General features: G+C 36.0%; 1 protein-coding gene, 2 long non-coding RNA genes and 1 pseudogene across 4 annotated transcripts; 3 read left to right on the top strand and 1 right to left on the bottom strand.

Annotated features, from left to right (window-relative positions):
• Positions 1–9,451: 9,451 nt before the first annotated feature.
• On the top strand, positions 9,452–10,472 carry LOC113313081 (annotated as a pseudogene).
• A 25,446-nt stretch (positions 10,473–35,918) lies between these two features.
• On the bottom strand, positions 35,919–40,957 carry LOC113312948. Its single transcript, XM_026561681.1, has 9 exons — positions 39,774–40,957; positions 39,165–39,237; positions 37,865–37,958; positions 37,647–37,695; positions 37,480–37,524; positions 37,146–37,180; positions 36,972–37,053; positions 36,584–36,667; positions 35,919–36,502 (listed from the first exon to the last, which is right to left on the bottom strand). Exons 1-9 carry the CDS (start codon positions 40,152–40,154, stop codon positions 36,299–36,301), a joined length of 1,047 nt encoding a protein of 348 aa, XP_026417466.1. The 5' UTR covers positions 40,155–40,957; the 3' UTR covers positions 35,919–36,298.
• Positions 40,958–41,167: 210 nt separating this feature from the next.
• Positions 41,168–44,489, top strand: LOC113310802. 2 transcript variants are annotated; one of them, XR_003341396.1, is made up of 4 exons: positions 41,172–41,532; positions 42,732–42,829; positions 42,984–43,121; positions 43,290–44,489. It is a non-coding gene; the product is annotated as an uncharacterized LOC113310802 (long non-coding RNA). The 2 variants fall into 2 exon arrangements; XR_003341395.1 differs by having other exon boundaries at positions 41,168–41,532; positions 42,732–43,121.
• Positions 44,490–70,043: 25,554 nt separating this feature from the next.
• Positions 70,044–70,688, top strand: LOC113308539. The gene is made up of 2 exons (XR_003339893.1): positions 70,044–70,172; positions 70,322–70,688. It is a non-coding gene; the product is annotated as an uncharacterized LOC113308539 (long non-coding RNA).
• The last annotated feature ends 1,401 nt before the right edge of the window (positions 70,689–72,089 follow it).

Here is a 72,089-nt window from a genome sequence, read left to right as displayed (position 1 = left end):
ACGAGTGACAACCCGAAAAAGCATCTGGGATGATAGGAAACTAAATATTATTCCATATAATACTACAAAAAGGAATGACTTACCATTTTGATTCAAGCCAAATTCTTGGCGTCAACCATGCAAATCTTAGAGACTCCTGAGTGTGTAGTATGGGATGCCCACTTAGAATACCTTGTTGAGATATCTTTTGGCATTGCAAAATTGATATTATTGGTAAGGTTATGGACACTTTTTGGATTCCTGTGGGCATGTGGTATCGGATGGATATAAGGTTAGTACGGAATTTTCTTGACTAATGTGCCCTTGGCACGAGAAAGATCAGTAGTGCTTTAAGCAATGCCTAAGCTAAGTAAAAAAAGCTGGAAATAGGCTTATTAGCATGGCATATGCACAAGTCCAAGGCATGTAATATGTTTGGACAATACTCGAAAGCCATTGATGCATGCAAGAATTTTTCGGTGTTAGCTTATATGGGTTTAGACCCTTTGCAGAATAAGGTAAGTTGGAACGGTGTGGAAGCTTAGTCTAGATGCACCATGCTTTCCAAGCATTTTTACATATGTGAGTAGACGAAAATTGTCTGGCACGAACATAAGATTTAAGTCCCAGTTGCTAGCATCAGGAAATGCATCGAAGAGTTATGGCCTGCGCTCCCTGACACTAGATGCAATTTTCGGTTCGTTACAGATATGGTCGTGATGGATAAATTTGTTATAACAAGGTTTTGGTGTTGGATATGTTTGTTGATTGTAGTGGGAAAGGTGACACTATCGCCGGTGATGATGGTGCAGGCGTGGATGAGTTTGGGTTCTGGTATTTATGTTGAAAAGGGAAAATATAACGAGGTTTTCTGGTTTTGATAGGAGAGATCGTGGAGAAGGAAAAAACTGAATAAGGGTACAAAAGTCTACTATCTCCGTTTTAGGAAAAGTGATACATTCATTTTTTTCATTTTTGTCTAAAAATAGGTCAAATTGAAAAAGTGAAAATATCACTTTTCCTAAAACGGGAGAGTATTTTATATGCTAGATTATTTGTTACTAATATAAAAACTAACATTTGTCGCATAAAAAAGAAAAAAAAAAGAAACACATGTTAGATAATTTTATTATTTTTGGAAACTAATATTTTACTCATCACCATGGCCAGGCTTTTAAATTGTAAAGGCATTAGGCTCATTTTTGTACTCCTTGGAGTATGAGTATCCAGTCGATAAGATGGTTTGAACCATAAAAGACTGCCATAGATTCATAATTTCAATCTATTCTCGATCAAAAGATTTCAAAAATTATTAATGGACCGCAAAAAAACGGTCCCCTCACACTACTTCTCCCATAAAGGATCCCATGTTCTTCACCAATTATGGGGCCCACTTGTCTGTTTCTGGACGGTTTTTCAAGTGATCCATCTAGAATTAATGAAGAGATTTAGTTCATCCCTTTCATAATTTTACTATGCACAATAACATTTGAAGGTGGTGAAATGTTATTTTTCCTCCTACTTATATTTCATGAACCTCACTTTATCTACAAGTTCGGGGTTTTCTTCCTTGGAAATTTTCTTTTTATTTTTTTGGGTTTTTTGAAACAAAAAAATCTCCCTGTGGTGGGATGAAAAACTCACCCCCTGTAATTCCTCAATGGGCTTCGATGTGTGTGAGTCCTTTTTTGAAATTATCATTCATTAAAACGCGTAAAAAAAGGGTCCAGATCGTCTGTGCCACTGCTTGTGTGTGCCCTATGTGCCACACCAATAGAATGACGCCACATCATTCCTCTCATTAACCATGACTAACTAACTATAGAAAATCAATTATGGGCTAAAAAAAAGATTAACAGTATATAGAAAATCTATTTAGTTAGTCATGGTTAATGAGAGGAATGATGTGGCGTCATTCTATTGGTGTGGCACATAGGGCACACACAAGCAGTGGCACAGACGATCTCGACCCGTAAAAAAACATGATCTTTCCTCTTTATTTCCTTCAATGGCACTTACTAAATTTGCAGTCTTTCTCTCGGGATGGTCAACACGAAAATTTCATTTGTCACATGTTAGAATAACTAGTATAACACTGGTCACTGGCCTTCTTTACTTTGGTTACTCGTCGTAACTCGTCATAAATTGGTATTGTGGTGAGTATAAAATGACGTAAGATGGAGATGTAGAGATGATGATCACACGCTTTTTCAGATAATATGGGCCGACCATTGACGAGGTGAGTCAGATCAGGTCAAATTGGGCATATCTTGGACGGTTTCTCGTCTTGTGAGTCGGATTATACTTGCTTTGTTGCTAGGAAAAAAAGAAAAAAATAATTTGGCAAAATTCAGGTTAAATTGGTAAAAAATAAAATTGTCTCGACAACAATTTGTTCTAAATGTACGGTTCATTTCTGGAAAAATATTACTACCATTTTTTTTAATTTATACTATTAGCCTAAAATTAAAACAAATGGTAAATTTGTATAAAGATGTACTCCAACGTTATTAGAAAAAGAAATGTCTACTATTTATATAATTTTTAAGGCAAATATGTGAGAGAATAGCTTCTTTAAGTTTATTTCTAAAACTACCCTCAATAAAATATTTAATTACCATAATTACCACTAATTATCATTATTTTGGAAGTTCATCTATTTGTAAATTAAATTACCTCTTTTTGGAGGTTCATTTTGTAAATTAAAATATCTATATTTTAGATACAAAAATTAAAAGGAAAAATACCTCTTTTTTAAAAGCGAATGGAATATATTTTTTCAATAAATGGAGGTGGTATTGCACTATCTAACTAATGCAACAAAAATAATTGTCCTTTAGTTATATTTTTTTGGAGAACAGAAGTGCAAATGACATGTATCTATTATTTATTATAATAATCTATGTTCTTGAGAAGTGGGAGGAGGGAATTTTTTTTTTTATCATTTCCTTAAAATTTAATAGAGATCCAGTGGATGTATGCATAGCTTTTTTTATCCTAAAAATAACACTTCACAGCAATCAGCCGGTCTGATTTTTAGCTAAACCTGGCTACCAATAATTGAGCCGATCAGCAACCGGTTCAGTTACAAACCAATTCAGGTCGAATCGGTCGGTTTTCAACCGATTTTTAAATAAATTCTGAACAGAAAAAAAAAGACATTAGATGATCTCAACGCCGCTTGTAAGTGCCGTTGATTTCTCAATTGAAAAGTTTCATGTAATCCTTTTGAACCACATAAAAATACTCTAAAAGAATCCACAGATGATTATGATTATCATAAATGGATAATCATTATAAAGGTGTTGGATGGTGGTGATGGTGTGTGGATGCGCCGAAACAGAGTGGGAGGAAGAAGAAAGGATGATTGAGATTTTCTCTTAGAGTTAGGATATATGATATGGAATAAAGGGCTAGGATTAATTAGAATATTAAATCTAAGGTTCATTTATCATCTATTTTTTCTGCTCAGTTCTTGGTTTTGATGATCCAACTGTTAACCGAGCCAATTTGGTTAAAAATAGTCGGTTCTCAGTCCGATCGATCGATCGGCCCGATTCCTATGTAGCGCTGCTTATAAAGCAAAAATGAGTGTAATTCAATAAAAATAAAATAAAATAAATACTAATATCACATGCTTGTAGTTTATTTTATCTTACAAAGAATGAAGATTACGAATTTGGCATTTTGCACTAAGTTCTTCTGACAAACAAATAAGTTAGAGAAAATTGAAAAAACGCCCCATAATTGGATACCTCGTCAGGAAAATGTCCCACATATTAAAACTTATGAGAAAATATTCCATCCATTACATTTTTCATCTAAATAGGTTAATTGGGAAAGTTTTCGTGACATGAAATACTTCAGGAATCTCAAATGACACTTAAGCCCTCACTTGCTAAAGATGTCTTCATCCAAATACGGTTGTGGACGGCTAGGGATGTTCTAAGTTTCTGTTTCATCTTCTTTATTTTTATTCTTATTTATGTTCTATCTCCGTGGACATTGAAACATATGGGTTAAGAAAAATTTAAAATACACAAAATCCATTTGTATGTTAGATTATTTTGTAAAAATTTCAGTTTTCAATTAAATATGGTTTATTGATTTTAAGAAAATTCATATGGTAGGGGTTTTTGTTGTTAAAATAAGGGTCTCTAATAAGGCGAACATTTTAAATTTAATTATATGAACTTACTTAAGGTTTAATTTTAGTTTTGGGATTTTAATGGCGAAGGATATAAATTGGGTTTGTAATAGTTTGTGATGGATGGATTTAAGTAATTTAGTTTTTGGTGGATTTTCTGTTAACTTTGTTACGATGGGATATTTGAGTTGCCGACCGAAGATGAAGATGAAGGATAGTTGCTTGAAATTTCTTCTGCCATGTTATTGAATATAACAGGAAGCATGAATTTCTAAAATTGTATTTGAAGGAGAAGATGACGTAGGAAATCATGTGTTTTTTGGCATGTGTTGATGGATGTAGTCGTGTTTTTCTCGCACATATAATCCACGTGCGTGCACTGTTTGACTAATTAACTAAGTTCGGATGGAGATACTAACGATTAGGAATTTCTCCATAATTTTTAAATAGTGAGGCATTTTTCCGACGGGGTATCCGATCATGGGGCATTTCCCCAATTTTCCCAATAAGTTATAAATTTGTTTTTAAATCAAGTTTTTTTTGCCTCACTTGCCTGATGATATTTTTGATGCGATTCCTATTGTTATCTCTTATGACGATAACATTAACTTAACTATAATTCCTTCTAGCGATGGAATTCATTAAACTAGAAAATACATGACTACTTGGAGCTCAACAAGCCCTGATGGAACCCTAGTTGACATCTATCAAGCTATTTGGAGTATTGTAGGTAATGATGTGATGAAAATTGTTCATTTTTTTTGAGTCTGGATATATTCTTAGAGAATTCAACAAAAATTATTTATCTTTGATTCCTAAAACTGATGAGTCTAAGTCTTTTATTGATTTATAGAGCTGCAGGTATACGACCTATAAAATTCATATCCAAGGTTTTGTCTAATATGATGAAGCCATACCTTAAGCACCTTGTTTCTCGTTTTCAAGATGTTTTTGTACCTGGTATAACCATCCACATTATGAAGCATAAAGAAGGCTATAGTGGTACTATGGCTTTGAAGCCTGACCTTTCCAAAGCCTTTAATAGGTTAAAATGGCCTTTTCAGTTAGGAATTCTTAGAAAGTTTAATTTTGATGGAAAATTTTACAAGTTCATAAAACAATTAATATGCCTCTACTCCTCAAATATCGATTTTTACGAACGAGTTTCCTTGTCATGATTATATGCTTACTAGGGGTAGTAGGCAAAAGGAACCCCTGTCTCCTTATTTATGTATTCATACGAGCAATGAAGTTTCTTTCTGGAATTTTTATCTAACTATATGATTTCTGGTGTAAAAGCATCTATAAATGCCTCTGCAATTACTCATGTTATGTTTGTAGATGACATTCTTATTTTCACTAAGGCATACACAACATCACAGGTCTTATGAATACTTTAAATAAATATCGAAGATTCTCAGGATAAATGCTACAGTTTAGCAAATCCAGTATATATTTCAGTAATAATTAAGTCCTGGGGTAATATATGATCTTGTTAAAAATCTCAATATGACTGAAATGAAAGATTCATACAAATAACGATGAGTTAATTTTGCTTCTTGTTAGGAATAAAAATGAAGCTTTCAAACGTATCATCTAATCTTTTGATGCTGTATTAAAAGATGTAAGGGAAATCTATGAATTAGGAAGGTAAATCCATTATCATAATTCATATCCTTAATGCTTTGTTAACTCGTCAAATGGGTAGATTTATAGGGGTAGTCAAATAATATTTCTATAAACTTTCATACACTTTTTTGTTTGAGTGATTTTCAGATATTCCCTAAAAATCATAAGATTTCTCATGATATTCAGAGAGCATATTAGAGAGTCTTTGTGACTTGTAGACACAGAAAAAATGTGATTTGTAAACAGTGTCTGTGATTTGCAGAGACAAAAAAATGTAAAATATCTAACCAAAAATTCAAAACTTTTACCGACTTTTTTATTATTTATTTTATTTTGAAACTAGGCATATGCCCGTTCTGCCCCCTGACAGTGTATCCACCAAGCCTACTCCACCTGAGCAAATCCGACCCCCTTCCCCACAGTGACATTAGTATTAGTAGTGTAATTACACGAGATCTCCAATGTTTGAGCGGAGACTCGAACTGCTGACTTCCTACTTGAGAATCAGACTCCTGACCAACTGGGCTGACCCCGAATGGATTTTTACTGATTACTTTATTATGTACGTTATAATATTAATAAAAGTACCATGATACCTAGTAAAATATGTGTTTATTGTCAAAATAAATCTCACTATTGTTCTATACCTTTTCATTCTCTTTATTCCTTTCATCCCACATTTTATTTGCTATGCTATCTCGCTACTGGTTTACTGCGCAAATGGTCTGTTCCTCGGTCATCGGCTCAAATAAAAAAAAGAGAAATTTTTTTTTGGTTTACTCACAAAAACAAATATTCCCAAAAAATTTCAAGTCTCCAAAATATCACCTCTTGGGGAGAGATTTATATCATGCCTATTTTCCTAAAAAAAGTCTCTCCAAATCTCTGAAAATGAAAATCAATGACTTTCAATTCTCCTTTGAATAATAGGGATGTTGGAATGACTCTTATGAAATCCTAATCCAATAACATGGAGTTTGAAAGAATTTAAATAACCTAAAAAAAATGACTAACCAATAACCAGAGACATTAGGAAGCTCTCCAAAAATCTCTATGGACTAACAATAGATTCAGAAACTCTCTTGAAATAATTCAAAATCTCAATTGAGTCCATGTTAGGATTTTTCAAAATAATATCTCTAAGATGTACCCCATTCCAAGTAAATTTTGTGGGGCATAAGAATAATAAAATGATAAAACATCAAGATGGAATGGTGGATCATCTTAGCATCCCTAAGGATATGAGTGGTTTGCGTTTTAGAAATTTAGAAAATTTTAATTTTATCTTTCTTTCTAAAATTGGTCGGAGATCTAGCAGTAACGATAATGCTTTATGGATTCGAGTAATTTTAGCCAAATACTCAAAAAATTGCAGTTTTATTTATTTAGATTAACAAACTTATGGAGTATTCGTGGATTTGGAGATTGTTAAACAATACTCCATGTAGGCAATAAAATATGATACCAAAATTATCATATGACTAGATTTTGGGGTATAGTTCTTGATATTCCTGCTACAAATTCTTCGTATCAGATGTTAGGATCCGTCACCAAAACTAGAGGATCCTAATACCAAAGGTATATAAAAAGAGAATCGGTATTCTAATATTTAATTCCTTGGTGGCTTATTTAAGTGGGAGGATGTTAGTTAGGGTTATTTATTGTTTGGTACTCAGATTTCGGCACACGCTTGAATTACACTCCTGGAATCAGAAACCACTATAGTAGCTATCATCCCACGATCTATAGTCAACACTACACCAATTGCTATAATCATTAGTGCTTCTGCAATGTAGTTTGAGATTATTCCTAAGCCAACTACCTGACCACCTATGAAACAGTTGTTGGTTCTAGTAAAAAAAATTGTAAATAACTAAAAAGTAAAGCTTATATAAAATCAAATCTTGACGAGTAGATGCAACAACAGCAACAATTGTGGCAGAAGTTAATAGAGGCACGTATTGGAGATACGATGTTCTAAAAACAATATCTCTTGCTACTCCTCTAAGCAGAGTGATGTTATAGCATTAGCGAGCTGTCTCCGGGATACAACTATTGTTGGTATCTTTTGATGTGGCACACAAACAAAATATCTTAAGAGCTTGGCAGTGGTATAAAACAATGAACTTGAATGGTTTACAGTAAAACAAAACAGTTAACAGGAGAACAAAGAAGCACACACATCATACGTAAAAGAGAGAGTAAGATTTTTCACGGGTACGACAATCACGTACATACAGAGAGTAGGAAAGAACATGTGTGGAAAACACTACGAAAAATTTTAGTAGAAAGATAGGATCTAATGAACCCACACCACTCCCTCACACAAAAGCCTGTTGACCCAAAGGGCCATGCCCTTTATCTAAAGGAAAAATTAGGCTAAAGCCCCACTCATGGATTACCCATAATATGAAGTCCCTAAATAAAAAAAGTTTAAATCTAGGTCCCGAATTTTTAAAAGACGTTCATATCCTCATGTATATTGTCAAGCCCTTAATTAAATAAAATTTAAATTTAAGCCCAAATTATTAAAATATAGTAAAATGATGTCCCCACCATCCCGCCGCCCACCACCACCTCTGACCACCAACCGCTATCGTCGACCACCACTATTGTTATTACAGCCAACACTATACAAAATTGGTTCCAGATACACCTCGTTTCCTTTCCCGACGCTGCTAAATGCAATTCTTAATTCCTTTGGAGTGGACTAGAGTCTGAGTTGGTACTGAATCTTGCTTTTGAAGTGAAAGATTAGGTTTATTATCTTTGAGCATGTGCTTGTACTGCTGAAAGCTGATAAAGAGTTTCAGGTCCCTTTAATCAAAAGCCACACCCTGTATTAGTAAACCATGTTAGTTATCCATCCTTTGGTCAGTTTTTACTAGCGATGACATGCCAAGCTAGTTTCTTAATCTTGTTTGGGAAGAGAGTCAGTTAGTCAATGCCTTGCTCTACCATTCAACTCAAGATTACAGACCCTGCAGCATATTGATATATAGCCATAGGGTCCGGTTGTGGTGTGCTTGAACAGGGTACCACCTGATGATTGATGACAGTCACAGTCCACATACACCTGAAAAGAATAATTTGTGTTGGCTAAAGGGTAGAACTTTTTAGAGGCAACATCAGCAGAAACCTCATTACGTGGGGATGAGGCCTGCCATTTGAATTCAATATTTAAATCAACAGTCAGACGTGTGCGGTACTATGTCGAAAAATTCCTGCCACATTGGATCCCATTTAGTCTCATAAACTAAACAACAAGAATGCTTTCTGCTAAACTTGGATTCTGAACTTTATGCTTCTTCTCTAAATACATCATTATCAATTCTTCCCATCTCATTTCCATTATTATTTATTAGCTGCCAAAATTTCTTCGTGGTCAATAACATCATTGGAGCAGCCATGAATGGTCCAAGTTTGTTATTTACACACTCACACAATTGCTGAACTTGTTTGTTTTTAAGTCGTTGTCTAACTCATTTTTATTAGTTTTGTTTAAACCCTGTCTAATCACGTTGATGTGCTCTCTAACTACATAGACCAGGTCGTCCTGTTTTTCATGTTATAGTTGTACTGTCCACACTATAAATATCATATCCCTTTTCATATACCAAACAATGAAGCAGAAGAAAATTTGATCAATCTCTGAAGAAGTTCTTATATACAGTGAAAACTGAACAGCATTGTGTTATGGCATCATCAGCTGAGAATCCGCAGATGGCGCCGACTCTATGCAGTGTCACAGCAGCACCACCGCCAACGCCATCAACGCTACCGAGCCTTATCTCCACCACTGATGCGGCAGACGCTCTCTCTCGTTTACTCCATCGTCTCCCACCCACTCTGTCTCTCCCTTCTCGTCTCGCCCCTCGTACCACCTCTCCACCTTCTGTCGCGTTCTCGCAGGACAATCCAAACTTCCTCAACCCCATCCTTTCCTCTTCTTCCACCTCTTCCAACTCGGTTTCTTTCAACTCACCAACCACAACATACCCTCAAAACTTGCCGTATCCGCTGAGCAGGAAGCTCTCTCTCTTTTGAACCTTCCAGCCAATTAAAAACATCTAATTTTCTCTGATATATGGCCTCTAAGCTTTGACTACAATGATGATGGCGAGGAAGACGGCGAAGATGGAAATGGCGAGTCGTTCTGTTTCGACAAGTCTTGCAGTACTGAGTCAACTCAGTCATTATCATCCTTGAAAGAGTTCGCTCATTCTTTAGAGAAAGTTGGTTTGGAGACCATCAAAGCTTTATCGCATGCTGCCGGTTTTGAGAACCCATTGGGAGAAGATGACGCCACGGACGAGGTGCATAACGGAACTGATTGTAAATCAGATCACGAGAATGATCAAGATATTATTAACGGCAACAGTGAAATGATCAGTACGGATGATAATAGTACTGGTGGCAGCGAAAGGATTGCTAAAGATAAAAAGCTATTTTGCTCGTTTTAAATTCGAAGATTATGCTTGGCGAGTTTATCATGAGAGGCTTCCGTTCAAGGACCCGCTGGACAGATACCGTGTCTCTGATGATTGAGTTGAAAGTTTTCATGGTGTGGTGATGTAGAACATAGAAGTGGGAGAAGCCGTCGTAACATTGAAATATTTAACAAGTTGTCTGCCATATACAATAGGCTTTTGCCATTTGGGGAGAGGCCACCACCTTCCCGGCTAAGTAGAGAATAAGACGGGTAATTAGGAGGACTGTTGAGGAGCCAGGATGAACTGAGAGCGGGGCACTGTAATGGTTTAGTGAATTGAGTCCGGATAAGAAGACCCCGGGTATCATGGGCCGAGGGGTTCTTAAAATTTAAGGCCGAGCAAAAAAAAAAAAACAATCATAATGAACAGAAAATATAAACGCGTAAAGTAAATGAGACTATGATTTGCGTGGTTCGGTTCTAAGACCTACATCCACTGAAAGTTGGTTTCACTATGATCATCTGAGGTTATAATTGATAGTCGGTGACTCTGTATAGGGACCGAAGGTAGGATAAGAGGATAAAACTCATACTTACTATTACAAATTCTCTTCCTTATAATAGTTCTCTTTCCGAAAATTTGGTCTACCCTTCTCCTCTAGTCTAGATGGGTATTTATAGAGTTCTTGTGTGGATAGATGCCTCTGACCCTTCTAAAACTTATCTTCTTGGTAGATGTGTCGGTATCGATGAGGGGCTTTGTGATTACCCGATCCTTCTAATGTTCATGTGCTGCTACGATGACTGGCCTCCTTTTGCTCCACATAATAATTGACACGTGTCGTATTTTTTTAACATTAAATGCGGGTAGTTGGGTCAGACCGCACGCACCAGACAGTTGTTCCTACTGCTGTCATTTATTTGTCAGTGGTGTGCATCTTCTCCGTCCATTTTCAACCTATCTTGGGGTGGGGAAAAGTAAACTTTGAATCCTCTATAGTGTTTTTTGAATCCTCGCTCATCAGGTTGCCCAAGTCTTGATACCGTCGGATTCACTTGGTGATGTCGACGTGGCGAATGGTTCTTAGGTGTAACAACGTGTCATCAAAGGTCGATATTCATGCCTCCACATGTGCCACACGTGTAACTTTTCCTCCACTTGGATGGCTTTGCGATCATGTGTATACAAGTCAATTACTACTCATGCACATCATCTTTAACTAATAATAATGTAACCGTCTCTAAAGTTACTTTCGTCTAGTCTGAACTAGTCTTTACATTAAACTAAAAAAAAAACTGAATTAGTCTTAAAGTACTGTCCATAATAGTGCTCGGAGAAAAGTAGATAAGATAAAGAAACACAAGGTGATATAGCACATCCAATTATTGGTTGTATTATACTGTTTGGTGGCATGTTCTTTTGCATTTTTTAACTTTTTTTCCCCATTTTTCATAAGTTAGGACGAAGGAAAGTTTTATAATCGGGTCTTGATCATCATACCTAATGACTTTAATTGGTATGTTAGACATATATATATATATGTAAGTTTAATTTGTTTAACCTTGCCATTTGGCTCCTTGGACGGAAGCTGTCACCAAATATTTGAAGCTTAGAAAACCTGAGTGTTCAACAATTGGAATTGGACACGAAATATCATAATCCTTACAAAACCTAGCTAAATTGGAGTCTACGCCACTTAATTCAGCCTATAGCTACATGAAAAAATAGGATCATTAAAAAATAATTCATAGAAACCCCTTATCCACTATTTATGTTAATACCTAATATGTCCTTGTTAAATTACTTGGATAATTAAATAATGTCTAATCAAGTTAATCATGAAATTAACTTTCATTAATGCATAATCAACACTTGTAAAGATTTTATTTTTTTTTCAAAAGACTCGATCCAGAATCGGTTGATTTTAGTGCTTTTGTAAACCGATTCTGGGTTAAGTTTATGCGGAATGACGATGTAAACCCATAATCGGAGTTTAATCAATACCCACATAAACCGATTCCAAAATCAGTGTTTATATATGTCCAAATAATCCGATTATGCTTTACTTTCAGAAACAAAATATTCATTACATAGTTTAGGAAATTAGTGTACTGCATATGTAGGATTCAGTATGGGAATTCTAGAATTTGACACATCAAATGCTCGTAAATGAACCTCCGAGCACGTCGGTACAAATTCGTATATTCTTTGTGGAGAATGAACTTTGTTTCCCCATTATGAATTCTCCATAGCCCGTTGAAACATTCCAGCAAAATTCAATGAATTCTTAAATGTTAGTATGTGAACTTTTGACATAGGTATAAATATGATCGCATTACTCACTTCTCCCTAAGAGGAGCTCGTGGATGATAGTGGTACACCATATTTATAACTTTTACGTACTCTCGCAATGCGCTTTTTATGTATTGGAATCGAAAATCCAAGTCTCTCCATTTACGGTTATTGGGATTCGCGGTACGCCTGTAAAAGAAATTTTTAACTCTCTTCCAAAACATTGAATAGATTTTATTCGGACGTTCAAAGAACGTATTAGCAAACGATTTAACCATACACAAATCTTCAAACGGTTCCCATTCCATTTTTTAGGCTAAGTGTGTGATGTGGGAGTGGCTCAAAGAGGTTGTTCTTATTTAGATGAAGTCTCAACGACTATTTTTTTTGAATTCAATTCACACAATATGATTTTATAGATGACCACATAAACCGATTGTGTCCTTACAAAATCATATAAAATATGCCTCTCATCAATCGGGCTTTTGTAATGCACATGTAATCCGATTCTTGGCAAAAAAATTTACAAAACTTTTCTTCATAACAATCGGATTACATATATGTACATAAAAACCGATTCTTAGAAAAAACTTTTACAGAAATTTTCTTCATAACAATCGGATTACATATAGGTAAATGTAAACTGATTCTTAGCAAAAACAATTTACAAAACTTTTCTTCATCAATCGGATTACATATAGGTACATGTAAACCGATTATTAGTAAAAAAATTACAAAACTTTTCTTCACAACAATTCGATTACATATAGGTACATGTAAATCGATTCTAAAACTGAACCTCTGGGAAACTGTCAGAATCGGGTTACATATAGGTATATATAAACCCATTATGACTGAAAAATGATAGAATCCTGCATTTTTTGCATACATATTGTAGTTGGTTATTTTATCTCGTCTTGGACAAACACCAACAATTTTCAAAAGAAACCAGATTAAGTCATTCATAAACTAGGAATATTACCAAACCTAATTCGACAATAAGTTTAAGACAAGACGTAAGTTTTGACTCCTTAATTATCCATAGTTAAATATATAAACATGAATATAACCATTCATTCATGAACATCCCCACCACGAACACGGCCACGTCCACCGCGTCCTTGTTTACCAGGTTGGGCGCTGCTCGATGCACCTTCAGACATATTTTTTTGGGAGGTCTCTTCCTCTTCTTCTCTGGCTCCTCCTCCAGCTCCTTAAACTTTGCACCAGCTTCTACATCGTCGAGACTTTTCAATTCATCAATCAACATTTCATTGGCCTTAACATTTTATCTTCCTGATTTGTAGCTTTGCTTGGGTTATCAAGTACCCGACTCAGCTTCTTTGTTTCCGATTTAAAGAAAAAACATTCAACAAAAAACGCTAATAATATTAACAAAACCGTAATTTAGTAACAATACGCACCAGGCATTCGAGAGACGTATCTTTGTCCTCTATCTTGGGAATCTCATCTATTCGTATCACTCTAGTATGCGAAACATTGAGGTACCACGGCATGTAACCCAGAATTGCATCATCATCTGTTCGAGATGGACCATCCACAGGATATTTGTGAAACGTTCTGTCTTCCCAATAATCACATGATATAAAGGCTTGTGAACAATGTCAATATCATTATCATATGATTTGGTTCTTGTCTCATTCATTTTGAACATCTGGGATTGTTTGTACGCAACCGCATTGTCTTGCGACTCTCATCGGGTTCGGGTTATACATTCCATATCCTCTTAGGTGAAACAAAGGCCCAAAATAATCACTTTGATCTTCGCACCAAACCTTCTTCCTTTATCCATATCCTCTTTGTAAGGATCAAAGATAACATCTTTCGTCGTCCACTTGTCCAACTGGCGTCTCAACTTCAGATAATATTTTTTTTGGTCCTTCGTCTTACTTCTGTAGGTGTACTCGTCTCCATAATACTCTGGTCCCATTCCTTGTTCTCAAAAGTCCTTTGAGCAAATATTAGGAAGTGCAAATATATCCACGCCTGCAGAAAAGTCATATTCCCTCCGATTTGGTTCCTTTGAGCCCTAGAAGCCTTTCCCTACACGTTCAACGAGTGTGCAAGGATGACAGTTCCCCAAGAGTGTTCGTGAATCTTTTCAAATGGTTACAACAACTGGATCAAGTTGGCACTCACACGGGCACCAGAAACGTCGAGGACATACGCATTAGCCGTGGCGATGATAGGTTCCGGCATCACCTATTTCCCTCAGCACGAAGCTTCTTTGTTCCCATGAAGTTATCCCTCAGCTTCGAGAAGTAGAATATCATTTTCTTTGACTTTCCTACTAGCATCTCTGACTTGTTCCTCTCCTCATTATATTGTAACACATCCTTGGTGAACGCGTAAATCTTGTCCCACTCAAGATCTTGCGCGTACTTTTTGTGCTTCATGGCTTTACCTTCTATGCTTAGACCGTTAATTAACTTCGCATCATTTGGAGTTATCGTCAGTTCTCCAAACGAAAGATGATAAGTATCAGCTTCCCCGTAATATCTCTCGGCAAAGGCAGAACAAAGAGGTTTGTCATAACCAAGGTCCAAATTCTCGACCGCAGGTATCAACCCCGTAGAATTGACTAGATTGATTACTTTTGAAACTTCTCCAACGGCTGATTCTATTGCTTGCAGTGCCCCTTTCCTCATCATACTCACTGATGTTCCTGACTTTATACGACGAACGACATCCCTGTGATCTTATAAAACAAAACAAACCTGGTGGACAACAATCAAAACACCACAAGGATAATAATTTTTATGTTACATAACATAAGGTTTTTAGGTAATTACTATTGTATGGCAAACGACGGTGGTCCAATTGCCTTTGTAACCCCATAACATCTCTCTTCCATCACCGAGTAACCTGTAAAGGGGATCCTTGGGGCCCCGATAAAACATCTTTAGTGGGTCGGGCAAGTGGTCCCCTTTCTTATTCTTTGGACCATCTTTCTTCTTACCATATGTCTTACCTTGTTCTTGAGCGTCTCCTCTTTAGACTTGTTCTTGCACTTGTTCCCGAACTTATCATATCTCTTTATCAGCTTGCTTCTCACTTTCTTCTTGATCACTTTCATCCCCACCTTCTTCTTCATCACTTTCATCCTCAGCTTCTTCTTCATCACTTTCACTTTCATCATTTTCTTATTCATCATCTCCCTTTCCACCAATTTCTTCTTCATCGATCTCCTTTGTACCATTTTCTTCCTCATTAACTTCCTCATTACTTTGTTCTTCGGAAACTTCTCTATCACCACCTTCTTGTTCAGTAGGTGTATCAGAATCAGATTAATTATGAATTTCCTATGGATGGCAAAGAATACTTTGAGGATGAGCAACCTTTGTAAAGTCCATGTAGCAATGATGAAGTTATTCCAACTCCGCATCTTAATAATGATCACTCGCCTATTCAAAAGGAGGAGCCTTAGTTTGACCGAACCATTTTTATGAACGGCGTGACATACTCATATGCATATCAACGTTACAATGAACATCCGGATTACAATATTTTTAGGCCGGTTGATTTTCAAGAAATAAACCCGATAATTCCCTCAATGGAGACTCATACAGAATACCCCAAAATTTATACTGAAGAATAGTTCATGAGAGCGGAATTTGATTTGGATGATGAGAGTGTTGAAGAGATGGAGATTGAGAATGAAACCAAATTGATTAATGTCGTGGAAGACCCAATTGAGCTAGTGATATGTGCCAAATATTGCATTATTCTGTGTCATTTTATTGGCACTTATCCCATTTTGCATACCAGTAATTCCCTTTTTGTAATGAATTCTGCATTTTACTCTCCTCAAGGATAAATACTTAATATTATTTAATTTTGTATTTTTAGGTGATAAATAAAGACTAGATGAGTTGCGGAGCGAAAAGAGCAAATGAACGACAGAAAAGCCGGCAGAAAGATAACGCAGAATGTGGTATGGAAGACTCAAGGTTAGAAGTGGGCTTAAAAAGGAAGAAATTGTTCTTAAAGAAGAAGTGGGCTCAGCATTCCCTAAGTCCAAACCCATTTCTCAAGCCCAAATTTTAAACCTAAAGCCTAAAACCCAAACCCAAAACCGCTTCCATTTTCATCCGTCAGATTGGATCCATCACTTCATCACACGGTCGCCTTATCGTCGTTCATCAAAATCTGAAGATTTTGTCTAACATCATAGGACCCAACTATAATCTAAGCCGTCAGTTTTGATATATCACACATCCAACGGTTGACCTAAACCTATTTCCTTCTTGCCGTTAGATCTAATTCAAATGTGATTATCCAACGTTTCCACGCAGGAGACATCAACTTTCGATACATTCGAACAAGACCATAAAATAAAATATCTCTCCCTAACAAAACACTAGCCAAACATCCCCTTTCTCTTTCATTCATCGACTTCACCTTCCACCTCTCTTCTCTGCAACATCTTCTCCGCCACCACCAACTCCAACTGCTCCTCCGTCTCTTCACGCCAACCACCAAAAAAAGCCATCATGGCTATAAACCCCCTCAACCCATCATCTCCATCATCTTTCACCTTCTCTTTAGCTACCTATTTTCCCATTTTCACACGTTTCTCCCTGAAACCCTAGGCGTGTGAAAATGGTCAATTAGGTAAGGTTAGAGCAGAAATTGGACGAAGAGAAGCAATAGAAGCATGGTTCGAGTGATTGAGTGGTTATCAGAGAATTAGGTAAGTTTTATTTGATATTTTTTGAAACCCTAATTTCTGATATTTGGGGATTTTAGGGTTAGATGCTTGTAACTATAAATTGGAGTCATGGGTGTTTGTGATAGACATGCCTGGGCTAGCCAGTGTATCAATAGTTTAGTTTTAGGTTTACATTTTATTTGCAATTTCAATTACAAATACACAACAGTACAGTACATGTTCTTCCCCATTTTGTTCATCATGTTCTTGTTTGAGTATCAATGTTTGATTTACATGATATTTAACATCTCCAGCATGTTCTAATTCTTTTGCTAGGTGTTGATGAAACCTTGAAACTCTATGCTACTGTATTCATGTATGATATTGTATCTTGTAGATTTAATGCTTAAGGTGATTAGAAGCATCTAGGCTTTAATCCAACATTGAATTGAACTTTAATTACCCAATTATTATTAGGATTACTGCACTCGAGGTGTTATTCTCTTTAACCTATCAATATGAACTCTGGAACAAATACAAGCTAGAACTTGTCATCCCTGTCTGATACCAAAGGGACAAGAACAATAGGAACCTAGAATGCTTTAGCTTAGTGTTAAAGGTGGAATCAAGACCTTAGTCCTCCCCCAAATCCCTGTTTAGTTAGGTTTTATGTCACTGCCACCATAGAAAAACAGTTAGGAAAATTAGAATTTCAGCACTACACCCTCCAAATCCCTGTGGACAAACCCTCATTTGCTCACTCACTACAACTGATCCTGTGCACTTGCAGGTTTAATATAACATAATTTTAGGTACGTTTTCCTATCTATCAGCTAGATAATAATAGTTCGATAGAGGATGATAGACACATTTATGTGCCTAATATGTCTCAATTATATGTATTGTTAGTGTTCGATTTTATACTTATTGTGTTATTTTATGTCTTTTTAGGAATTTTTAGAGAAATAAATTCTTGCGGCGAAATAAATTATTGAAGTAGTGTTTTATACCCGGAGAAAATTACTAAGGGCACCCCAGAAATGTACCGGAGGAACCCAGAAATGCACCGGAAACGTCTTAGAAATATCACGGAGGAACCCAGAGAATTACTATTTCCACCCAAAATTACTATTTCTGCAAAAATTGCTAAAGGGACACCCAAAATGGATTAGGGGGACACCATCTTCAACATTTCAAATATTGGTTTTTGGCGGGAAAATCTGCATGGATACTGGCAGATTTTCTATCAAGCATTTGGACGTGATTTTATGCGATTCAATCGCTGAAAATTTGAGGAAAGATGTGATTCATCATAAAAAATCTGTTATGAGTGTTGAGTTTGATCGAAATTGGCTGTAATTCCGAGAATCAAAGACATCAAAATTTCTGTTTTTGGCGGGAAAGTGCAGGTTTGAATTTGTTTCACCTGCGAAGTTGCTGTTTGTAATTCAAGAGATTTCTGGAGAGATTCAATCACTCCTGCGGATTGTTTTGGGCTTGTTATACTCTAACAGGACAGGTATGTCCATAAGAATTGAACAAATTGCGCCAGATAAGTCGTGGGAGGAGATCAGAGCTAAACAGGGAAACAAATATTTTCTCCGAGTTATTTTTGGGACTGTGTGTGTTGTGGGAGATTGATTCGTCGAACGGGACGTGAAGAAGCTTGTTTGAAGTGTGGAGACATCATCAAAACGCGTGACGGAGGAGAAAATCACGTAACATGTGAAGAGATTATAAAACAATATCTCAGAGATATTCTCTCTTCACTGCCGAGTGAATGAGAATTATCGTGATTAATTGAGAGAGATTTGATGCGCCTGTTGGGTATAAAAAGGTTCCTAGGGTCAATTAGAAGGGGGTCGAGTGTTTGGGAGAGCTATTAGAGCCAAAGGGATGGAGGAAAATCGAGTTGCAGGAATTCTCCATTGCTGCTGGTGATGAAGAACATAAGACGCTCATTGGAGAGTGTTGAAAACTGTCGCAGTTCTCGACATTTTGCAACACCTTCCGGCGACTTTGCAACAGTGTTAGCTACACTTTGAGTTTATTGTTCTGTAACAGTGATTCTGTAACGCTTATAAGCGTTCCAGTTTACCGATTTTCACCATTGTGAACCATTTTTGAGCCATAATAAAATATTTTGAGAGTATGTTTGCAATTATGAGCTAAACCCAAGCACTGGGACGACGGATAAAGCCTTAATTCATCCATGTGGTAATTTAATTAATTACTTTTATTTACTTTTTGCACTAATTTTAATTGAATTAAGATTTTAAATTAATTACTTGTGATTTTATTTGATGGAGTATGCTTAGTTCTAGGGATGTTTGATGCGCCATGCTCATAAAATACAACTAATATTTTATAAAATGTATCTTGGCAATAAACTAGAGTTAATATTTGTTTTGTTTTTGAACTATAATTGCTAGAATTAATTTCTGAACCACTTGAAAATGAAAAAACGGCCGAATCTTTAGTCCGAGTTTGTCGCACCAGTGTTAATAAATTTTTGTATAAAATCATTTGTTTATTATTTTAGAAAACTTTAATCTTTACAAGTCCGAGTGAACAACAACCCTTTTACTACACGGAAAACATTAAATCAGAAGACCACGATACTATTGAGGTAAATAATTCATCGGAGATAATTAATGAGGATCCGTTACAAGGTTTGTCTAATCCATTGTTTAATTCTGTATCTATTGATCCTTTTCATCCAATTGAAGTAGCTTCTTAAAGTTTTGTTAACCCAACTTTTAAGAAAATACCTCACTTACGATTGGAGTTATGTACTTCCAAATTTTTAACGGATTATTTTTCTTCTAAGTATCCACCACTTGATGTGTTTGATTCGAGTATTGTGCAGGTTCACCAAGCTGAGAAACCTTTTGAAGTTCCCGAATTCTATCTTCTCTTTTCACTTTCGAGTGTAGAAAGAACTAAGTGTGGGGAAAATTTCAATAAAGTGATTGGTTCAATATTTATATTCTGTGATAATGTTTTTTGAAGCTGTTGTTGGAACTACAGATTGCTATTTTGAAGGATTACCAAATTTTCAGATTATTGGTGTATGGACGATAACAATAACGTCGGGATGATGACGTTAAACCAAGCGCCGCGTGGGAGACAACCCATCGGTTTTGTATATCTGTCCCTTTTATTTTTTTTATTTTTCTTAGTTTTTCATATCATATCTTGCATTCTCATCTTGAATTTTACAAAGTCCTAAATCTATAGTGAAAGTTTTGATGAAATATTCTCGTCAGAAAAATTTTGTCTGCGATAGTCCTGGACATTTGAGTTTCGGTATTTTTACAGAACTTTTTCATATTGCATGTCTGTCAGTCCGGAGGCCGTAAAGGTCAGAACATTTTCCGAAAAACTTTTCCCTTTTGACAATTTATAGAAAAGATGTAGGCGAACAACTTTAGTTTGGGATGTTTTTCCTATTTCCCTACCCATTGGTAGAGTTTTTAAGTTTTTCAGGGATGTTATGTCAGAAATCAGAATTTTCGGATTTGAACATTGAGACCTCTCTGATATAGTTTTTACAAGTGGTAAGAAAAGATTTGTTGCTCGGAATATTTTCTAAATATTTGGTTTTAAGATTAATTAAGAAAAATACTAAAGAAAAAAATGCTAAGATGATTAATGGAAGAAAAACCTAGAGTTTTGGATTCCACCAAATCAATTGTGTAAAATAATCATTCCTCTCTAAAAAATATTCGTGATATAACTCGAGACAATTTCGAACCCAATTAGTTTTGATATCCCCTAATGGCGCGTTCTTTATTTTCTGAAGTTGATTTTATTTGTGTACCTAAAAATACATAATAAATATCAAAATTAATGCAAAAACGGGTACTAACATTATAGAAAATCGAGAACAAAATAGACACATAAATGCGTCTATCAGATACCCCCAAACTTATTATTCACTAGTTCCGAGCAAATCCAAAATAGAAAAAAAAACTACGATGTTTCTATCCACTTAGGAAAAAAAAACTAAGATGAATAGACTCTGTTATTGGGTTCCTCAACTCCAACAGCCAAGATGTTTCCATCCACTTAGACCGGTTAGTGTCATCCTAAATTGGCACAAATTTCTAGGCTCAGGAGTGTGTTTTTTTTATTAAACAAAAACTAACTAAAATTTTTTCCGTCACCCCCCAAACTTAAATCTAAAGTTGTCCTCAATGTTTCAAATTAAAGTGCAGTACCAAAAATATAATTAACAAGAGGAATAAATAGAGAAATCAGAAAGATAATACCTAGATGAAGCGTAACAATCCTTCCATAGGGAGCAAGAAAGAAGAAAATAAAAATAAAAATAAAAATAAAAACAAATTGATATATAACAGAGTCCTCCAGAGGGACCTTAAAATCACCATGTATGGGTTGCCTCCCAATAAGCGAGTTTAGTGTCTTCAGCCAGACGTCGGTAGATTAGTCACCACATAAAATCTTATAGCAATAGACGGTTGTAGGCCATAAAAACCAAATAAAGCTGCCAAAAATAAAAGGAATGCCAAGAAAATGAACAAATAAATCATACCCTTATCTAGTTTCCTGTTTAAGACAACTACATCTAGTTGTGGTTTGGGTTCAGGCTCTATGAAAGGGTCTAGATAAAATATTTTTATGGGATGGAATTCCTCATAAGCAGGATCCGGGGGATCAGGTTGTAGAGTTTAGAAAAACTCAAATAAAAACTTAGAAGCACATAATAATAACCTGAATAATTGTGGATCCTCAAAGTCAATTAGATTTGACTTACATAGTTGACCATAATGGTGGTCATTCTTAAGTAAATGTGTCGACGATTCTAAATTCCTAAAATAATTAGGTATAGTTCTAAAAACTATATAATAACACACTTCAAATTGAGATACTCCCACATTTGGTAAATGAAATCTTGGTGGGAAAACAAAGTCAATTGTGGTATCATGGACCGGATTAACCACATCAACCGGAGGATGGGTTACTATCAACTGAGTTTCTTTCTGGATATAACTAGGTTCAGGAAAAACTGTATGAAGTTAGTCTCTTAAGATGGTAGAGGCACATACATTAATTCCCAAATTAGGGACCTTTGTAAGAGTCAATGGTAAACCACGGAGAGAATGATATTCACCCCCAAACTTAGAATTGTCAATATCCTTGGATAAACTATTTACAATTTCCCTAATTTCTAAATTATCAGATTTAAGAAAATGGTCTTTTATTTCTTCTAGGTTGTAATCATGTGATTCTACATTTCTATAATCCTCAGAAGGACTATTGTTTCCGAATAACTAGATTCTAAAACACTAGTCTCAGGATAAACTCTTTCCTTTAAACCATCCTAGGCTTCATAATCACAATGATATACTACACCATCTAAACCAATGGTATCCCTAGTCAAATCCTCATCTTTTTGAATAGGTGAATAATTATCAATATTATTAGGATTTGAACTAGAAACAAATCATATGACTCAATTGGTTTAACAATTTCCTCATCACTATGACTATACATTTCAAATTCTTCATCGACACTATCTTCATCATCATAACAATACGAAGATGGTTGAAATGGTTGAACCTTGTCTAAACATGCAGTGTTTTAAGATCTACCCTCATCCTCTAAATTAGGTGAATAATTATATGTATTATCATGGGTAAGATTGGAAATACTATTTTGGAATTCAAGTTCATTATGAGCAATATCCTTAGGTGCATTTTGGTCCTCATACTTATTAAGAGTCCCACACAGTTTAATCATTCTTATTTCAGACTCACATACAGTTTTGTTCAACTTCTTAAGTGATTCCTGTAGAGAAAGACTTGTCAATTCCTATTGTTTGATTGCATCTTCTATGGAAATAGTTCTATATTCATCAGGAATTGGTTGCAACTGTTTGATTAAATCCTCTAAAGATGGAGAACTCTCATATTTTTTCAGTATAATATTGCTCATTCACCCGTTTGTATGATTTGTGGAGGTGCGAATAATAACTAAGATCACCATAGTAAGAACCATAACCATCAGAAGGTCGATGGTGGTCCCAAATACTATCCACACTATGATCATAGTAAGGATATTCTCTATTTAAATACTCGGTAGGATAATAATTATATTGGTCATTATATTACCAACTCGATTCTTTTTTTGTACACGTGCAATGCAGGGTCGACTAAAATTGGTAGACTTGTGTTACCTTAAGCAGAATATACCTACATTCAAAGACTGGTCAATGGTACGAGGCTAAGGCTTGTGGTGTTTCGGATGATAACGAGAGGGTTCACCGTACTAAACCACGAGTTTTCCTAAAATTCAGTATCTTACGATGCAATTGGTGTGTGCACATGTTTTTATTTTAAATAAATAAAATATTTACCAAAAAAAAAATCCTAAATTAACTATGTACAAATAAAATAAAAATCTGTCAAATATCAATATTTACAAAAAAGGAAAAAAAAAATGAAATATATTTACTTACCTTTTTAGTTGTCTAGTTTTATTCTCCCATAAATGTCAAATTAAACCTGCACACAAAACCTAACAAAAATACTCGACATAAAATCAAAGAAAATAAAATAAATTCTAAACTACCAAAATATTTACAAAAAATAAATCTAAAACCTAACCTAAAGGCAAGTCCGCGTCAGCGGCGCAAAAAACTGATGTAGTTTTTACTAGTGGTAAGAAAAGATTAGTTGCTCGGACTATTTCTAAAGATTTGATTTTAAAATTAATTAATAAAAATAGTAAAGAAAAAATTTCTAAGATGATTAATGGGAGAAAAACCTTGGGTTTCGAATTCCACCAAATCAATTGTGTAAAATAATCATTCCTCTCTCAATAATATTCGTGATATAACTCGAGACAGTTTTGAACCCAATCTCATGTCTTGGAAAACATTACAGTTCAAATAAATAACAACTTATGTTGTAAACCAAAATGGTATAATCTCATTCGCTTATAAAAGACCTATAGCTAAACTACCCAAATCAATTATTATGAAGTTAAATATGAAGAGAGATTAATTAAAACATTTAAACTCCAAAAAAATATTTATTCAAAGAGTACTAGAATTTCTTATACGACTTATTGGCTTCCTTCTTAGCCCCAATAGAGAGAACTAGCTTTGCATTGCAAAAATAAAATCAAATAAATAATCTAAAACTATTGTGGTGTTGTCCCTCTCTGGCTCTTTCGGTTTTTCCTCCACGTCACTCACCCAATAAAAATGTGCCATTACATTAAATCAACCAATAGATATTTTCCACATCATCATTCTAACTAATTTAATTAAATCCCTCCAAATATGCATTCACCTTCCCCTTATATCAATCCACTAACTCACTTTATATAAGTGGCAATACACCCAAAATCTTGTACAGAAGGTAAGTGCACTGTTTGCATTCGTTTTATACTCCAAACTTAGCTCATTCGACATGCATTTAGACACCTCATGCTTCCATGGATGATCAAAAAATTAAATCATGGACAACTATTTCTTTCCATTAGTGGTATGTGCACATTATACATGCACACAAGTTACGTATCCAAGCTAAGTAATTTAATAGACAATATAATTCTATTACCTTATTTATCTGGGAGAATATACGATATGCAATGAAGTCTCCCAGATTTCCTGTAATACTATTTATATGAGTTTATGGAATAAGAATAACCAACGGATTGATTAACATCCGACATGGTATCACGAGGCCAAAAACGGTCCTCCTTCTTCTTCCTCTAAAAACACCAAAAACACCAATAATCATCAATGGCAAATAATCGATCCATACCGAGTAATAAAAACACCATACATCCGGCTTTCCCCGTTTCCAACATCAAAGTTTTGATCCCTGTTACACTAGATATCAAACAAGATGAATACTCTTCATGGGTTCTCCTATTTCAACTTCATCTTCAAGCGCACAACCTCCTTTTTCTTATAGATAGTTCTTCTCCCACACCAGATCTTGACGCTGCCACCATCCTACAACTTGACGCCCTATGTCGTCAATGGATGTTGTCCACCATGACCAAAGATCTGATGCTGACTGTTCTCAAAACTGGAAAAACTGCGAAGGATTTATGGAATCATCTCAAAGTCTCTTCCAAGACAACAAAGGAAACCGCGCTGCCAGCCTTGAAAGTAAGTTTGTAAATCTAAAATTTATTGACTGTAACAACGTTGATGATTATTGTGATAAGCTACAGGCACTCTCCAATCGATTGAGTGACCTCGAGTTTCCAATGGATGAAAAACAACTAGTTATCCATCTTGTCAATGGACTTCCAGAGGAATATAATATTGTTGCCTCCTTCATTCAACAATCGATGCCATCGTTTGACACTGCTCGATCTCAACTACGCACTGAAGAGATTCGCCGTGAACATCAATCCACATCAAATACTCATGCTTCCCTTGCTTCCGGAACACCGCACACCTCCCATCACCTTCCTGTTGCTGCACAGCGTCATCAACAAAGTCTGGATCGCACAGCACCGTTGCTTCCCAACCCAACAGGCCCACTTCTTTCTCACCCGCAGCCCACTACTGGATCGAACAGAAGCCCACTACTGCCCAACCCAGCAAGCCCATTTCCTCCTTACCCACACTGGGCTTCTCCCTGGAACGTTGCTGCACCTGGCCCATATCCGGCTACTCCCTACTGGGCTTCTCCCTGGAATGCTGCTCCACCTGCCAGCCGCGGACGAGGCCGCCAGAACCGTGGTAGAGGACGGGGTCGTGGCCTCCATCCTACAGCCGGCCGATCATTGCAAGCCTACATTGCTCCGACCACAGACTATCTACAACCGTCAGATATCGCCGAAGCCTACAGCTCTATGAGCATTCAGACACCCGATGATGATTTCTATATGGACACCGGAGCAACCTCACACATCACCTCGGATCCAGGTACATTAAAAAAAGTTTTTAATTCTAGTAATGTTCGTTCTATCTTGGTGGGAAATGGCAATAGCATTCCGGTAACTGCTAGTGGCTCTAAGTACATAAATCTTCCAACTCACACCCTTCACCTCAACGACACCCTTGTCGTTCCTTCCATCATCAAAAACCTAATCTCTGTTCGAAAATTTACCACTGATAATCATGTGTCTGTTGAATTTGATCCTTATGGTTTTTCTGTGAAGGACTTGAGTTCGAGGAAGACTATTCTCCGATTTGATAGTTCTGGGGAGCTCTATCCCATCACCACCTCTGCCGTGCAATCCTCTTTTTCGCCACCACCTCACCAATATTCTCTTGCCATATGCTCACCTACCGTTTGGCATAGTCGCCTCGGCCACCCTGGCAAAGCTGTCCTCGATGCTTTACGCACAAAATCTTTTATTCAATGTAATAAGGATAATTCTCCCAATCTTTGTCATTCTTGTCAAATTAGCAAACATGTTCGTCTTCCCTTTTATGACTCTCAGTATACTAGTATTGCTCCTTTTGATATAATTCATAGTGATTTATGGACGTCTCCGTTGAATATAGATACGAGATTTCGTTATTATCTTCTATTTTTGGATGATTTCACCAATTATTTATGGGTTTTTCCACTAAAATTAAAATCCCAAGTCTTTACCAAATTTTTGGAATTCCAATCTTTTGTTCAAACTCAATTCGAACGCCAAATTAAATCATTCCAATGCGACATGGGTCGCGAATTTGACAATTCCACTTTTCACAACTTTGCTAGTAAAAACGGCCTGTTTTTTCGCTTCTCGTGTCCTCACACATCATCTCAAAATGGTAAGGCTGAACGCATGATTCGCTGAATCAATGATATCACTCGTACTCTAATGTCTCATGCCTCCGTTCCTCCCAAATATTGGGTTTATTCTCTTCTTATGGCTGTCTACCTCCACAACATTCTTCCTACTAGACTCCTCAATTTCCAATCCCCAATGTCCATCTTATATAGACGCCAACCCACATATACTCATCTTCGCATTTTTGGTTGTCTTTGCTACCCTAATCTCTCCTCCACCACACCACACAAACTTGCTCCTCGCTCCACTAGGTGTGTTTTTCTTGGTTTTCCACCCAATCATCGTGGTTATCGTTGTCTTGACATTTCCAAAAACAAAATCATTATTTCGAGACATGTCACGTTTGATGAGAACGTATTTCCCTTTTCTATTTCCTCTTGTCCAGGCTCTTCCCATACTCACGACCTACAAACCCATCCTCTCTTTTCATTTCTAGATTCCTCCACCTATCCATCACCTGTGCCTTCAAATTCTGTTGAGCCTGTACCCACGCTCATTTCCGCTCCACCTCCTGAACAAGGCCCATCTCCTTCGCCCTTGTACACTCCTCGACACCGCAGGCTAGCTTATCCCTCTCAGCCCATTTCTACTCAACCCACTTCTACTCAGCCCACTTCTACTCAGCCCATTTCCACTCAACCCACTTCTCCTCTGCCCACTTCTATACAGCCCATATCCCTCGACACTCCAACAACCTCCCAAACTCAGCCCATCTCTGTGCCTGTCTCTTCCAGCCCACTTCATCCAGCCACACCTTCCTGCCCACAGCTTCGAGCGGCATCCAGCCCAACCACTAGGGCCTCCCGGGGCATCTTCCGTCCCATCCAAAAACTCAATCTTCATGTCCAATCCACAATTCCCATTTCCCCTCTTCCCCGTTCTCATCTTTATGCACTTAGGGACCCCAACTGGAATGCTGCCATGAAGAACGAATATAATGCTATGATTATGACCAACACTTGGGAGCTGGTTCCTCGCCCTAGTAACGCTCATATCATTCGGTCAATGTGGCTTTTCCGTCACAAGTTTCACGCTGACGGAACTTTGCAACGTTACAAGGCTCGACTAGTGGCCAATGGCAAATCTCAACAGGTTGGAGTTGATTGTTTTGAGACGTTTAGTCCAGTTGTTAAACCAGCGACTATACGCACTGTACTCAGTATCGCAACATCTCGTTCTTGGGGCATTCGTCAACTAGACGTCAAAAATGCCTTTCTTCACGGTGACCTGGCTGAAACAGTATATATGCATCAACCACCAGGTTTTGTTGATTACGCTCATCCTGATTATGTTTGTCACCTCCGTAGGTCTCTTTATGGCCTTAAACAGGCCCCTCGAGCATGGTTTCAGCGGTTTTCACAATTTATTACTGGTTGCGGTTTTCGTGGAAGTGTTTGTGATCCGTCACTTTTTGTCTATCACTCTGGTTCGGACACTGCATACTTATTACTATATGTGGATGATATTGTCTTAACCGCTTCTAATGATGCACTTTTAGAGCGTTTCATTGGGTTGATGAAATGTGAATTTGCTATGACTGATCTTGGCGCGTTACATCAATTTCTGGGTATTACTGTGACTCGCTCAGATTCAGGATTATTTCTATCACAGTCCTCATATGCACAAGATATTATTACTCGTGCATCAATGGCGAACTGCAACCCAGTCACTACTCCTGTTGATACACAACCGAAGCTCAGTACTACATCTGGCCCTCCACTCGAGGATCCGACTTTATACAGAAGTCTGGCTGGGGCTCTTCAATACCTTACGTTCACCCGCCCTGATATTTCATATGCCGTGCAGCAGGTTTGTTTATTTATGCATGATCCCAGGGAGATACACATGCAAGCTATTAAGCGCATTCTCAGGTATCTTCAAGGCACTCTTGATCACAGCTTATTTCTCTCCGCTTCCCCTATCACGGGCTTGACTGCATACTCTGATGCTGACTGGGCGGGTTGCCCGGACTCTCGTCGGTCGACATCTGGCTACTGCATCTTTCTTGGAGACAACCTGATTTCTTGGTCATCCAAACGACAAGCTACTGTATCTCGTTCCAGTGCGGAAGCCGAATACCGAGGAGTTGCCAATGCCGTTGCTGAGACTACTTGGTTACGCAACTTACTTCTCGAGCTTCACATCCCTCTACGTCGTGCCACAGTTGTCTACTGTGATAACACTAGTGCAATTTACATGTCAGGGGATCCTGTCCAGCACCAACGCACTAAACATGTGGAGATTGATATTCATTTTGTACGAGAGCGTGTACGTATCGGTGAGATTCATGTTTTGCACGTTCCTTCTGACAGTCAATATGCAGACATCTTCACCAAGGGCCTTCCTCGGGTATTGTTTGTTCGTTTTCGTTCTAGTCTTAACGTGTGCTCCTCTCCCGTTACGACTAAGGGGGTGTAATAGACAATATAATTCTGTTACCTTATTTATCTGGGAGAATATACGATATGCAATGAAGTCTCCCAGATTTCCTGTAATACTATTTATATGAGTTTATGGAATAAGAATAACCAACGGATTGATTAACATCCGACATAATTAACTGTATTCCCATTTTTTTGATCTGATTCCTTGATTGATATTAGAAATTTCTGTGTTTGATCCGAAAATATAATCTCTGTGTACTTTACGATTGTCGACTACCAACATTTCCCAATATGCAATATGCACCGGTTCCTTTCGTATATCATAAAACCGGTCCTTATCTCCAAGTCCCTTAAACCCAACCAAGCTCAATAGGTCCATTCATCCCAAAGTCCATATTTTCTATAAATAAGTCCAGTTTTAGCCGCTTTATTTTATGAAGTTGATTTTATTTGTGTACCTAAAAAGGCATAATAAATATCAAAATTAATACAAAAATGGGTACTAACAGTATAGAAAATCGAGATCAAAATAGACATAAATGCGTCCATCACTCTCAGAGGATTCTGTAGAGAAACCATGTGTGAAAACAACACTAGTAAATGGATCTTGCGTTAAGAGTCTAACTGCTAAGATCAACCTAAGTTCACATAACTTAAAGCTTCTGATTGGGTTACACTTTGAGTGTGCTACTACTTTGTGGTTCGGTTGGATATAACTTGATATGCGAGCGCTTCGGTATCTTCTTATACAAGGAACTTTGGGGATAGTACTGCTCTAGCTGCTTTCCCCGGTTGGTGATGAATGGTTCTTATGAATGATAGATAAGTATTCTAATCATGTTAACGCTTGGTAACGGCGAAGGATTCCTTGATCATCTATTTTCTTTCTTATTGTCTTTATATTTATCTCATAACCAAAAACCCCTTTGTTATTTAATTTAACTTGCTGATCAAATAACCTATCAATTACATAGCTCTTTGTGGGAACGATCTCTTACTACCGCTATATTACCAGTTAATTAGTGGAAAATATATTTATTAATTTGTTGAGCCTACGACAGCCCAACATACTTCCTGAATATGGTAATCCTACTGACACAAATGTTGTCAGTATTTTAGTTGAGTTTAATGTCTCAAATCCAATGCTTCAAGGGCTGCTGACAGAAAATGATGCAAAAGTTATTCAATGGGTGCCAATTTATTTCCAGAGACAGCCAAGGAAATTATGTCCAGCCTGTCTCATACTGGATCATAATGAGCTACAATGTTCTATGAAAGCGGATGATATTCAGATTATTGGCAACTACATATTAAAATTTGGTGAAGATTTTGGGGAGGTTATTGATCCAAGACAACATAATCCTAAATATAAACAGGGGGAAAAAATTCTTATTTCTCCTAATAAGTCAAGAGGCAAAAAGAGATTGGAAAAGAAGCCTTTCCAAATCCCTGAAGATGGTTTTCATGTTTCCACAATTTACAGTCAGCCAGGGGGCTCTGCTGAGACTTCTACAACTAGAAGACCAAAGAGAGCTAGAGATAGTCCTAGTTCAAGTAGTCAAGCTAGCTATCAAGTGGAGAAACAGATGATGGACCGACAAGAAAAAGATGCTGAGGAAGTTATGGATTCCCAGGATGAATATAATCGACAAGAGTTTTTTTTTCAGAAGGGCATCTCATGCATCTTGGTCTCTACATACCTTATCCATAATACGGGGAATCAGATAACCTGCTTACACAATTTGGAAGCAACTTTTAGGCAAAGTAGGAGGATCAGGTAAATAATATATTTCACTTTATACTCCCAACTGCTTTTAGCTGGTGTTTCAAATTCTTTTTACTTGACCTTTTGAATTATCATCTTCTTTGTGTTAATTTGTTTATCTTTTTTGTATATTTTTTGTGGATCATCATGAAAATTTTAGCTTGGAATGTCCAATGTGTAGGAGGTAAAACTACTAGATTTCATTTTCAAGATTGTATAGCAAAGTATAGCCCTGATATTATCTTTCTTTCGGAGACCAAACAACAAAATAATAGAGCCTATTACTTATTAAATGCTATGAGATATCCAAATGTTTGGTGTCATAACTTAAAAATTAGGGCTGGTGGTTTAGTTGTTCTATGAAAATATGGATTTAAATTAGAGTTGATGCATTTTACAGATAAGATGGTAAACTTTATAGTTCATTTTTGTCCTAAAAATCAAGAATGGGTCTTAACATGTATTTATAGTTCTTGTTATCCTGAAGAAAGACAACAACAATGGAGTCTTATAGGAGAAACCTTGGGTCATTATTGGTGATTTGAATGACACACTCTCTAGTTTTGATAGGAAATCTTTTTCTACCTATAAATCCCATACTCCTACAATCATACATCAAACTATATCTAATTTTGGACTCCAAGAAATTCCTTTTACAGTAACTCCTTTCACTTGGTTAAATCATTGTAAATCATCACATTTCTTTTCTACTAGATTAGATAGAGCCTTATCTTCAAATGAATGGAATTCTGTTTTTCCAAATGTTATTCTTCGTAACCTAATTTCAATAAGATCTGATCATGCTCCGATTTTATTGAATACCAATCCTCAAATATCCAAACTTTATAAACCTTTTATATTATATGAAACATGGACAAAAAATCCTTCATTCAAAGATATGATCAAGAGAATTTGGGATTCAAAATATAGTGGGCCTCATGCAGCTCAATTCACTAAGAAGCAAAATTTTGCTAGAAATGGGATTAAGGAATGGAAGAAAGTGCACTATAGTAATATAGATATAATATTCAGGAGATTCAAAGGAAAATTAAAGAAGCTCTTTCTTCCTTGTAAGTGGATCAACAATTTATCAAGCAACTTCAGCAGCAATTGCAGGAATGGTAGCAAGTTAAAGTTGATATAATTTTTCAACAGGCTCATGAAAAAATTCTGAAGTATCAAGATAGAAATTCAAAATGGTTTCATGCTCGTGAAAATTTCAGAAGACGTAGAAATAAAATTAATTCTATCAAGGATGGAGCTGGCAATTGGTATAACTCTAGAAAGGAAATTGAAGATATACTGTTGAATCATTTAAGTTCCATTACTACTTCTAGTAATCCTGTACAAGGTTCGGAAATTTTTGTTATGATTAGTCCTTGTATTTCTCAGTCTGATATTGAAGCACTTATAAGTATTCCAAGTAAGGAAGAAATTAAGCTGGTGGTTTTTCAGATGAATTATTGGGCTTCACCGGGACCTGATGGATTCCAGGCGCGATTCTATCAAATTTGTTGATCTGGTGGCTATAGTTCAACATATTTTTCGAACAGGTTATGTTCTTAAACATTTTAATTATACTCACCAAGTTTTAATTCCAAAAAAACTCTGTGTTGAAACTCCATCAAATTTTCGCCCTATTAGCTTATGTAATATTGCTTATAAAGTTATTTCTAAAACATTATCTAATAGATTTAAGAGGCATCTAAATACTAATATTTCTGTGTGGAAAGCTGCATATGTACCAGGTAGATATATTATAGTTAACACTATGACTTCTCATGAGATTATTGATTATATGAAGAAAACAAAGTTGTCTTCAGGTGCAGCTGCTATAAAGTTGGATATGGCGAAACAATTCGGTAGAATAGAGTGGAGTTCTATAATAACAGTTATGAGAATATTGGGGTTCTGCGATAAATGGTGCCAACTGATAAATCAATGCATAAGTACTTCTTCTATATCTATTCTACTAAACGGTTCCCCTACGGTTTCTTTCATTCCTTCAAGGGGTTTACGACAAGGTGATGCCTTATCTCCTTATATTTTCATTTTATGTATGGAAGTTCTAAGTTGAATTTTGCATACTGCTGAAATAAGTGGTTTAATTAAACCATTTAAACCAGTCACCAAAGGTCCAGCAATATCGCATCTTTTTTTCGTGGATGATTTTCTATTATTTTCAAATACTTCTGAAATGTCTATTACTCATCTTATGAAGATTGTTAATGAGTTATGTGATGTCTCGGGTCATATGGTGAACCTTAATAAGTCAAGTATTCATTTTAACAAAAATCTGATCGACTCAGCACATCTTAATAATATTTCTATGGTTCAGATGCAAAGAATGCATCTTCATGAAAAGTACTTAGGGATAAATTTCTTTATAGGAAGGAATAAAAAGCTTGTTTTGATGATACAACAATTAATATGGATTTTATGTTGCAATCTTTGCAAGGGAAGATCATAAATCAAGCTGGTAGAAGTACAAAAATTCAAGATGTTGTGGGTACTATGGCTATTTTTCAGATGGGATGTTTGAAGATGCCAGATAAATCGATTAAGAAGTTGAAATCTTTGCGAAGGAACTATTGGTGGAATACGAATAATTCTAAGGGATGTAGATTTATTGGTCGGATAGATTTATGTAAGTCTCAGATATTCGGAGGATTAGGTTTCAAAAGTCTTAAATACTTCAATGAAGCTTTCTTAACAAAGCTAGCTTGGAGGATGATTCACGAAAAACATGCTAAATGGGTTCAACTATTAGAAGCTAAGTATGTTTGGAATGTTGATCCTATTTTTGGCAAAGTTATAAAGAATGGTACATGGATCTGGCAAGGTATTCAATTAGGTCTTCAGTGGGTTAAAAGATTTTACTTCTGGGAAGTGGGTGATGGATCCAAAAATGAAGTGCATAATGGTCATTGATTTGGTCATAGTGTTTATCAACATAATATTTCTCATGATTCAATTTTACATTCTTCTACTCTTAAATTTGCTGATCTTATAGATCATCAAAGTAGATCAGAAGTATTGCATCAAAACTTCAATAGTAGTCATATTTCTCAAATAATAGATATTAGAATCCCCCCTCAGCCGGCAACTGATACTTTAAGATGGTCTCTCACTAAATCTGGAAAATTCTCTATGGCTTCTACTTATAATGATATTCTTCGACTACATTCTCATCAGGTGGTTTCAAAGCAACAATAACAGATGTGGCTTCTCATTTGGCACTTACAAATTCAATTTAAATGTCAGATGTTCATTTGGAAGATCAAAAGAGATATTCTTCCAGTAGTTGCAAGATTTCTAATAATTGCCACGGTTAATAATCCTAATTGTTTGATGTCTGATACTAGCATTGAATCTGTAGACCATTTGTTTCTTCATCGCCCCTTTGCTCGTGCAATCTAGTTTGCAGTTTCTCAACCTATTCTCCAATATGCTTATAACTATCACAGTGTTGAAGATTGGATTCTTTCATGGGTTTTGAAGGATCATCTAGTTTGCACTAAGAGAAAATATTTGACTAACTTAGTTGTCATTATTATGTGGCATATTTGGAAAAGTAGATGCTTGAAAGTTAAGGAAAACAAGTGCATCCTAGAAATGTTATTAGGAAGATATTTGAATTTTGTCATCAGAATAGCATATGCATACATTCTAGTTTTAATACGATTCACCAGGAGTGTAAAGGTTCTGAAAATAGACATTGGCATGCTCCCCCTTTTAATTGGTCTAAAATAAATGTTGATGCTTCTATAATTACTGATACTAATATAGCTGGTGTGTCTTTTGTTCTTCGCAATCATACAGGAAGCTTTTTGGAAGCCATGGCCTTCACAATAGGGGCTAGAGATATTCATCAAGCTGAGGCCCTTGTTGTTTTATATGCTCTTAATTGGATTGCTAGCAAGAATTTCAGTCAAATTATAATAGAAGGGGACAACAAATCTATTATGGAGGCTCTTAGCTCAGGTAACCTGGAAGGTGTTAAATGGAAAGATAAATTTTTGTTGATGGAGTGTGCCAGTGTGTTTGGAAAGTTGAAAGATGTCCAAGTTATGTTTATTCATAGGAGGGAAAATAAGGTTGCAGATACTCTAGCTAAATATTCTAGAACTCATCATAGTAATAGCTATTGGTTATCTAAACCGCCTAGTATTATCTATGAACTCCTTTTACAGGATCAAAAGGATATGCACTTAGACAACTAGTTTGAAGAAGTCCGTGTGTTTTATTTTGTTGGTAGACTGGTCTTATGTTGTTATGTCTGTGAGTTTGTTTTCTTTTATCTTTTGCGTTGTTTGGGACAGAGTTTGTTAAGCTCAGTTGTTGTTCGTTTGTTTGATTTGTATGTTTTCGAAGTTGGAGAATTTCTGTACTTGGTATTCTCCCTGGTTTTCAATAAAATTTTACAGTTCTTCAAAAGAAAAAAGAGTTTTGGTATAGCTCTCAACCTTCCAGTTGATGCTCATGTTCTCAAAGGAAAAGAAATACAATTCAAAGGAGCAACAATTTATCCTATAAATGATCAATTAAAAAATATAAGCATGCCAAGTTCCAAATGACCGCCTAAACATTAAAGAAGAGGCCTTGAAAACCCAACTATTGAAAAACTTCAAAAGGATTCCATCATTAGATAAAGATGTAAGTTGATTCCGAAATTTGATATAATCAAGTACCATATTGAAGTGGCATGGACAGATGGATGTATCCAAGCAAAGTGAGGATCTGCAATCTCCGTTAAGTACATGAGGCCGATCATTTCGTCTTTGTTATTTTCTGAAAAGTTGGTTCCGAAAAACAAATTACAGGCACAATATCATAACTATAAAGATCCATAAAGCATTTAATACATTTAAATAGCAACAAAAATTAGGTTCAAAACACCGTAATGTACAATTTTTTTACCTTTATCAACTCTCCTTCGAACCTATTTGCAAATCGATGTTAAAAACATTTGTGTAAGTCCCACAAATTAACCGGCCACTTCGGTTTTTAACAGAGACGGACACTACGAGCTTACAATCAAATTACCCTTGAAAGAAAAGATGGATTATTCTCGTTTGATTTGAAAATAGTGTGAAATATCTACATAACCTAGCAGAACAAGGTATAATGCCATACTGTCATGATATTCCTGATAGTTCGTACTTCACTCCCAACAAAGGTTTTAACCTCTAATAAACTCTCATATTCCATAACCTAAAAAGATGTGCGTCTCCGCTTGAGCCTTGAACTATGTCGCAGCTGGTACTTTACATCCAGCCCCATCCTCTTGTCAGGATTTTCCTTTACATCCAGCTCCATGAGCCTTGCACTCCGTCGCGTCTGGTACTTTACATCCAGCCCCATCCTCTTGTCAGGATTTTCCTTTACATCCAGCTCCATCCCTTGTTTAGGATTTTCCTGTCATGCATTCAAGGTAAAAAGTTCCAATAAGTATGTATCGCACTCAACTCTACAGACCTTATAATAAACATTTCTAACCTCAAGGGAACCAGTGCTTTCCTCCATCACAGTCTCTGCACTTTCTACTGATTCGCCCGCATTGCCAATGCTGTCTCGATAAACCTGTCATGAGTAAGATAAAATGTTCCGATGAGGAAGTTTCGTACAGTAATGGTTATCACTGTTAATAAACCCTAGGACCCTATGAAGTTCAAAAAAGGAAACACCATTCCAACAGTTCCAAACAGAAAACAGTTTACCATCTAAAATTCATATCTTGATGATATCAAATCTACAATAAAGACAAACTGAACAAATAGGACAAGTTTGGAAGCCAGCGTGGCGTTCTAGTTTAACTGAGTGTTTATTAGAATGTAAAATTAAGGAGCCATAAATCATAAATGAGCAGACTAATTTGAATATATACCAAGATAAAATCCTGCACATGTTTCTTCTTTAAGTTGTGATGAGTTAATTGATTTTCAATTTTATTTCGTGTTGTAGGATCCCTGCAAAGTGAAATAACCTTGAGTTAAACATCACATGCAGTGGCTTTATACAGATAAAGATTAAAGCAAGAGAAGTAGATGGAAACACTCACTCGGACAAAAGATAACCAAGAATAACAGCAATCGACTGCAGATTCATAATGGGAAAACATTAGAGCCAAAAAGAATGAAATATAAGATATATAAGATAAAAATAAAACCATTCACCATAAAAAGGAAATGCAGGTAAGATTGTTTTCATTTCTGTCTCTCATTAACAATATTTTGCCAAAATATTTCTAAGCTCCAAGTCTTTTTATAATTTTGTATTTCCTACTTATCAACAAGCATAAGATGTAAAAGGATTAGTTTATCCAAATTTTCGTTGCAGTTGTGATATTCATAACTATGACAACATCGAAGCAAGACTGCAAGAGCAATGCTGACCTGAACTGTGGATTCATATCGCAGTTTTTCCATGCAGAGCTCATACTAGTCCACCAGCAATATTATATGCAGAAGAGATAGACAAGGGTATAAGATTTTTGGCAAACACATAAACTTAAAGCTGATATCATGAGAAGAAGAAAAAAAAGAACGGAAAGGATAGCTACCTCTTCATCTTCAAGACGATTCGCCATTGCTTCAACTTCTTCAGAATATCTGCACGAATATTAAGTTGATCAGGACCCAAGAAGGAATCTCAAGAAATGTCAGACATCTCTTGAACCAATGGTTTTAATAATTTAAGAAGAACAAATTCAAAATACAACTTTTAACTTTGATAAAAGAAGAGCATGACTAAAATAACCAAACAGGTAGGGTGTATTACCCTCTATAGAGCTCCATAAGCCAGGTGATTCTTTCGAAATCATCCTCCTCAAACTTTTTTAAAAAGTTACCTTTTTCCGTCTTGGCAATGCCACCTGAACAAGATAAGACGTCAGTGAATTTTAAATGTTCCTTTGAAGCAGCTCTTGGTGAAGATGAAAGCAGGAAACGCATTTAAACCAATGGTTATTCACATAGGAAAAAAGAATACATAGGAGTACAAGACCAGATGATAGCTCATAACAAGAAAATAACCGATTGCCAAATCTTATACAGGAGGACACCAACAAAAGCTTAATTACACCTTTTTCAAAAAAAATGAGCACATATTCCCACCATGAGAAATCATACAGATTGTGGACAAAACTGATGCTTGTCGCCAACTGGCCATGTAAAAAAGGGTAATGATTTGAGAATCATCTTGTTTTTCTTCTTAGGAAAATCTCAACGGGACCCTTTCAATCTCTTTCTATTTATATGTGAAGAAGTTTAGGTCGAATATTAATTTCTACAGAAGTTACTCCAGCACAATGTAGTTAAAATCTTGTGTCATACCTCTATAGGCCATGTCTGATACACCTCGACAAGGGAGTACATCCGATTTATTCGAAAAACTTGAGCAACTCTTAATAATAAATGAGCCTATTAAGTCGTGAGAGGGGAGTTGGCTAAAGAGAGAATGGGCTTATTGTGGTTGTGAGAGGTGTTGGCTAAAGTGAAGATAGTATGGGCTCATTGTTCCCGAAAAATTTCTTAATCTGTTTTATACCTGTTTTTCCTAAACATCGAAAGATATCATGTTTCACCGAGCATTGTATTAGAAAGACCATTCCACTACTCGATGCATTAACATATTTTTTGTGTGGTTAATGTGTGTTTGACCCCTGATTTTTCCAGTTTGCCTGATACACTGGTTAGTGGTAAACCATACATTCAGTGGCGGAGCCAGAGATCAATATTAAGCGGCGTAAAACAAAATTTCATAAAAATGTGGGACTTAGTGGACTACATACTAAGCATTAGGTGGGCTAAATACACAATATAGTATAAATTAGGGGTTTCTATGTGGTTTTTAGGATTTTAGGGGGGGCTAGAGCCAGGGTTAGCCAACCCTTGGCTCCGCCCCTGCACACATTTAAATGAGCAACTAGGTATCCAGAAAGGAAGGAAGAAACGATGGAGTAAAAAGAATCCTTAAGATACACAACTATATCTCCGAAATCCAGGGACTCAAAGACTAACCAACAGACAAATAAACATTAAAAAAATTCAGAGTAGGCTATAAAATTTGCTTGCCTCACCAGTTAATGATGCGATTAGAGATATATGATGCGCTTCTATTTTTTCTTTCACGTGCGTAACACTTGGTGGAATCTGAGACAGTAACCAGAGTAAATCTTGTGCATACTAGATATATTTCATATAAAGATTAAAAACATATACATCAGAAGTTGCAGGCAAGAACAATCTTATACAAGATCATATGTTTCCAGTCAGTATTAATAAAACTTTCAGCAACATAAGCCACGAAAACATATGCATATCCAAATCCTAGAATGCCAGTTTAAACTCCTCTATGACAAAATACATGCGTGTTGGATGATAATTACACAAACTATTATCTCTAACTAAAGGAAGGTGTTGGATAATAATTCCATTTGCCAAATACTTTTGGATAATAATTGGCATGCAACAACATTCAGGATCTTCTATTTATCCCAACACAATCCGACTGTTCACAACCTAATTATTTATACTTAGAACTCTTTATTAGGCTTATAAGAACTAGTAAAACAGGCCCTCTTATGAAGTCCTCTAGTTATTCCTTCACACACACGATGCAGATTATTGAAATGAAAACATGAGTAAATATGACAATTTCCCTAGAATTAGGGATTGGGCAGACTTACCTTATCCATGGAAGGCGGGAAAGCAGTGTTCCATGCCAAAGCATGTTTCACAAATTTCTCAGAAGCAGATTGACAAACTTTCACTGCAGTAGCAAGTGCCTCAATTGCAGATCCATAACAATAACCGAATTCCTCTTGCTGAATAAATTTAATCATTAACTGAACTCCTTCAGCATCAACAAAACGCACTATATTCTCCGAACATTCGAATAGAAAAAGTAAACAACTAAACAAAGTCTCCACCAGGTATTCTACGTCTTCATAATCCAGCGGGGCTTCTTCTTGTTCTTCATTAGGACTTTCAAGGGATGTAAGAGCATTTACTACAACAGTTACAGCACCCCAATTACCAAATTGAAGTCTATTTTCCTTACTAGACATCAAGAGTATCTAATAACCCCACAACATACTGTTTTAGTTCATCCCATTCGGGAGCTCTGAGTGCTTTAAACACCCATTCTATCAGTTGGGTATGCTTACCCGCGGTATCTGCTACATACGAATCAAGAAATATCATCTGCGCAATTGTTTGAAGTGCTGGGAAATAAACATCATCATATCCTGGAAACTTATCAAGAGTAGAAGCAAATACGTTTAAGGCTTCAGACTTAACCAGAGACTCAACGAAAACGGTAGCTTCTTCATGTTGACCATATATTAAAATATCCGGATCAGTTAACTTTTCGAATGTAAAAAGAATACAACTAGCTAAAAGGCTCCCACATTCATCATCTTTTAATAAACTAATCATCGATTCAATAGCCGGAAGCTTTAATACTGGGGAATAAAATTCAGGAACATCAACTTTTAAAGTTCCGAACCTTGAAACTACTTCAATAAGATTACCTTCACATTCAGCAAATTTAAGAGGATCAGATGATCGATTCTGACGAGCTCTAGTGTAATCATCCAAAAATTCTTGGAAAGATGTCTGAAGCTGCTCTGGATTTTCATGAACAGGTATTTCTAGTAAAGCTGGAATCTCTGGTAACACTCGATATCTTGTTGACGGGACAATTATACATCTAAAGGGTGAATTGGGATCGCCGGAGCCCAGCATCTCTACTGCACGATCTGAGACCCTAATCTGGATACAACGGATAGAAGGAGGCTGAACTGTTTCTAGGGTTTCTTATGACGACCTAAGAGGAGAGAAAGAGAGGATTTGCTTTTAAGTGAGTGTATTTTGCGGAAGGGCTATACTAGTCATTACGAATTATGTTATATAAAGTCGGCAAGTTATTTGGCCGACACAATTTTGTATTTTGCGGAAGGGCTATATTAGTAATCTCGTGATAATTATATAATTGTCTCTTCTTTTGATGTGCTTCACAAATAACTTTTTCTAAAATAAATATACCCATCAATTTATAAGGTCCATAATACATTTTTATTTTTTTCATATTTATCCTCCTCCCTACATAGTATCAATCCTTTTTATTCTTATCTTTCGAGATCGAGATTTTCTCCATCTCTCTCTTCAACGACGGCCGCCACCACTACCACCTCCTCCGCCATCACACCCGCCGCTACAAATAGGTTCACCTCCACTAATCCCACCACCAGTTCCAGCGCAACCTCCTGTACTTCCACCAAGTTCCCACCCCGTCCTGGACAATCTATTTAGACTAACGAATCGACGAGAAACTAAACTCCCCAACCGAATATAAAAGCGTGGATTCATTTCGATATCGATTGGATTTGTCTTGAAGTTAGAACAATGATTTTAGGTTTGATTTCTTCAGATCTTATAATAATGGTGAGATTCTTAGACCTAGTTCTTGGACTCCCTCTTTCAGATTGTGTTTTTCTTCTTTCCAATTTTGTTAATTTTGTTCCTAAACGTGTAATGATACGATTGAATCTGGCTTGATATCGTATTGAATCTAGTGATAGTTTTTGAAGTTTCACATGAGAGTGGTTTGAGATCTATTGGATTTATGGGATTAATGCTCCAATTGAGCTTCTTTAGCTTTATTCTTGTGACTGTAATAATTTGAATGTCAATATTTTTGATTGCCCAATTCTTGTCATGTTTGGGTATATATTTGAGTTTGATACCTAATTATAAAATGCTTTTCTTATGGTTAGATACTTGTTTCGAGTGAATATTTTTCTTTTTCATTAGTATCCAGGATGGATTTTTCTATTTTTGTGGCGAAATTATTAGACTCGGTTTAGAATAGAATCTTATTATGCTTAGTAATTAATGATTTGAGCTTCAAATTTTAGACCGGAATATGAAATGTCTTGTTTTTCTCATTATTTTGATACTTTTATTGTGAATTTTATATTGATTTTGTATGTGTACCTGACATGCATTTTACTTCTGATATGGTCACATATTGTACTTACTTTGGCATTATTAAGGTTTAAAGGAATCATATGAGTTGTGGTTAGTTGAGTTTTGTTGCCTTATAAGTAGTTTTTGATCAAAGACTATGCTTGTTTTGGTTTTCAGTAATTTAATATTGTATTGCATACTGATTCGGTTGTTCTTGTTTTTGAATTAGATAAGGAAATTAGTGAAAGTTGGAGCTTATTTACTGTGTGACTAATGGGTTGACGATGTTGTTTGCGCAATCTAAATTATGAGTCTTCAATAACTGCATTGCATCTTTCTTCATCTTAGTGTTCTATTCAAATAAATGTTGTCGATGGTGTTGTTTCTTGAATTTCAAGATTAGAACAACCATTGTTACGCGAGCCGATAGAAAATTGTAGACTTGGAGCAATCTATGAGCATGTATGAATTACAGGCATTTTAATTGCAGCATGACAGTTTTTTTTTTTTACTTATTCACTTTACAACCATTAGTTCTTTGTTAAGTTAGGAGCAACAATAACTAGATTTTGACTTTGCACAATTCATAATATGATATTAGTATTTTCAATGGAAGTGTGGTTGGGTGATTCCCTTTAACCTTGCAATAGTGGTGGTTGTTGTGTTTTAAGCAGTGTTAGTGGTGGCGGATGTCGGGGTGGTTGCTGATGCTGCAGTGGAGGTGATAGTAGTAGTTGCAGTACTGGTGTTGGTAATGGATGTCGCGCAGATGGTAATGCTGGTTTTTGTTGTACTTATGGGGGGTGGGGGGTGCAACATTAATTAGTTTTATGAATCCAATGGCATCACAAAAATGAAATTCAATCTTATCTCTTAACAAACTAGATTTGTAGTAGTATTAATGTCGGTGTTAGTGTTTACAACAGTGGCGGTGGATGTTCCAGCATTATTGTTAAGGAATTGGGTGGTTTGCTGGATTGTGGATGTGTATTGGTGTTGGACTAATGGTATTGGTGGTACCGTTGGAGGTGGTTTGATGTTGGTATTGGTGGTGGATCAAGAAGGTAGTATGCTCTTGTATGTTTAACCAACTGTTGACACCATTCAGTTAGTATTATTATGATTATGAATATAGTAGGCAATATAGTTGGCACAAATAATAAGGTATATGGTATTTGAAGTTGTTAATCAGGTTGTTTTTTGGCTCTTATTGTTTTCGGTGTTTACTGCAGGTATGTAAGAGATGATCATTTTCCTTTTTGTGGTTGCAATTGTTGATTCAGTTCTTGATACTCCAAATTATAAAGTATCTCTCAAGATAAATATGTGGTGCAATGGTAGCACAACTGACTCCACGCCAGAAAATGCGTGTTCGATTCACGTCAGGTTCATTAATTTTAGTGTATCAATTATTGTGATCGACTTTGGTTGTTGACACTAGAGTTTGGGATGAACTTCGGTTGTTGACACCAGAATTAGGGATCAACTTTGGTTGTTGACTCCATTTTTTTCTTCTTATTTTCTGATTTTTGTTTTGCATATCAACTTTGGTTGTTGACACATATTTTTTTTTTCTTCTTCTTATTTTCTGATTTTTTTTGGGGATCAACTTCGGTTGTTGATACCCGAATTTAGGACCAAAATTGGTTGTTGACGTATATTATTTTTATTTTTTTGATTTTTTTTGTGGGGATCAACTTCGTTGTTGATACCATATTTTGGGATCAATTTCGGTCGTTGATGCCATATTATTATTATGCTTTTTTTCTTATTTTCTGATTTTTTTTTGGGATCAACTTCGATTCTTGACTTTAGATTTTGAGATCAACTTCGGTTGTTGACGCCGTATTATTTTTTATTTTTTTATTTTTGTTTTGGGGATCAACTTCGGTTATTGACACCATCGACGACGGTGGTGGATTGGTAGTGGTGGCGGCGGACTAGCAGTGGTCGCGGTGGCGATGACCTTGGACTTGTGGTGGCGGCGACGGTGGTGGTAGTGGAGTGGTGGTGGAATATTGGTAGTGTAGACGGTTAGTTGGTGGTCTATTAATGGTGGTTGAATGTTGGTGGTGGTGGTGGATATGTGGTAATGCTAGTGGTGGCGGTATGATGGTGGTGGCGGCGTCGGCGGCGAAGTGGTAGAGAAAGAAATTTGTTGTTTTTTGAAATAAAGAAAAATATTATATGAGTGAGGGTATTAGGGTAATTCATTTTTAAATGGATAATGTTTTTAAATGATAGGGTTATTTATTGTTGTATAATGGTATATTTGTTGGGTGTTAAAATTAGGGGTATTTAATTAATGTACCCCTTAATCTTTCCCATATGAAGAGTGGTCTGATGATTCTCATGCTCCCTCCCACTGCGGATGCCAGGGTTCGAACCCTTGTAATTGCTAAAATTCTTTAATGAATTGGATTTAGGAGTAATCTAGCAGTGACACCAAGCTATCAAAAAAAACACAATCCTATATCATGGGGCAAACTAGGGTCAAATCAAGGCGATTGGTCGGTGGCAAACTAAGGCCATATCAAGGCGATTGGTCGGGCGATGAGGAAAACTAGGGCCATGTCAAAGCGATTGGTCGGGCGACACTGACTTGGTTAATTTTCGATAATTCTTCATCTCTCGACCGAATTCCTTTTGGCTTGACCTATTTTAAAGCCTTCTACATAATTTTCTTCTTCTTCTGATGGTTTTGTCCAATCGCTTCTGATAGTGTTTTTCTTTGATTTTAATTTCTATATCATTTTTAATGTTTAGCTTTATCTACTGATTTGATTTAATAAAGTTTCGGTAAATTTCTTTTCACTGTTTTCTAATTGTTTAATTTTTTGTTAGGTTTTTCAGATTAGGACATGAATTAAAGGAGGTTACAACATAAGGTTCTTGAGGCATCATCATGAGATTTTAAAGAACATAATTTTGTATCGGAGTTTTTTTAAGCAATTTTTTTCTCGATTTCTTCAATATTATCTAAAATCTGGAATTGGGTCAGTGAAAATTTGAGAAGATAGCATTTTGATATGCTTTTTAGGTGATGAGATCCTACCTTAGTATGGATTTGCTTCGTTTATTGTTATCGGTTATTGGTCTTCAAGTTTTCTAGGTTTGTGGGAATGTAATTGTTTACTTATTAGTTTTTATTTTTCATGATTACCTACTTTTAGGGGTTTGTAGATTTCTCTAATTATTTTCATATATGGAGGTTTCTTAAGAATTGGATTATTTTAGATTTCTATCTATAAAGCTGAGTTATTGTTTATTATAAAATCTTGATTTTTTTAGGATTATTTTATCTCCGTGGTTCCTTCTCAGAAGATTTATCCTTGAAAGTTAAAATAAGGGATATGCTAATGTTTATTTGATTATTATCTAGTTAGTGTATCATTCTCGGAAGTTTTTTTCAACACTTGGCATTTCTTCTATCATGCAAAAGTCTGTCTTCTGATTCTTAAAAAAGGGATGTATGCTGTGGAGTATCAGTGAGATTTTTAGATATGGAAATAATGATGAGTCTTACTTGCTTAATTCAGTCTTTCAAGTTATCTTAGATATTCTGTTAAAATTTCGAGGATTTTTATTATCAATTCCTTTTTAAAGAAATGCTATAAGTTATATACTCATATGTCTTCTGTCCAAAGTTTTCACATTTTCTCTTTTGAGTGTTTCTCTTTATAAATTCATCCTGGTTGTTGAAAATGGTTGTTCCTGAAGAACAAGTGAGAACCATTTAGATGAAGATGTTGAAGAATTTCATTTTAGACTTGTTGGTCTGCTTTGTGATAAATATTAAAACTATCATAAAACTTCTGTTAAGCACCATCTTAATAGAGTGGACTATTGACTTTTTTGATTTAAAATTAACAAAGCCTTTTATTCTAAGGAATGCAAGGTTTTTTCAACATCTTTGTAATAATGTTTAAGAAAAAATAAGACTTAGATTTAACTATTGCTGCTAGGCCAACTCTTTTATTCAGTCTTTTGTTTGCTACACTGGGTGAGCTAGAATCAGTCATTGATTTGGAATGGAACACAAATATAATGCCTTTGCAGATTACTATTCCTTTAGATCTAGTAAACAAGGGTAAAACTAGAGAAATAATAGAAGAAATTGGTACTATAGAGGATGCGGATACTCCTTTGGGAAACTTTTATGAAGCCAAAGTTATGGTTCCTTTGAATTCTCGTTTAGCTAAAAAATTGTGGTTTTTAATATTGCTAAGAAGACCTACTGTATGTCTGCTTTTACCCTAAGATTCATTTTCATGCATGTAAAAAATGTTTTGTGCTTAATCATGATGAAGTTAAATGCAAAGAGATTCATATGAGGATTTATGTAAAGGTTTTACCTGCTCATTCTCCTAGAGATTCTCATGTTGTTGTGACAAAAGTGGTTTTTGTAAGGGAAAAAGGAGAAATTTTTGGTTTTGGGAAGATCTATGATTCTTCTGCTCATCTTGGTGTTGTTTAATTCTCAACCTTCAGTTTTTTTAGCTTGGGCCAATGACATTTGTTACCACAATAGAAGTTAATGAAACACAAAATACCACAACTTAACATAATAGCATTTCATTTTTCTGTTTGACTAATTCGCCCCCAACAAAACATAGGCTCGGGGTCACACATACTTAACGTAATTAAATATTTAGATCCACTGTTTTTTAGGCATGATTGATTTGGGTTATTGGAGATCAGGGTTTTCCAGTTTTTAGGCATCACTTCATCCAGCTCAATCAAGAGATAGCACAGGGACGTTTGATTTTTTTTATCGATAAAATAGATGGTTGTTTTAATGAAAGAATATTGATTTGGTCGGTAAGTTTGTGAGAAAGGGTTTCCAGTAAAATAGTTTTAATTAGGCTCGTGATGGAAAAATCCTGATGGTCCCTTAAGGTTCTGAACCGATAATTCATCGTTTTTGTGGGTTTCATTTGTTGAATGATTACTTAGGATTTACCGAAAATGTTGGTTCAACAGAAGTAAGTTTGTGTTGCAGCCGATCAACTATATGGTATAAGAAAGTTTAAAATTGATTAGTTATGATGATTCATATCAATCTAAAAAATAGTATCTTGTGTAACTGATTTCAAACCTCTATTCTTCAGACTTCAATTGGGTGTTGTTTCAATTAGTTTTACTTCTTCTTCAAATAGTAGAATCATTAATACGAAGCAGAAACAATATACATTAGTTATTAATTTTACTTAATATTTCCATTAAAAGTAGTCGCAAATATGTCATACACCTATCATTAGGGTAGCGCAAATATGATGTTATTAAGTGAAGAACTTGCCGGCGTTTACTCGGCTTAAACGACTTTGGGCCCAACGTAGTTCATGTGTCTCCCATCCATCAAACAAGAAACACAAAAATAGTGTTATTAAGTTAAGAGTCGTTCGATTCGGGGTCGCACATAATTTTGAGTGTCGTTAACCAATCTCACTGAAGTCGCGTATTCAGTGCTACTTTTTGTTAGGAATATTACTGACATCTCGCAATATAGTCGTACCTGTACCCAATGGTATTTTGTAAGATAAAAGAGTAAATATGTGGATGGACAAAACCGTCGATGTTGATTGGTGGACCGAAGAAAATGGTTTGATCTGACTGCAAAACTCGTTTTTCAGAAATTTCAGGAGGGTAACGACCTTCAAATTATATTAAATCCTGAAAATTGTATGCATTTTCTGTATGTTATCCCAAGTTTTTTCTCCTCTAATGCTACAACATCCTGCAAAATTAAATTCTCTCCTGGTTGAATCTACCTTCAACACTATCTATAGTTTGATCTACAAAAATTAAGTTACCTTTCTTAGCCTCATTAAACATCCATTTCAAAAAACCTTTATTCAATAAAAGTTATCACAAAGCCAGTATATTACATTTCGAACTGGATTTCTAACAAGAACACTAGTTTCTCAGAAAAGACCCAGTTCATTACAACCGAGATCAACATCTGCATTTACAGTACTCTCTTCAAAGAAAACCTAGTTACTAATTGCTAGCCTTTATAGCATAGCATTCAAAATATCCATTCATACCCTTTTCAAAGTGATAAAAATAAAAACACCCACACTTATTATAATTACACTGATATAGTTCATCAAGACAACAAAATGAAAACAACTACTTGGACCGACCGACTTACATCAACTTCCAAAACCTTCTTCCTCAACATCATCTTCTTCATCATTATTGCTGGATGCAGCAGGACCATACCCATCTGACATCTTCATCCTCCTCAATTTCTTCCTTATCATCTTCCTCATCTGCTCCTTTGATCTCTGGATTTCCACCAACATCAATGCCCTTTATCTTCTCTCTATCTGAGTGGATATCTAAACGCTCTCGCATGGTCCTGGGGAAGATTGGAGGATGTGCCTTCTCATAGATATAAAGATCATACCAATTATCCTCATCTCTCTCAGCATGTATGTTCCTCTTCCTTTAAGTCTCAGAATTACTCTCCGCATCTTCCTCAAATTCTTCACCAGTTACCTCAACATCTTCTTGTTCAGAATCACTTTTTGTTTCACTAGTTCACTTATTTCAAATACTTCACCAAATGCTCTGGGATCAACAAATACTTCACCAGTCACCTAATGTTCTTCCTTTAAGTCTCGAAAATCATTCATAATCGAATCCAAGCTAAATGTTTCCGCGATTACTTTTTCAATATACACAAGTAAAGAGTCATTTAGAAAGTCATCATCCATTTTGTTGCTAAGTCGGGTCTTGACGATACGCATAGCAGAAATGATCTTTCATGTTCCAACTTAGAAATTTCAAAGTCATTAATTTGGACTCTTGGATATTTTATTGAGTCTAGAAATTTCAAAGTCATTAATTTGGACTCTTGGATATTTTATTGAGTTAGAAATTGAGGCCCTTGGATCAACGGGTGGCGTTTTGGCGTATCATTGTCTGAGATATTATCAGCGTTTTTCCTCTTAAAGAATCCAGATACCCGAGAATTATGCAAGATACTTGTACCACAATACCAACCATTTATCCCTCAATCACCCAACAAGAATTTTTGCCATGGACTACACTATTAACAAAACGAGTTTATTGTGTTCAACCACAAGAACAACATGATACTACACGTTTTGATCGTGGTGGTGAATAATTTACTGCACCCTATATGATAGGGGCCAAATATTGCATTATTTCTTGTCATTTTATTGACACTTATCCCCTTTTGCATACCATAATTCCCCCTTTTGTAATGAATTCTGTATTTTACTCTCCTCAAGGATAAATATTTTATATTAATTAATTTTGCATTTTTAGGTACCAAATAACGATTGGATGAGTTGCGGAGCGAAAAGAGCAAAGAAACGGCAAAGACTCCCGCTAGGAGGAAGCGAAGAATGATATTTGCAAGAGCCGGATCAACTAGAAGTGGGATTGAAGAGGAAGAATTGTTCTTAAAGAAGATATGGGATTGGCATACCCAAGGCCCAAAACCCTTACCCAAATCCATTTCCAATATCTATACCCATTTCCATGAGAACCGTCATATTGGATCCATCTCATCATCCAACGGTCGCCTCATCATCGTTGATAGGCACATTTTTTTGTCTTATATAATCTCAATTGTATATATTATTAGTGCTCGATTTTATATTTATTATGGCTTTTTATGTACCTGTAGGTATTTTTGGAGAAATAAGCTTTTGCGGCGAAATTGGCTAAAAAAGTGGTTTTTGCGCTCGCGGGAGAAAATTACTATACAGACTCTCACTTTGGATAAGGGGTAACCTAATTACTAAGGGGTGACCCATTTCCAGGCATCTGCTAAAGGGAGACCGGGACTGGATACGGGAAGGTCACATTTCTTCACGTTTTCAAAAATGCATTTTTGGCGGGAAAGCATGTTACAGAACTGGCAGATTTGGAGATCGGATTCTGACGTGATTCTAGGGATATTCAATCGTTAACTTTGGTTGGATTTGGTGTGATATGACTAAACAGGCCTGTTACAAGCAATTTAACCCAACCAATTGGGTTGGATAAGCCGGAAGAAGAGATCAAAGCTCAAACAGGACACTAAGTTCTGTTTAGCTTCAAATATTTTGTGAGAGATTTTTGGGAGACTTTCACGCTGGAAATACACACACTTGGTCATGTTAAAGTCCTAAGAATAGTTTGGTTGCTATTTCATAGATAACAGCACGCGTAGAGAGTCACAGGAGAGATTTTCTCTCAACTGCATGCGGAGAAGAATAAAAAGAATGGTCGCTGTTAGTAGAGATTTTTGGGGGATTTGAGGACTATATAAGAGTGGGTTTACGTCATAGAAATTTTATCAAGTAGTTAGGGGTCGAGCAGAGCGAATAGGAGGCCACAGGAACGAAAGGAAGAAATTTGTACATGCTGCTGCTGCTGCCATTGGAGGACCTTCAAGAATACGAAGAACAGACGCTTTTGAAACGTCGTTCTTCAACAGTTCCAACAGCAGCAGCCTGTGTCGGTGTTTACGGCAGTAAGCTTTTATCGTTGATTTCTGACGCTTCTGTGGGTCGTAGATTTACTGCTTTGTATTCGTTTCACTCTTTTAATCATATTTTGAGCATCAACTATGTATTTTGAGAACATGATTAATATGAGTAGCTAAATCCCAATACTGGGATGATGGAGGAAGCCATTTTTCAAGCATGTGATAATTCTAATAATTCTTTATGACTATTTGCATGGATTTTTAATTGATTTATGATTTTTATTAAATGGATGTAATTTCGTTTGATGATGTATGCTTGGTCTATGTATTTTTGATACATCATGCTTGTGGTTTACAGTCATTTATTTTCAAAAATCTATTTTTGGCAAAGTAAGAGTCGATATTTGTTATCAATATAAGCTTTAATTATCTAGAATTAATAATTGAATCGCATGAGTATAAGAATTGGTGACATCCTGAAACCCAGCCCCTCGGGTTCACACACGACATAGGAGTCGTGGCCCGAGTCGACGACAACGGTTCATCCCCCGTCTGGTACGGGAGGTAAGTCCAATCGAAACACTCGCGAATCCCCTGCAAGCGAGTTACTGTACTCCTTAAGGTGCTAATTGTTTGAGGACGAACCAGACTGTCTTTATTTTCCTAGTAAAGGGCAAGGCCTGGCCTAAACAAGATAAGGGTTCGGATTTCATCACCATTCCCTTCTTGCCCATTTTAGGAAAACACAACCTAACGCGAACCCAAGCTTTAAAATCTGATTAGAAAGAGACCTATAGGGTATCGAGCTTGTTAGGAAAAAATTTCGAAGGATATTGGTTACCTTTTAAGCAATTTCAAAGTTCATGATGACTTCTGGGAGTTGAAACAAGCCGCCTTGTAACGCCGGTGAGGCCTTGGGTATCAAAGCTCCATTGAGCTTCCCTCGCCTCAATTTCATCTCACATTAGCTCGAATTGATCTAGAGGGGTTGCTCAAACTGTAAAGAATTCCCCTTCGAGAGATAGAAGCTAGTCTAGAAACAATCTAAGGGAGCCATCATGCTTTTTGTTTGCTAGATAAAATAGGCTTGTCGTGGTCGAGTCAGCCTTCTTTGAGCTTGTTTAGAATTCCCTTGCAGTTAAAATGTAAAATTGGTATTATAATAGTCATCAAAATGAATATAATTATCCAACTGAACAATATGGACATTATTATGACCATAGTGTGAATAGTGGTTGGTAACGCCAACCTTTTGAAGGTTATGTGTCATACCATGGTGAGCCCATTTACTATCCACACGTGCATCAGTCATACGAGCAAGAAGATTATAGTACTAGTTCTTCGTCTTTAGAGGATACAATCAAACTATTGAAAAGTAGTCCTTATTATGATCCTTCAGTTCCTATTCCTTCTCTAGAAGAGACTCTCAGGAATTTAGCTGAGTCATCACGTCAGTTAGCTGAATCGACGTATAAATTAGATGAGGTGAATAACGTAGTTATGGACGAAAGAACTACAACAACAACTGAATCTGTAGAAGATATCCTCAATAGATTAACTCAAAACTTAGATCCTACACTAAGGGAACTTTCTTTGGAAGAGACCCTTGAGAGGATAGCTGAGTCGACACGTAGACTTGAGTTAGAGACGAACGAAAGTATTGCTCGAAATAACTTGAATTGCCAATATAGTGTATCCAATAATACCCTTGAGAATGAAGATAGTTTTTCACATAATCAAGATAATGAGGTTATAATTGGTAACACTACTTATTTAGATAAGGTTCAATCATCTTTGTACTATTATGATGATGAGGATAGTAGTGATGAAGAATCTGAAATATGTAGGCATAGTAATCAGGAATCTAGTAATCCAATTGAGCTTTATAATGATTATATTATTTCTACTTCAAATCCAAATAATTTTTATGATTATTCACCTATTCAAGAGGACGAGGATTTGATTAGGAATACCACCGTTTTAGACTATGTAGTATTTCCTTTTGATTACGAAGCCGATAGTGGTTTAGAGGAACGGGTTTATTCTGAAAATGTTGTTTTAGAGTCTAGCGACTTAGAAACAATAATCTTAAATGAAGAACATAGACCCGTAGAGATGAGTAAAGATGCACTACCTGATAAAACTTAGAAGATTCAATTGACCACTTCCAAGAATCTGATGATCTAGAAATTAGGGAGATTGTGACTAGTCTGTCTAGAGACACTGAAAACTCTAAGTTCGGGGGTGATTATCACTTTCCTAGTGCTTTACCTTTAACTCTCAGAAAGTCCCCTCACACAGGACTTGATATCCATGCCTCAACCATCTTACAAGATTATCTTCATACTAGGTTTCCCGAACCTAATGATGTCCTGAAAAAAGTTCAGTCGTTAGAAATCCATCCTCTGGTTGATGTGGTTTGCCCAGGGTATGATACCCAGATTGACTTTGTTTTCCCACCAAATAGTTTTCTTCCAATTGTGGGAACGTATAGATTTCAAATGTGTCACTTATTAAGTTCGGAGACTAAGCCTAAGTACTTTAGGAAATTAGAATCGACACATTTGCTTAAGAATGACCACTACTCTGACTGTGGTCAACTATGTAAGTCAAATCTTATTGACTTAGAGGATCCTCAGTTATTTAGGTTATTATTGTGCGCTTCTAAAATCATATTTGAGTTTTTCTAGACTTTAGGACCTAATGATTCGGATCCCACCTATGAAGAAACGCAACCAATGAAAATTTTCTATGTAGACCCTTTCATAGAACCTGAACCTGAACCACAATTAGATATAAATTTCTTAATCAGGAAACTAGGTAAGGGCATGCTATTCTTGTTCATTTTCTTGGTTTACTGCGGTTTCCATTGGTCAGCTTTATTTGGTTTTGAGGACCAACAGTTATTTCGGCTACTGTTATACGGTTCGAGTTGACTAATCCTTTCCAATGTCTGGCTGAGGACTTTAAACTTAGCACTTCTTGGGAGGTAACCCAATCTCATGCAACACGGTAATATCTTTCCTTAACTCTTTTTCTTCAAATGGTAACAGTTTCTCCTTGTTCATGCTTTTAATTTTATCTTTAGAACATTGAGGACAATGTTAGATTTAAGTTTGGGGGTATGGGAGAAACTTTTTAGTTGCAGTATGAATAAATAAACTCCAGAACCTAGAAATTTATGCCTATTGAGGATTGCACTAACTAATCTAAGTGGATGGAAGCATTTTGGTTGTAGGAGTTGAGGAACCAATCTGATTAGATGGCAGCATTTAAAGAGTCTATTCATAAAAGCACAGAGCTCAGTTGTTAGGAATAACATGATAGTTTCACCATATCTCGTTGAGTCCTTTTCACTTCTTTTTTGATGTTGTTTTATTTTTAAATATATTTCTAAGTGATTTGGTGGGGCTCACGATTCAAGTTGTTACCAATGCTAGGGTGAATTAGAGTGATTGAGATACCATGAAAAAAAATTGAAAAAAAAAGAGAGAGAAATTGAAGAAAAAAAAAGTTACAAAAATAAAAATAAAAATAAAAATAAAAATTGAGACCAGACCATTTGACCAAAAGGAATAAATTCAATAAAGTCGACCACTGGTACCCTTGTATATGCCAGTTGTGTTGACCTAGAGTTAGGATTATCAATCATTGGTACCCTTGTATATGCCAGTGTGTTTATATTAGTCAGACTAGTATCTCAATCCATTAGGATAGGTTCATTTTGGCGGAGGCCTTCAGACAGATATGGGAAACACCGTTCACTTAGTAAACATCAAAACCATCTATGTTTTTCTATATCCATCTTCTTGATCTATCCATGTGATTAGTTTTGACTCCGGATATTGATGTCCATAGTGCGACTATCTTAGTAGAGCTCTGTCACTTTATATGAATTTTAGTATGCTTGAGTCCAAAATCCTGTACAACAATTGGAATTTCGCATCAGGGTACTTCTTCTTGTAGTCAATAAGTATGCCAACCAAGGAGATTCTTTAGTGCCTTCCAAGGTTCGTTGTAGATAGCTAGGGTCTGGAGTATTAAGGTTTTGTGGGTATATCTCTTGTAAGCCCTCCCGAGACTATAACTCGGCCACTAGGGCCACCTAGGGGTTTAAAGGCTTGTTGCATACGCTAAATGCAATCGACGATGCCTGCGACAGTGAGTTAGGATTTTATTTCTATTTGATTTGCTCGAGGACTAGCAAATAATAAGTTTGGGGGTATTTGATAGGCACATTTTTGTGTCTTATATAGTCTCAATTGTATATATTATTAGTGCACGATTTTATATTTATTATGGCTTTTTATGTCCCTGTAGGTATTTTTGGAGAAATAAGCTTTTGCGGCGAAATTGGCTAAAAAAGTGGTTTTTGCGCTCGTGGGAGAAAATTACTATACGGACTCTCACTTTGGATAAGGGGTAACCTAATTACTAAGGGGTGACCATTTCCAGGCATCTGCTAAAGGGAGACCGGGACTGGATACGGGAAGGTCACATTTCTTCACGTTTTCAAAAATGCATTTTTGGCGGGAAAGCATGTTACAGAACTGGCAGATTTGGAGATCGGATTCTGACGTGATTCTAGGGATATTCAATCGTTAACTTTGGTTGGATTTGGTGTGATATGACTAAACAGGCCTGTTACAAGCAATTTAACCCAACCAATTGGGTTGGATAAGCCGGAAGAAGAGATCAAAGCTCAAACAGGACACTAAGTTCTGTTTAGCTTCAAATATTTTGTGAGAGATTTTTGGGAGACTTTCACGCTGGAAATACACACACTTGGTCATGTTAAAGTCCTAAGAATAGTTTGGTTGCTATTTCATAGATAACAGCACGCGTAGAGAGTCACAGGAGAGATTTTCTCTCAACTGCATGCGGAGAAGAATAAAAAGAATGGTCGCTGTTAGTAGAGATTTTTTGGGGATTTGAGGACTATATAAGAGTGGGTTTACGTCATAGAAATTTTATCAAGTAGTTAGGAGTCGAGCAGAGCGAATAAGAGGCCACACGAACGAAAGGAAGAAATTTGTACATGCTGCTGCTGCTGCCATTGGAGGACCTTCAAGAATACGAAGAACAGACGCTTTTGAAACGTCGTTCTTCAACAGTTCCAACAGCAGCAGCCTGTGTCGGTGTTTACGGCAGTAAGCTTTTATCGTTGATTTCTGACGCTTCTGTGGGTCGTAGATTCACGGCTTTGTATTCGTTTCACTCTTTTAATCATATTTTGAGCATCAACTATGTATTTTGAGAACATGATTAATATGAGTAGCTAAATCCCAATACTGGGATGATGGAGGAAGCCATTTTTCAAGCATGTGATAATTCTAATAATTCTTTATGACTATTTGCATGGATTTTTAATTGATTTAAATTCGTTTGATGATGTATGCTTGGTCTATGTATTTTTGATACATCATGCTTGTGGTTTACAGTCATTGCTTTTCAAAAATCTATTTTTGGCAAAGTAAGAGTCGATATTTGTTATCAATATAAGCTTTAATTATCTAGAATTAATAATTGAATCGCATGAGTATAAGAATTGGTGACATCCTGAGTCCCAGTATCTCTTGATCCTGTGACAAATGTTTGTATATATTTTTATGTTTTTAATCTTTACAAGTCCGAGCAGCGAACTCTTATTTACCGCAATCGAAATACTACAACAACCGTGCATCAAACTCCGAAGTTCCTGTCTAACATCATAGTATCTAACTCCATCTTAAGCCGCCAGTTTTGTTGTATCTCACATCCAACGGTCCCTTCACACCCATTTCCATCGCACCGTTGGATCATTCCATCACCTTTTCATCCTACGCCTTTCATCACCGAACATCAAGACTCGATGATCCCGCTCACCATCCTAGCAACAAAACCCATTACCCCAAAATATCGAGTCTTCTTCTTCTTCCCCAAATCACCTCTTCCCCAAAACCCTTCCACTGCAACTCCCTGCCACCACCATTCACTGCCATTGTCGCATCCATCACCACCACCTTCACCCGACACCACCAGACAACCAAACCCCTCAACCCATCTCTCTACCTAGCCTAGGTGTTTCATCAAACCCACATCTCACTGACCTAGGGTGTGGAGTTGATGAAACAACTCGAGCTAGGGCATCAGTACATCAATTGGAGCAGAAGGAACAGATACAAAGCATGTGTCGAAGAGGAGACAACACAATCAGAGACGGGTGAGCTATAATTTTAATTTTCAGTGTAAACCCTAATTTTGGGAATTTGGGGAAAATTTGAAGAACCCTAATTTTGGGTATTATAAATAGAACATGATGTTGTAGAGTGTGGGGGTGTGCTTGGGTTAGCCGAGTTTACCCCCAATTAGGGTTACTGTTAATTTAATTTTAATTTCAATTTCCCATTTCAATTTTAGGGTTCTGCCCAATTTGTTATTTCACTTTCATGTTTAATGTTTAATGTTTCATTTTGATAATTGATAGTTTAGTTTCATGTTTGCGTATCACTGTTAGTTTTCGGTTTTATCTGTTTTTGAACTTTAATTCAATTTCATATCCTGTATTGTTTTTACTTTGTTATTGTTCATGTTTTAGTATCATTGTTAGTACTGTTAGTTTTGTTCCAATTTCAGTTCATATCACTGTTAACTTTAGGATTGTAATTTCCATTCACATGTCCTGTTTTGAATGTCCATGTTTGACACACATGATGTTTAAGAACTCCAACATGTTTTAGATATCTTAACTAAGTGTTAGATGAAACTTTAAACAACTAAGCACTGACTTCATGGTTGTAGTTGCATATCTTGTAGGACTTTAATGACTAAGGCATTTAGAAGCATTTAGGCTTTAATCCAACATTGAATTGAACTTTAACTAGCCAATTATTGTTAGGATTTCTGAACTCTAAATGTTATTCTCTTTAGCCTAATTTTATGATCCCTGGAACAAATACAAGCTGGAACTTGTATCCCTGTCCAAAACCAAGGGGACAAGAACAATATAACTAGAATGCTTTAGCTTAGTGTTGAAGGTGGAATCAAGACCTTAGCTTTCCCCCAATTCTCTGTTAGTTAGGTTTTATTGTCACTTTAGTTTTTAGAAATCAGTAGGAAACTTAGGAAAACAACATCTTGCATCCTCCAAGTCCCTGTGGACTTCTCCTGCTTACTTACTATCTACCATCTGACCATGTATACTTGCAGGTGTAAATATAACCATAGTTTTATGATCTTTCCTTTACCACCACTATACAACCTCAACAAAATGGTACTTCTGAAAGGGAAAATAGAACTTCAGCTAAGATGGTTAATGCTATGCTTATTAGTTCTAATTTGCACAAATTCATTGTTGGAGAAGAGTCATTTTGTTGGCAAGAATGACCGAACGCCTAGATTTTGAAAAACCTCGTCGTTCCTCAAAAAAACCAATGCATGAACTCAATGCCTCAAAAAACTCATTCCAATAACTCGATGAAGTCCCAGAATTACGTACGGGAATCATGGAAAACCCTTGCCGAGTTATAATAGCCGACTATGTTTTAGGGGAAATGGGGATGGGAATTAGATAAACCAATAAACATTTAAAATCAACAAGCGAATACTTCCATTCTTTCTGATTCCCAGTTTTTAGAACGTTTTGAAGCTCCTGATCCCATTAGAGCTCATTCACAAAAAAGCAGTACTAAAGTGATTACGTACAACATCTTACTATTCACATCAATTTATCAATGTTCAACAAAACACATCATATTAAACCGACCCAAAAAAGTTTCGACCGATTTCTAAGACAAAACACTTTCAACATTAATATCTTCAGCACTAGTACTACTATTAAGAAGAGAACGAGCAATTATCGAGAAAGCCAAATATGTAAAAATCTTCTAATCATCTTCAAACTCTTGACCAATTATGAAAAATCGGCTGTATTCGATAACCAGAAAGAGACCCCTAGAAGTCATCTTCATCATAGCTCCAGTTCTCATCTTCTTCATACTGCGCACTGTACTCACTACAAGAGGATGCAGGAGATGTATCGTCAGATGAAGTTCCTTCAGCACTATCTCCAGTCTCATCCTCATCACTCTCATCTTCCAGCAATTCCTCATCCTCATCACTTGTTTTCCCTTCATGCATTGTTCTGAAAAAAAATCTTTGGATTTTCCCTCTCATGTTCGAAAACCTTCTTCTCAACCTCCTATCATGATACCTATCCATCCTCTCCTTCTCTTCTACAACATCGGAATCTAGCTCACTAGTATCGACTTCTTCAACTAGATACTCAAACCCATCCTCCGATGTTTCAGAATCACTATCAGTTGCACTGCCATACAGCATATAGATACTCAGTCTTCTCTGCTTCTCCCTGAATGAGCAATTCATGTTATTCTCTATGACGGATCATCTCCCCTGTACGTCTGTCTATTTCTCCCTGCCCATCATTTCTCAACTTTGCAAGATCTAAATGACTCAGAGTGAGAGCAAGATTCTTGGCCTGCTCATACTATGTCGTTGATGGAGGCACGTCAGGAAGATTTTCTCCAACATTACCTGGAAGATTTTGATTACCTAAATGAGCCATTTCCTAAATCTCTCTTTATACTCCTAAATATTTCCTTTTATGATCATCAGGCCCGGTCTTGGGCAAAGTACCCAAAGTTCAACTTTGGGAAACATCCAAGGAGGGGGCATCAAAAAGGGTTTGTTACTTTGTATATTAATGTCGATATTAATGAGATATTATCTCGTACATAAGTTGGATTTGGATATTAATGCAGATGTAGAAAGATCATCTTCTTAGGTCAATACATACACATATTTCTTATTTATCTATCACTTTAGACCCTGGCAATAGACAACCATATGACACTTTCTGGTTACACAAACGTGTACGTGTATAAACCCACTCATGTATTTACTTAACTAAATATCCATAAACTTCGTATGTTACAGCCTAATATTACGTGTTACACTCCTTCCATATTGATACACATATACTGTATGGTCAAATAGTATTATTATCACAAATGACCATAATTAAGTCAGCAAAATCTATTATCACTAGTAACTATTATTTGTAGAGTAGTAACAATGGGTTCATATAAGAAAAAACAAGCTAAAAATACATTCTGCACTTTCGGTCAAAATAAGTTGACCTGGTCAAAGGGTTAGGGGCAATATTTTTGATGTGAAATTTGGGCATCCTCGATGTCAGGGCCGGCCCTGCTGATCATAAGACTCTCTATGATAATTATCTTTTAATAACCTCATTTTATAGACTCTTATAATCAATATCATTCATAGACATTTATGGGGTTTGGTTAAGGGTACTGTCTCTAGATCTTGCATGCTGGTTCGATATCCCATACACGGTATCCAAGCATCATAACTCTTTGAAAACTTCCATCCCTCAATTTTACCTAACCTTTCAATTCAGGCTTCATTGCACCTCTTCTAACCTATCGCCCTTCCATTGAAAATTCTAGTTTGCACCATATTTGACGTGATCATCTGTTTGTGCACCATATTTAAAAGTGTAAATGAGGTAATACAAGTGCGACGATGGAAATATTAATGTGTGATTGCGGTTTGTAAACACCGCATCCTATTCATTCTATATATTTCTAAGAAAGAAAGTCCACTTTATGGCCCTTTTTTTTTGTAAAATGAAGCATAACGCAAACTGTTGTTCTCTGGGAAACGATCAATGTAGTTTCTAATGTCTCGAATTATGTCTCTTGTTTATCATTTCCCCACATGATGCGCAACTACATCATTCCCAATTAACAAGGAATTAATTAAGTACATATATCCCTCAGTATACCTATTGACCCAGTTCGGCACCTAGGCCCTAGACAGGTTGGATGGTTTTCTTGAGAATATGCGTGACCCTTCAAGAACTTAAAATTTATACCAATGAATAACCGTGTCTACCAAGAGAGAGTAGTTTAAAAGGGGAAACTAAAAGGTTTATAATTATACAAAGTGAAATTCCAAATACATTTAGACAGAAATTTGGAGTGAATATATTTATCAGTCACTGTGCATTCAAATACTCTAATTCAATCGAGCATGGGTGGTGATGATGATCGACGAAGAGAAAATGGTAAATCCCCCATGACAGGGAAACAGTTGAAAGAGTTGGTATAGAAGGAAATAATTTAAAGGTTATTAACCGTGATGCGGTTGATAGGGGAGATGAACAAAGATGATCTGGAAGCAGTACAAAACCGAATAACAAATACGTTGCATGACTTGGAACTTGGTCGTGTATGGGAAGAAGAGCGTGCATTACTATCGAATTATCTGGAAGAGAAACCAAAGAAAGCAAATAAGCATCCTCTGGATCCCGACGTCATAGATATTGAGTCAGATTAATTCCAATTCCAATCAAGAAATGGGTGCGCCTTCAAGACATTTGAATTGTCTTGAAGAAATAGTTAATATCAGATTAATTAGTTAGTTAATTAAGTACAAAGGATCATTAAAATTAAATGGAGAAGGAGTCTTATGCAAAGTAGAGTTTGTAACTTCCAAATATCGTGCAAAATACAATTTGCTTATTTGTTTTCTTCGTAATTATTTAATTATTTGTCAAAATAAAGAGACGTGATTGTTTAAAACTTTTGGTTTAATTATTCAAGAATTCAGGTCGAAATGTTTCAAAGATTTCTCAACTTTTGTGTGATAGCGGAATAATGTCAAGTGGAACGATGTGGTAGTTTACACACGTAAATCGCACCATCAGAGGACAAGTTTCACTTTAAAAAAATATTTAGTCCTTTTTGCCTATAAATAATCGTTGTTTCATCCTTTATAAATGTCTATGTATATCCTATTTTCAATTATATCATATTTTCAATAATATATTTAGCTACTAATTGTAACAATAAATTTTTTTAGTTTTTTTTGAAGGAAACAAATTAATTTTAATGAATTTGTCATTTCTTTTTTTTTATTGTTCATTGTTGCAAGATTCCAGAAATCACGTTAATTAGAGAGCGTGAATGGTTTTCTTAGGAGTATGCGTGACCCATCCAGAACTTTTCAACAATCACATTAATTGGAGAGGTTGGACGGTTTTCTTGGGAATAGGTGTGACCATTGAAGAATACCAATGAACAATTGTGTCTACCAAGTGAGAGTAGTTTAAAAGGGGAAACTAAAGGGTTTATTAGACCAAAATTTGGAGTAAATGTATATAAGATGGGAGTCCGAGGTCCGGTCACAGAACGAAACCAATGTATCGTTTTTTCCTTAAAAAAATATATCCACAAAATTTTAGGTTTATGATTACATAATCGCAATCGCCATGATAAATATTAAATCCACAACCAACGAGGAGTGTAATTATTTTCTTTTGAAACATACACTCACTTAAGTAGTTTATGTCACTCTAAAATGTATTTACCGAACAAGATGTGTCTTTTCTAGAGCTGTTGCTTGACAAAAACCAAGGAGCTACTAAATGATGACGACGTGTGATCTAAACAGATTATTGTGCGACCGTATAGAGAAAGAGATGCGGTAACACTGTGACACCAATGCATCATATCACTTTGAAGAAAATATTTCCACAAAGTATGAATCAGGTATATCTATGTTATTCTTCATGTTGATTTAAGTTACTATGAACAAAATTATATATGGTGAAAATTGTATTTTGGACCACTTTTCACGTGATCAATTGTTCGTGCACCATATTTTAAAATAGACAAAATGATGATGACGTGTGCCCTCACCAGATTATTGTGCTACAGTTGGGAGTCCGAGGTCCGGTTACAGTTCAAAACCAATGTATTGTTTCGCCTTAAAAAAATAGATCCACAAGGTATTAGGTTTATGATTACATAATCGCTATGATAAATATTAAATCCACAGCCATCTAGGAGTGTAATTATTTTTTTTTGAAACATCCACTCACTTAAGTAGTTTACGTCACTTTAAAATGTATGTACCAATCAAATTGTGTATTTTCTACAGTTGTTGCTTGACAAAAGTTCATGTAACTACGAAATGATGATGACGTGTACCTTAACCAGATTATTGTGCGACAGTAAAGAGACTGAGGTATGGTTACTTGGCGAAACCTATGCATCATTTCGGTTTAAGAAAATATATCCACAAAGTATGAGGTTTATGATTATATAATCGCTATGAGAAATATTATATCCACATACAAAGAGGAGTGTAATTATTTTCTTTTCAAATATCCACTCACTTAAGTAGTTTACGTCATTCTAAAATGTATGCAACAATCAAGAAGTGTCTTTTGCGGAGCTTTTGCTACTGCTGCTGTCCCCTTCGGAATCGGTTGACACAAATAACCTCCAGTACCATAACTAGTATCATTAACTACTTCATGCTTTGAGGACTTGTTGTAACTATTACTACCTTTATTATCTTCAATCATCTTAACTTGATGACGATGTTGTATAGGAAAAACTCTGGTGTCAGAACCAAATGTTTTGAAGTAGATCATCTTCTTTCAAAACATGCTTGGTTATGATGCATCCACACTACCATAGGAAGCCATTAAGGCTATTATATAGAGGAATACCCACAAATTATGAGGTTTATATAAACGCGCTTATGCTTAGTATGGGAATTAGGTAAATCTCTGTTATTATTCATGTTGATTTAAGTTACTATACACAAAATTTTATACGATTTACTGATGTTGTTTCATCATTGTCATTCTTTCATTATCATCATAAATATTGTTGAATAATCGTATTTAAAAGAGTAACAATTGCATCTCAGTCATTCAAAGAGGAAAACATGACATCTTCCCACTTGACCTTATTCCTTAATGAGATCAGAAATCTTTGCAATTAAACAAGAACGGAAACAACCAAGATCAAAAGGAATGTTACCAAAAGTGTGGTATTTGTTGTATGAATAGAATTTAATAACTTTCTTTCTAAAGATGATAAAAATGAGCTTTCATTGGTAATTGTGGTGCTTAGGATAACATCAACATTACAAGTTGTGTATATATATATAGAGGTACTTTGTGAGTAAAATAGGAAGAACATGTCCAAGTTGTTCTGCATAGTTCCCTGATTATATGCAGAATATATATACAGAAACGTTTACAAAGGATGCGAAGATAATTTTATATTTGCAAAGAGGACTGCATATCATAGGTTTTAAAGTGAATAAAGTGAAAATTATATTTTTCACCAAATTTCACGTGATCAATTTTTTGTGCACCATATTTTAAAGTATAAAATGCATAATACAAATGCGACGAAGGATACAAAATGACGACGGTGTTCCCTCACCATATTATTGTGCGACAGTTGGGAGTATGAGGTCCGGTTACACTGCGAAAGTAATACATCATTTCCCCTTAAAAAATATATCCACACAGTATTGAGTTTCTAATTACATAACCTCTATGATAAATATTATATCCACAACCAACGATTTTCTTTTGAAACATCCACTCACTTAAGTTGTTTACGTTACTCTAAAAGGTATGTACCAATCAAGAAGTGTCTTTTCCAGAATTATGATGACTTTGTGCCCTCACCAGATAACTATGCGACCGTTAAGAGAATAGTGTGCGGTTACAATGAGAAAAAACTGCATCATTTCCCGTTAAAATAAATATATCCGCAAAGTATGAGGTTCACGATAATACAAAATAAAATCCAATTACCAAAATATACGAGTTTGAGTGGTTATAAAAATATGAGTTTGATTGGTTATCATGAAATAAAATATATTCCTTTGAGAAGAAAAAAACATTATCCTGGTCCCACATTGGTTAGATGGGGATTAATTGGGTAGTTTATAAGTCGATGGGTTCCCTCATCTAGTCTACCGGTTTTGGAGTTGAGTCTACTCATGGGCTTATGACGAGTTGGGGTCGGTACCTTAGTAATATTTGGCTTTGGCTTTGGCATTGGTATAAGAGCCAACCACCACGACCCATGCCCGCACCATCAGATCCAATCACCATGACCCATGCCCACACCACGGAAGGGGTGACATATAGGCTAGATTAAATTGTAGGGGCACCTATATATGGGTGTAGTTGTCACCAGCATTGAGTATTGGCAGGCCGTAAACGAGTGGAGCCGCCATAAGAAAAACACCTACCGTACAACCAGTGTCGATAGATCGGGACCCATGCAGTGGCTGAGCCAGGAAGTTTGGGATGGAAGGACAACTACGCGAAGTGAGCATAATCCTAAATGCATTGAATGGTGGTCGAAGGCCGAAAAAAAAATTGAGCCATTTTTCTACGAAATGTGAGACTGAGTCATAAAATTCTTCAATTAACTATTAGTCATTTTTGATCAAACAATAATTTTAAGACCCTGGAACATATCTTGCGTCCAGTTGTTTCTACCTTTCTCTTTCCTTTCTTGTTGTTTACATTATATGAAGTATAAAAGGGCAATGTTAGACTAATCAAACAGATAAATATGGGTGTGTATATCCTATTTTAGCACAATTAATATTAACATTATGGACAAATATTGAAATATCTCCTATATTCTCATATTTTCACAAAACCAGGGGGACAAATGTTGCAATATATAATTAAATCATAACATTATATACTTTTTTTTATATTTGGCAAAAAACTTGTCCTCTCTAGTCTATGCGTGGCTCCGCCACTGGACCCATGGTCACACCACGGAAGGGGTGACCTCCACACCACGGAATGGATGACCTATAGGCCGGATTAAAGTGTAGTGGCACCTATGTATGGGCGTAGTTGTCACCAACATTGAGTACTGGTAGGCGAGTGGATCCGCCATAAGAGAAAGGGCTACCGTCCGGCCAATGTCGGTAGAGTGGGACCCATGCCCACACCACGGAAAGGGTGACCTATAGGCTAGATTAAAGTGTAGGGGCACCTGTGAGATGAGGAATAAGAGCGATATTTTGCATAGAAAGTAGTAAGATATGTATTTTTCTTTTGTTGATAGAAGTGTTTCATAAATAAAGGCAAAATCAAAATTATACATCTTTGGAATGCCAATGACCTTGTAAATATCAAGATACATTTTGATCTACATAAATAATACATAGAAAACATTGAACATGAGAGTGTTGCATTTTTCCAGGTAAAATTTCCCATATTAAAAGTAATAATTTTTGGTATTTCCTAAGGCATTGCTCACATTTTCATAAAATGGAATAAAAAATTATGCTAAAGAGGTTATCGAAACTTCCTGTATATAAACTCTTTCTTACTCTCGAGTCTCAACAACTTTACCATGTACAAACAACATCACTGGCAACAAAAAATACTTTACCAGGTACATGTAAACCGATTCTGACTGAAAAAATGTCAGAACCCTGCATTTTTTGCACACATATTGTAGTTGGTTACTTTATTGCTTCTTGGAAAAACACCAAAAATTTTCAAAAGAAACCAGATTAATTCATTCATAAACTAGGAATATAATCAAATATAATTCGACAATAATTTTAAGACAAGACATAAGTTTTGACTCCATATAATTATCCATAGTTAAAGATATAAACATGAATATAACCATTCATTCATGAACATCCCCACTACGACCACGTCACCGCGTCCTAGTTTACCAGGTTGGGCACTGCTCAATGCACCTTCATACATCTTTTTTTGGGGGGATCTCTTCCTCTTATTCTTTGGCTCCTCCTCCTCCCCAAACTTTGCACCAGCTTCTACATCGTCGAGACTGTTCAATTCTTAAATCAACTTTTCATCGGGCTTAACATTTTCCCCTTCCCTGATTTGTATCTTTCCTCGGGTTATCAAGTACCTGACTCAGCTTCTCTGTTTCCATTTTAAAGAACAAACATTCAACAAAAAATGCTAATAACATTAACAAAACCGTAATTAAGTAACAATACGCACTAGGCATTCAAGAGACGTATTTTTGTCCTCTATCTTGGGCCTCTCATCTACTCGTATCACCGCGACATGTAACCCGGAATTGCATCATCATCTGTTCGAGATGGACCATCCATAGTATATCTGTGAAACGCTATGTCTTCCTAATAATCATATGATGGTAAAGGATTCTGAACAATGTCAATATCATTATCATATGGTTTGGTTTTTTTCTCATTGATTTTGAACATCTTGTGCTCCTTTGGGATTTATTGTACGTAACCGCATTGTCTTGCGACTCTCGTCGGGTTGTACATTATATATCCTCTTGGGTGAAACAAAGGCCCAAAATAATCATTTTTTTCTTCGCACCCAACTTTCTTTCCTTTTCCTTTAGACAAATCTTCTTTATAATGATCAAAGACAACATCTTTCTTCGTCAAGTGTCCAACTGGCGTCTCAACTTCAGATAATCCTTTTTTTGGTTCTTCGTCTTACTTCTGTAGGTGTAATCGTCTCTATAATACTTGTGGTCCCATTCTTGTTTTCAAAAGTCCTTTGAGCAAATATTGGGAAGTGAAAATATATCCACGCCTGCAGAAAAGTCATATTCCCTTCGATTTGGTTCCTTTGAGCCCTAGAAGCCTTTCCCAACTCGTTCAACGAGTGTGCAAGGATGACAGTTCCCCAAGAGTATTCGTGAATCTTGTAAAATGGTTGCAACAACTGGATAAAGTTGGCACTCACATGGGCACCAGAAACGTCAGGGAAGATAACAACTCCCAGGACGTAGAGGACATACGCATTGGACGTGGCGATGATACGTTCTGTCGTCACCTCTTTTCCCTCAGCACAGAGATTCTTTGTTCCCATGAAGTTGTCCCTCAGCTTCGATAGACGGAATATCCTTTTCTTTGACTTGCCTATCAGCATCTCTGACTTGGTCCTCTCCTCATCCCATTGGAACACATCCTTGGTGAAAGCGTAAATCTTGTCCCACTCAAGCTCTTGTGCATACTCTTTGTGCTTTACGGCTTTACCTTCTATGCTTAGACCGGTAATGAACCTCGCATCATTTGGAGTTATCGTCAGTTTCCCCCTAATATCTCTCAGCAAAGGCAGAACAAAGAGGTTTGTCATAACCAAGGTCCAAATTCTCGACTGCAGGTATCAACCCCGTAGAATTGACTAGATCGATTACTTCTGGAACTTCTCCAACGGTTGATTCTATTGCTTGAAGTGGCCATTTCCTCATCATACTCACTGACGTTCTTGGCTTTATACGACGAAAGACATCCCTGTGATCCTATAAAACAAAACAAATCTGATGGACAACAATCAAAACACTACACAGATAATAATTTTTATGTTATATAGCATAAGGTTTAGGTACTTACTATTGTATGGCAAACGAAGGCGTCCCAACTGCCTTTGTACCCCCATAACATTTGTCCTCCATCACCGAGTAACCCGTAAACGGGATCCTTGGGGCCGCGATAAAACATATTCATTGGGTCGGGCATGTGGTCCCCTTTCTTCTTCTTTGGACCATCTTTCTTGTTACCATCTTTCTTACCTTGTTCTTGAACGTCTCCTCCTTGGACTTGTTCTTGAACTTATCCTTTCTTCTTCATCACTTTCATCTCACCTTCTTTTTCATCAATTTCATCCTCACCTTCTTCTTCATCACTTTCTTCTTCACCACCTTCCTTGCCACAAATTTCTTCTTCATCGATCTCATTTCCACCATTTTCCTCCCCATTAACTTCCTCATCACTTTTTTCTTCAGAAACTTCTCTATTACCACCTTCTTGTTCAGTAGGTGTATCTGAATCAGATTCTTCATGTGTTGGTTGCTTCGCTTGAGGTGGTGAGTCATTGATGTTTATACCTTTGGCTTTACTCCCCATGGCCCTTCGGTGGGAAGCATTCAAATTTTGACCATCTTTTAGACGAGGTCCCAAAGTCATGTTTCCTCTTATATTTCTTTTCAAATTGCTTTTGTTGCTTGCCCTTGTTTGGCCTGTATAATACAAAATTAAGCGACAAACAACAATGAAATAAAATACATTTTTTTAAGTCAAGGTACACAATCGGTTTACTTGATATACATATAAAATCCGATTCCTAACATCACAAATAACCAATCAGTTAATTCAAGTGCTCATGTAATTCGATTCTAACAAAAAAACATACATAAACGGTGGGTAGTTCTTCTTATAGGAATCGGTCTAATCGATACATATATAAAGTCCGATTCCTAACACAATAAAATCAACAATTGTATTTTTTAAGTGCTAATGTAAACCGATTCTACTAATCGGTTTTATCGATATACATATAAAGTCCGGTTATTAACTAAGCATATAAGAATTCAAAGGCTATACAATCGATTTTTGTGAACACATATGTAATCCGATTCTAACGAAAAAAATTACAAAAACAACGGTTTCCCCTATCATAACTGAATCGAGCAATTTAGACACTAACATTCTTAGATTCTTATTCACATGCAGAACAATCGGTTTATGTGAGAAAGAACATAAACCGTTTATAAACATCATCGGTTTACTTGTACACTAACATAATCCAATTCTGTAAAACTCAAAAAATTTTGATTTCAAAACATTCGATTTCTAAGCGATTGCATGTTACTAAAACCTAGTTTAGAGGATTGGGTTAATAGAAAAGTACCTGATTCGACCCATTTCCTCCTCTTCTGCAATACGAGATGCTTCGGCTTCCTTGAGCACTTGCTTCGTTTTCTTTCGAATCACTTCTACAAGTCCGGGATTCTCATCACTAAAAAAATCATGTTAGTAGGATGCTTCATTCTTGGTTGTTTCGGCATTTTATAGAAGAAATAAAACGATTAATCGTTTTTGGATCGTCGATAATCGACGAGTTTTGGTTTAAAAAAAAGAGGGAGAAGAAAACATGAAGAATCGGTTTTTAGGTTAGAAATGAAAACTGATTTTAGTTTTAGGTTTATTGTTAAGAGTTGATGGGGGTAATTTAGTAATATTAATATTTTTTAGAGGATAATTTCGGTAGTTTCAATATATATAGACACCCCTTATCATTGTCTATAAGGTAGATGAAGTAATCAGGATGAATGTAACTTTGAGAAGAAAAGAGTGTAGTTAGTACATTATGAAATCGGGCAGCACATGAATACATACATGCCTCCGGAGCTCAGTTTCAAACAAAAAAAGTGAAAACTTCATTTTTTAAAATCAATGTAAATCCCACGACGGCAAAACTCACAGAAACTTAGTTTTGAATTGTAGTTGGTGGATAAAAGTTCAAAAGGAACCGACAATGGTGATATAATAATGTTAACCTGGTAGATCATTAACAAAAGAGAAATAAGAAATTATCTTCTTTACTCTAACCATGACTCCATGAGTCTTAGTTACTATCATCTCCAGAACATAAATTTATCTTTATCCCCTGTATGAAGGACTTTTCAGTTCTGTGGATCGTGCTATCCGACGCGGCTTCTTATAACTCAATCATAATTTAGCGGGTCAGCAGCCGTTGGATTTTCTTAGATTGGTATTTTGAAAATAGCCCACTAAATTACAGCTGTAAACATTAATTAAAACACAGTCAAATCCTTAAAGTTATTTAATATTTATTATGGAGTCCAATTTCTAAATTATCTTCTTACTTCCTCTTTTTAAACATAGTCCAATTCCTTTTCTCTGATCTTTTTCCCCTCTTCCCTCTCTCCAGTAACCGAAAAATGGAAAAAAAAAACTCCCATCATCTTCATCGTTTTTTATCTTGATCTGCCTGGATTTGATCAGATTCTTCGGATTTTCCGGGCATACCAAGGTTAGTCTTCCTAGTTTGTATAACTTTTAATAAAAAAAAATTATTGTTCCAACAATTTTCTAGGGTTTTTTTTAATTACGGATCATTCAGATGTCTTATGTATGTTATCTTGATTTCTTATTATATATTTGTATAACAATTTCATATAGCCTTCAAGTCGGTTCTACGGGTTAATGCAATCATTTCAAATACATCTTTGAGGATGGATCACATTGGGTTGACGTTGATTTACATTATTGTCAAGATCCATTGCTACCGGATGTGATCCCATTTTCGATACACATCGCATATTACTCCTCTGTTATAGGAGCATCAACTTTTAAAGAAGAAGATAAATTGTTCTCGTTGAAGAACAACAATTCAATTGGTGGAATTAAAAATTTCACACCATCCCTCAAATAGCATTGATTTCCTCAACGAACTACATGAATTTAATACTTTTGTTGTGTTTTAGAATACATATAATTTGTATTTGTCCATGTATTTCAATGGAGATGTATTTGATTCTTGTAAGAATTCTTATGAGTATATGAAATTGGGAGCATTTTCTCATGTTCCTTCAAAAGAAAAAATAATTCCTCTTTTTCGGATTATTTTTTGTCTGTCTGTCTCCTTCTTCTTCTTCTTCTTCTTCTTCTTCTTCTTCTTCTTCTTCTTCTTCAAGGTGTTACCTAAATCTCCATTTTCAAAAGAAGTGCTACCCACTAAAAACCCTTTGATATTAATAAGGAAAAAATCAAAATAGATTGATATGGAGTCTTAAATTATAATTTTTGATTATTCCTCCATTCTTGTAAGTTTATATTTTAGATGTAATTTTTTTTGACGAATTGGTTTGAACCATTTTAGATGTAATTAAGATATGGGTTTGAATCAAACTTCAGTTCCATTACTTTTTAATTACAAGTAAACACTAACTAATTAACTAATCTTGTATATATAATGTTTACTCCAAACAAATTAGATTTGTTGCATTTGAATATCTGTAATAATGCATGGATCCTAAGTTTCTTCTTTGAGTATGATCATTCCGCTCCAGATTGATTGGTTAATTTTTTACAAAGACCTTGAAGTGGATTTTTTGTTTAAGGAAAAGACTAGCTTGTGGTGGGTTAATTACTACCCAAAAAAAATCGAACCGATACTGGTGATATACATACATTTTTTGGCTTGTGATTCCTCTTTATTATTATCAATAATAAAATCTCTAGAATCGAACTCATATTTGAAGGAGTCGTTGCTTCATCCAGTGAAAAATGAAAATTTTATGATCGAGAAATTCTCGGGAAAAAAACCTGCGAAAGATAAAAGAAGGTTCGATTAAAAGAGTTTTAACTTTTAAGGCCCTTTAATAAAAAAATTGAAAACATTAAGGATTGTTCTGATCATTTCAAGTTAAAGTAGAGAGTTATTTACAGGTGCATTATCATCGTCGACTATGAATAATTATGAATTATTATCGAAGGATTATAAGATCGCTAGCTTATAAATCCATCGTAAGGGACTGCGAGGACAACATTCCTCCAGTTCTGTCGCTAGCAACCAAACAAACATAGGAATTGGTAGGTGATATTTGGACCTTAAGATCGGAAAAGGGTAAGAAACCTGCCCCTCTACTTTTTGTTAAACAAAGATTTGACTTTCTCACTCTCATTTTTGGTATCATGATATTAACGTATTTATTTTTATTTTCTATTCAGTCGTAGCTTTCACTTTTTGACCATCGGTTTGGGCTTAAGTACTTTGTGCCCCATGTAACATTTGCATAGTGCATACTGGAGTTTTATACTTTGAGAATCATAATCATGCGGTAATCAGGTACGTAGTGTAGCATGATTCGACTAAAACAACAAAGAAGGTACATAATGAAGCACAATGAGGACTTATAACATCTCTCTGAATTTCCAGCTTGGGGAT

Source organism: Papaver somniferum, chromosome 9 (genome assembly GCF_003573695.1).
Source record: "Papaver somniferum cultivar HN1 chromosome 9, ASM357369v1, whole genome shotgun sequence".
NCBI lineage: Eukaryota > Viridiplantae > Streptophyta > Magnoliopsida > Ranunculales > Papaveraceae > Papaver > Papaver somniferum.
This window is presented reverse-complemented; position numbering and strand designations above follow the sequence as displayed.

Coding starts and splice junctions, on each gene's coding strand:
- LOC113312948 (XM_026561681.1), bottom strand. CDS start 40,154: ATGTCTAGTAAGGAAAATAGACTTCAATTTGGTAATTGGGGTGCTGTA. Junction 37,959..39,164: donor TCTAATCGCATCATTAACTG/GTGAGGCAAGCA, acceptor TATCTTGTTCAG/GTGGCATTGCCAAGACGGAA. Junction 37,696..37,864: donor CTTATGGAGCTCTATAGAGG/GTAATACACCCT, acceptor ATATTCGTGCAG/ATATTCTGAAGAAGTTGAAG.